The following is a 72,089-nucleotide window of genomic DNA, read 5'->3' as shown; positions in this document are numbered from 1 at the left end:
GTCCACTGATTCAAGAAAAATTTTCATTCTAATTTTCCAAAAAGGGTAGTTTTCACCAGCAAACAGAGGTGGCCTGTTGATGGATGCCCCTTCAGCAAAGGTTTGAGATGTATTAGACATATCAGGATCTTTCTAATCGATTAGCGTGCGATTAACCAGCTCTGATACCAATTGTTAAGAACAGATTTGTCTAATTATCTTAACCACAAAGGGATCTGAATTGATTAACAAGCTTTTATATGGTTTAAGATGAATCTTGAATAAATCTTTAGGTTTTAAAGCTCAATTAATCAATTTCGCAGTTCTGGGTTAATGGACTGTTTAAATCAATCAAGAAAGATTATGAGAGAGAAGAAAGAAGCAAGACACACAATTTATACTGGTTCGATTCAAAAAGAATCTACATCCAGTCTTCTCCTAAGTAACACACTTAGGAGGATTCCACTAAACATAAAGGTTCCAAGAATTACAAGCACACCTATGTAATTCTAACCCCCAAAACCCAAGAACTTGATTTAACAATCAAGAACTTCCCCTAGGAGCAATGCATCCACACAATTGCACCTAGGTCCACACTTCAACCACTGAAGCTACTGTAATCAAAGACACAGAAAACAAAACAAGAAACGAAAACACCTAAGTTGTGCAGATTTGACTTGATGCTCCTTGAGTCAAGCAAGATCCTTCATGGTAGAGTCAACCATCAATCATTCTTGGATCTGTGCTTGGGTTATTGCAGAATCTTCTGAAGCTCTTCTGTCTCTCAGATTGCTCTTTCTCAGATGAAGACTGTGTGATCTCTCTCAAAAATTCCAGACCCAAAACAGATTACAAAACAGCTTTTATACAAAGGTTTTTGCTGTCACTAATTCAATTAGCCATTTACCTAATCGATTATCGTGAGTATATTTTCACTTACTTAGTACAATACTCACAGCTAATCAATTAGTCAAGGAGCTAATCATATACAGAGTTACACAACAAGCCTAAAATACAATTGATAAAGAGAAGCTAATATCCTAATGCATATCCTAACTGGACCAAGCTATGTTTTATCCCAGATCAGTAGACATCATCAAAATTGTTCTTCATTTATGGATGAAAGGCTCCCCCTTTCAACACCTTTAACCTTGGGTTGATCTTTTTAATACAATGAGAAATGATATACCATCATTCAGTAATAAATTAAGTTAGTGAGACTCCCTCAAATGACTATGTGTGTAGTAAAAAAAATTGTAAATGCCATTTCTCCTTATCTTATTGATTAGAATGCACACTAGAATTAAAAGTTCTTTTAAAAAGTTAAAATTTTATATTATCCTTTGCTCCTTTTTTGCTCCCATATCCTTCTTTCACCCCTCCCCTACCCAATTGTTTATAGGCAAGTCATATTTTTTTCCTAAGTTATAATAATATATACTCTTTCAATGAAAAGATAAATCTTAAGTTAAAATACCTTTCTGATCTCAATTTTCATCAAGTTTTGTTGAAAGTCCTAATTTTGATTTTCTGTTCAAATAGGTCCCAATTTTCATCAATTTTGTTCAATTGAGTTCTTTTTTGCTAACACTGTTTAAATCATTAACGGTCATGAACAGTGACTAGCACATGTCACTTTGTGGTTTTTTTGAATTTTTATTTTATTTTTTTAGATGACCATGTGTCAACCTAGCAACGTGCTACGTGTTAAAGTCAATGTTTTATATTCAATTTGGTCCCTATATTTATTATTTTATTTCAATTTAGTCCCAATTTTTGTTAACATGAACCAATTTGGTCCCTCTCCAAATTGAAACTAAATTTAATTTTTATATTAAAATTCACATTTTTTATTAAATATTTTTATATAATATATTACAATTCACATCATTATAACTTTGATATAAAAATTAAATTTGCTTACATCTTCGATAAGGATAAAATTGATCTATTTTAAACAAAATTGGGACTAAATTGAACAAAAATAACAAATATAGGGACCAAATTGAACATAAAACATTGACTTTGACACGTGGCATACTACTGAGTTGACACGTGGACATTTAAAAAAAAACATGAAGTGACACGCGACAGTCATTGTTAATGGTCTTTAATAATTTAAACGGTGTTACAAAAAAAGGATCCAATTGAACAAAATTGACAAAAATTGAGACCTATTTGAACACAAAACCAAAATTAAGACTTATTTGACAAAACTTGATGAAAATTGGGACCAAAAAAGTATTTTAGCCTAAATCTGATCTATCGTGTCTCTTTTTTTTTAGGTAATTAATCTTATATCTATTTTTATTCAAATCTTCAACCAATGAGATTAAGTAAACATTAATATCATTTTCTAGTTGCTTTTGATCCAACCACATAGGTAAGTTGCAAACCAGTAATAACACTTGCCATGTTTACCACTTAAGTTATTGATGACACATTTTATACACATATATATAGTTTTATTATGCAGTGATTGTATTTTCCACATGCCTTACTTTAGTTTTTTCATCATTTTCTTTTAATAATAGTCCATGAACTTTAATGCAAAATTGAAATTCTTACTTGTTCGAAACTTTGATATATTTTGGTACCAAAACTTTAAAAATGAATGAATACCTCTAATTACGTTAATTTTTTTTATGTGCCAAACTTGTTTTTTAGCTGACATTGAAGCAAGAACGTGTTAAATAGTGTAAACATATTAAATGCAAGCATGAAACGTTTTTGACACGTCAAAAACATTTAATGTAATTGACTTAAAAGGATTATATCTATTCATTTATAAAGTTTGGGGAGAAAAATATATCAAAGTTTCAAACATAGACAAATTTCAATTCTATGTTAAGGTGCATGGACTACCAACATATTTAATCGTAATTTTTATAGGAATAAATACTAAAGATTGAATATAATCAATATGTGTAATCTCATAATTAACCTAGGTTGTGTTTGATATTTCAAAATTTAGAGAAACTTAGTTTGGGGAGCAAAATTTTAAGATTGAATAATACTATATCCATTCATTTTAAGGTCTGGGGAGAAAAATATATCAAAGTTTCAGACATAGACGAATTCCAATTTCACGTTAAGATACCTGGACTACAAACATATTTTATCATAATTTTTATAGGAATAATACTAAAGATTGAATATAATTGGCATGTGTTGTCTCATAATTAACTTGGGTTGTGTTCTATATTTCAAAATTTAGAGAAACTTTGTTTGTTTGATTTCATGAAAGACAAGTGAAAATTAGTTACCATATGAGTTCATTATATTTGTAGCAAGTCCAAGCCTAAAACTTATAGGATCATTGTGAAAATTTAAGAATGTAGAATCAATTTTGTTCCATTACAAACCATTTGATTGATGTCACAAATGACCATTTTTCTTAAGTTCTATTACATATTATCCACAAGTTTTGCATCATTTATATTAATGAATAATCATTTTAGCCTTACAACTATATGAAGATACCACAATACCTTGTAGGAAAGCCTTTCTTAACGTTATATTCAAAATCATTATCTTTCTATATGTATTGTGATAATCCACAATAGGGACACTAATATAATTTGTCAAATTCTTTCTTGTACAACACACAACCATTCAAACATGAATGCACCTTTTAATACTTCATACCCATCACACACTTTATCTTCTTCGCATCATGATTATATGTTGGAGTCATTAGGACTATAGGTCAAGTCTGAGAGGAAGACAATTAAACTATGAGAGATATTAATAATAGGTTAAGCAACTTTTTAAGAATTTAATAAGAATGCAATGAACCAATCTTTGTGTTGACTCAAGATTTAAATTGAATAATATTCAATATGTAACTAGTATAGTGTGATAATAGACGGTATATCCAACAAAGAAAAGAGAGATGAATAAAGAGAGACAAAAAACTTATTTGACTTCACTCTATGTCAATAAGAATTATGTTTAGTAGCCCAATCACCTTGATTAGACCAATACACTATATTTTAAATGCTTCAAAATAATCCTTTAAGAAAATCTTGAATCCTACAAGTTTTTTTACCCACACTTGTGAAACTTATCCCAACCAACACTCTTGACAACCTTATTTAATATAGGGTTAAATATGTTTTTGGTCCCTTAACTTTTAGTGAAAATTGACATTAGTCCCTCTTCAAAAATTTGGTCCAATTTAGTCCCCCAACTTTATAACTGCGTGAATTTAGTCCTTATAACCAAATTTTGTTAAATTTATTTTACATTTCAAATGTGTTTCATGATTGTTTCTTAGCTCACATAATTGAAGAAAAATTGTATCAAACGATGTAAACAACTCAAATGCTATCATGAAATGCATTTGAAACGTTAAATAAACTTAACAAAATTTGATGAAAAGGACTAAATCCACATAGTTTTAAAGTTGGAAGAACTAAATTGGACTAAAGTTTTAGAGATGGACTAATTCCAATTTTCACTAAAAATTTAGGAACCAAAAACATATTTAACCCTTTAATATATACATCAATGAAATCATGGAAAAGAAACAAGATTACTTGGACAATGATACAACACAATAGAGAGGAATATATATAAAGATGATCGTAATGTGCACTTCTTAAACTAAGGATTTGAATAAAAGATCAAACTAAGAAGGCTCCAAGATTCACTACAACTAATATTTTTGACTTTTTATGTCTGTAAATAATCCAACATCTATATGAGTGACATAAATTTACCTCGGACAAAATTCTAACGTAAATTGTGTTTATATCGAATGTCAATTTTTTGTGTTTCAAAAAAATAAATTTTCACTTAATAAAATATAGAAAAATATGAATTACAATGACTTTTTTCTTCATGCATGAAACACAAATGACTATAATGTGCAAAACAAGAGAGAATCACAATGAAAATATTCATGCATTCCCATGATTAAAATCCCAAGATATAACTCAACATTTATTTTTTTCATTTTTATTAAATAAAATTTAAAATATCAAGAAAACCCAAAAAATAAAATAAATATAAAATATAAAAATGATAATGTAAATTATCAACAATCAATATACGATTTTATTTTCTTCTTAATTTGAAAGCAGTCTATCCCTTCTAGTTAACCTATATGATAATAGCAAAAATATATTTTCTCTAAAGTCGTATTGTTCATATATTGGATGAGTTTTCTTCAAAATAAATAAGAGAAAAACTAAAAATTCAGAAATCAATACTAATTAATACATATACTAATTTATAGAAACTCTCTTTAGACTTGTTGGGAATATATGATAGAAATCCTTGAATTTCTCATTATTTTTAAAAGGATTGACATGCTTAAGTTTAACAAATAGATAAAATGAGGAAGTTTATTTTATTTTATCACTTGAATTTGTTTTAATCCCAATTTTATGTTATTTTTTATTATTTAATAATTTTTATATGATAACAAATGGTAAAATATATAATTATATGACTTTACATAAACTTCTCTATTTTTTTCATTGATACACAAATTTAATTTTAAGTTATCAGAAAATTAAACTCATCTTTTTCCTTTAAAAAAGTTAAAAAAAAGAAGAAAAAAAACTCATCCAAAACATATCACTGTCTTTATCTCTTCTTACCGCATGAATTGTAGTTTTCTCATTTAGTTGGAAGGGGTTGCTACAATAGAGTTGTGAGAGTGATTCATAGAAGTTGCAGCTTTATACGAAATTATACATAAAAGGGTTGAGAATGAGTGATTATGTAACAGAACATGGACAGTGTAGCATCATAGCATATCAAGTCTCTGAACGAATCAGATTTTGGCACGCCTCTGACCAACTTCCATAATCTTCCTCATCACTCATCATCACTCTCCAACAATTTTTTTTTAATTAAAAAAAAATAGTTTATTTAATAAATATATAGTAACCTTTATATTATGATCAACATTACTATATGTAAGAAAAATTAATAGAATTCAAGTTTTTATATTAAGACAATAATTATTTTCCTTCTTAATACAACTAAAATTTATCACTAATGAGGAAGGTAATCTTAGAGAAAAAAAAAAAGAAAAGAGTAAAAGATAAACCCTTTGGAGAAGATAGGAAAAGAATTAATAATTAAGTATAGTTAAATTTGATTGATTAAGGTGGGTTAAAGTATTTTAGTTTTTGTTATGGGTAGGGTAGTGTTAGTAGTTATGCCAGCTGTGCAGTGATGTTGGGTAGTTTTGGTTGTTATAACAACATAATTATCACTTTGCCATATATATGTAATGATGTTTCCCTCCCTTCTTCCCTCACATGTATGGATATCAACATATTTGGTTAAACTCTCGCAGGTCGCAAAATTTAATTTATGCAATCATGTTGCATATCCCAAACCTATCATTTTAAAACACTTTATTTTTTTAACTTGCAAAATAAAGTTTTCCCATATATATATATATATATATATATATATATATATATATATATATATATATATATATATATATATATATATATATATATATATATATATATATATATATATATATATATTTTATATTATTTTTATAATGAAAACATAAAATACTTTATAATTTAATTTAGGAGAGAGATATTATTAATTTTATATATTTGTTCAGAAACGAAAAATATATTTAATTTTATTTTAACTAATTTTAAATTTTAATAATGTAATTAAAAATTGTCATATGGTTTAACTATATATATAAATCAATGGAATTTTTCTTTCATTTTTTTATCAACTCTTTCAAAATTTAAAAATATGATTAAACTTACTTTTACTACTTTTGCTCTTGACAACCTAAATCAATCAATAGGTATATATTGTTATCACGTTTCACTCATGCCATTGAAGATAGTTGCAATCCATTTTTGTTCATTTCTTTAAATAATCCTAACCTTTATGTGCATCCATTAAATATTTAAAAATAGTTTATTTAAAGTCCATTATATAAATGTACAATAATATTTAGTATATCTATGATAAAATATGATTTTGTAATGAATAGTACATTAAGTATTTTGTCTTATTTTAATTTGAACAGTATAATGTTATAATGTTATGTTTATGATTTTAGTTACTTGATTGTACATTTGGGTTTAATGCGTAAGATTTCAGAAAAATAAAAACTACATTAAAAAAATACCCACTTTATACCTCTGTTGAGACCAAAACCAATATAGAAAGAGCTATTAGGCCTCGATTAAGGCCAAAATCGAGATAGAAAGGTTGTTGTTATTTTTTATTTTTATTACCTATTAGGCCTTGGTTATTCTCTAACTGAGGTCGTAAGTCTTAATTTTCTGTCTTGGGATCGAGATAGTAAGGGTTTAATATGCCTAGTTATCTCCAGATCTGAAGCAGTAAGTTTTGAATATGTTTCGATTGTGAACTGAGATAGAAAGATCATATTTTTTTATCTTGGCTGTATATACTTCGGGTCTTAAATCGAAACTAAATAGTCAAAATAACCATTGTCGAAACTCTTTTCTGCATCGTTGTAAGAACCAAAATTTTGTCCAAAAAATAAATAAAATTTAAATTTAAGTTCGGCTAACTGAAATGTGTAAGGCCCCTTTTTATTTTCTGCCCTAAAGTTAGTGGGCTGCCCTACAGTATTGGGCCTAAAGGCCGGCCCATAGGATAAAAGCTTTCATGTTGCCCTAATCCCACACTCATTTTCATTCTCATAGATCCAGCCGTCAACCCTTTCTCCCTCTCACGAAAAGCTCTGCTAGGGTTAGGTTTTGCCATCTTCAAGCTAGCTCGAAGCTATTCTTTACTCCATTTCTTCCATTCGCTCCTTGAGCTGTTCGTGCGTTCGGTGTCGAGGGAGTGTTGGGTCGTTTGCTAGCTTATTCCAGGTACGGGGAAGCTAGAATCCTCTGTTTGTTTGGTGCGAGTATGCTGTTTTGTGTGCTTGGTGATTCTCTTTTGTGTTTCCCTGTTGATATGGATGTATGATACGGTGGGATGATTGTTTGTGGTACGTATTTGCGTCTGTTGCAGGTGAAAACAGTGGCGGGCACTGATAAACTCGCCCAAGCGAGCTAGTCTCGCCTAGGCGAGATTAATAGAGGCTCGCCTAAGCCTTTTCTCCACGAATGGTCGCCCAGGCGAACTGTTGTGGCTTTTGAGCGAGCAGGCAACTCGCCCAGGCGAGAGGGATCTCGCCTAAGCGAGATCCCGCGTTGCCCACGCTCTTGTTCTTGTGCCCTCGCCTAGGCGGAGGGGGTGGCTCGCCTGAGCGAAACCCCTCAGCTTGAGCGAACTGCTGGGCGAGACTGTGCTGTGTTTGAATGTCTACCGGTCCCTGAATGATCTGTTTTGGTTGAGTATGATTGTATGATGAGTGATCTGTATATAATGGAGCATGAAGTATATTTTTGGCATGATTCATGAATTGTGGATGATGGGTTGGCATGAGACTTAGCATGTGAAATGAATGTGTTGTTTGAAATTAAAGGAACATGGTATTGACATGAGATGAGACCCTAGACTCATGGGATGGTGATGATCAGAGGTATGGATTCAAAATGTGATGCGTATGAGGAATAAATCTCATGGATGGGTAGGGAATTGTAAACATGCTTTTGATGTTCTCCTAATGTTGTTTTATGAATGTTGGTCCGTGTCAGCGTGTAATTCCTTGGGGTCTCTAGGTGAGACCTCTGGGGCTACGCTTCAGTGGTCGGGACGTAATCCCATGGCCCCTGTTAGTGGGTGTCCATGGTGGTGCCTCATCTGTATAACTAGGTAAGGATTCAAGGTAAGGTTGCATCCTGACACTCTGAGGAGCCAGTTAGTCTCACCTAGAGCGGACTGACTCCTGTGATGAGAGTAGCAGGAGGCCTGAAATCCAGTAAGGGCTAACTTTGTGGTGAGGGAGATTTGATGTATCGTAACACTTGTAACACATAGCTCAGGATCGAGCAGCTCAGGGTCGAGCAGAGGTATCCACCACAAGTGCAAGCATCCGCTGAATCCGACCAAGTTATACGTATCCGGATGAGTCGAGTCGAGTCGTAGTGTATTGAACAAAGAGTCATGACATGCTTGGTTGCTATATGGATATGGGATGATGATAATGTATTTATCTGTATGATGAAAATGTGTTGGCTCTAGCTTACCCTGTTTGTTGTATGGTTGCCTTGTATGTGGTTCTTCTTTCTTGCGATGATCATCGACTTGGTTGATGGGAGCAGATGGGCGAGATTCTCGTGGTCAGCAAGGGAATGGTGATTCAGCAGCTTAGCCATCTGGGCTGGAGTCATTTTATTCATGATTTCTTTAGGGCTACGGCCCCTGTATCATCTTATGATTTCTTACTCTACACTCTTTGTTAGATTGGTATCTGATTTATGTCGGTATCGTGGTGTGCCAGGTTGTAGGGGTTGCGTTAAGGACCCCAAGACTACGCTGTTATACTTTATCACGTGACGTTTCCTTTAATTTCGTTTAATAATTAAATGGGACGTTACAAATTGTGAAACTTTAAGTTAATTCATTGCATAAACTATATTCTAACTTACAAAAATCACTACGGAACTTTAAGTTCAACCGTGAAGAAACTATTACTTTAATATGTAAAGGATTAAATTAATCAATTTAAAAGTAAAATTATAGAAGTTCATGAAATAAATCCACACATGTTTTTAGTATACAAAAGTTTAGGATAAATATAATCAATATTTTAATTTTAGTATAATAAGAAGAAAAAATATTTAGACGAAGACATCAGATCTTGTTTTATTGAGCTGACTATTTATCTTTAAAAACGTTTATTATTTAGTAATTTTTATATAGTCTTATATATTGACATATTTTTTAAGTTCTCTCCCTTAATTTGAATGATCTTTTGAAGAGGTTAATATTTGATGGGTCATTAGAGAAGTATATTAGATGATCAAATTTAAAACTTTAAAATAATGAAATATGAGTGGAACTTATATAAAGAATTAATATTATTTCAATTTAATTGTTTTAAAAATATTTTAAGAGAGTTTTTTCATTATTTAATTTTCTCAAATTTATTGAATATAAAACTAAAACTAAAACTTAAAATTTTGGTTTAAATACTCCGTTGATATTCATTTTGTACCAAAATCTCAATTTGGTCATCGTATTTTTATTAGTCTCAATTAGGTTCTCAATTTTGTAAATTAGTATCAATTAGGTCCTTTCCATTAATGTAGAACTAACACCGTTAAGTAGTGTCACATGTCAGCTCTTCGTTTTTTTTAATTTTTCTAATTTTTTTTAATATTTTTTTTTAATTTTTAAATTTTTATAAAAAATATTTATGTCACGTGTCACGTTTGTAGTGTGCCACGTCTCAATCTAATATGGTGACATGTATCAAATTATTGTATGAATCTCAATTTAATCTTTTAATTTGACTTGATTTCAGTCCTAAATTCTTTTAAAAAATTTTAATTTTAAGCGCTCCAAATTTAGATCAAATTTTACTTTTATATAATGTTATGATTATTTTTATTAAAATTGATATTTTTATTAAATATTTTAATAATATTAATTGTATTTAATATTAAAATTTTAAATATATTTTGAGAAAGTTATGCGTTGGTGGTATAAGGAGCATAGGGTGCGACAATTGATCGAAAAGTAAATAATTTGAAACGTTGATTGAAGTTAGTAAAGAACAAGAACAGAGAGCAATGGGCACCTTTGCATTCGATTTCATTGTCTCCTGCCATATCTATTGGTATATCTGAAGTACAGAATTAGGAACCGACACGCATAATTGGTTTACAAGGAAAGTACTTAGAAATTATTAAATGCAGCAAAACAACAAAAACAAATCAAAAGTTTTTAGAGGCATGAATCTACCCAGATAGATATCTTTGCAGGGATTTTGTGGCCACAACAGACACACATTGCCATGTCTGTAACTTTTCCTCACAACACCACATAATCTAATGGATCACACAAACTACCCTTTCAATCACCATTTAGCTACATGCAATGCTCACCATGTCACAACAAAATCTACTCTTTTAGACTGTAATGAAAAAGATCTAGTGTTATAAGTTTGTGGGATTAATGCATACATACGATTAAGGATTGGGTATAGTGATATATGTGGATAAAATTTGTGATCAATAATAAACGAATATTGTTAATGGATACTTGAGATAATGAATATTCTTAGAATAAAGAAAACCCTACACTGAATTAACTCGTTCTTAATATCCCAAAGAAATGGTTATGGAAGCTTATTTGGATTGACTATTGGGAATGGTAGATAAAATTTGATATCTGATTTTTTAACTGTAGAATATTTAAAAAGTTTTTTTTTTTGTTTTCTCTTCTGATAGAGAAAGATTTCGTGCTCTTAATGTAATCTTTATCGGCTACTTTTTTTAAAAGTCAGTGTGAATCATTAATTAATATATTACTGTCTTATCTTTTAAAAAAATTAATGACTTACACTAAATCATATAAAAAATAAAAGATAAAAAAATAAAAATCATAATATCATATAATATATATATATATATATATATATATATATATATATATATATATATATATAGTATCCACATGTACCAATGATAGAATGAGTAAGGAGATTTTTTTGTAGATGGGTAGATATTATTCATATCTTACTTATTGTTATCCTAAATTGATATACAATAGTATGTATGGAAGACAAAATCAAAGTTTGGATATGTTTTTTTAAATTCTTTACTATTCAAAATGTTGTAGTTTATTTAAAAGAAAAACAAAAACAACTCATTTATTTTCACATTTAATTTATATTCACTCTTTCTTTCTGTCTCATCTCTTAACACACATTTAGCATCTCACAAAGCAGTTTGAGAATATAACTTTTTTTTTTCTGCTATATCATTGCATTGAAAAATCAAGAGTATATTCCTTTCTTTTCTAGTTGACTTTTCTTTTTCTCTTGCTTTAGTGATACAGTGCATGGATTGTTTTTTAAAATAGGAATATTCATTAACTTGTTTAAATCTTCATACAAAATTTTGAATGAAAATCGTTTTGAAACAGGAGAGAGGGAGTACTTTGTTACAAAGTTCACATGCAATCCTTTGATCCTTTAATTTTCTTTTTCCCACTTTGATCCTTCAGACTTTAATTTTCTCACGTTACTTTAGTTTAAACTTTAAATTTGAAATTATTAGCTTTCCATTAAATATGAAGTTCTTTTATAATAAAATTTGAAATGGGTGTTGTAAAGTTAGTGTCTTTAAAGAAAGAAAATCAAGAAGTCTGAATTTGAACATTACAGTTGTTATATCATAGCATATGAACAAGGAAGTGTCACCATATATTTAGGGTACCATGAACTAAAACTAATCACTAAAAAAACATAAATTTTCTGTTATTTTTCTTTTAAAAACTTCTTTTAGATAATAATTACAAATTTTGTTATGATTTTCTTAAAATATTTTATATAAAAAAATTTTATAATAAATTTTAAAAAAATACTTACGAATTTATAAATTTTATAAAAAATGATTATTATAAAAAAAGTTATCTGTCAATTAAATTTTTTTTAAAAAATAATAAAAATCAGAAATTTTTTCTTACAAATTTTATAACAAATTTATGAAAAATTTCCAAGAATTTCTAGTGGACCTCTTTTTACTATATTTCATTTTTAAGTTGTAAATTGTATCTTTTTATAAGTTTTATATTGATTGAAAGTATAGTCAAATTATAAATTATAAATTTCTCCTTATAACTATTATTATGGGATTACAAGTTTGTTCTACCCTAATTATACCATTTGAAGACATAATAAAAGGGATAATCAGTCACTAAAAACTCGTTTCAATCCATTTATTTTCATTATGGCCCATTGGAGGAAAAGCCTTATTATAAGGTGCCAATGAAGCTCAAAGTTAAACCAACAAAAAATTAGGTAAATTCTTCCTGCACCCAATAAATACTAAAATTTCTGTATTGCCATTTTTAGATTTTATAATCCTAAAGTAGAAGTATTTTTGGATTGTAATTAAAAATACTTTAGAATTGTGCAATTTGAAAGCAAAAAATGACTTCTAAATTACAAAGTCATTTGTTTTAAAATAAAAACTTCTCAATTATGCAATTTAGAAACTAATTTTTTTTCTTAACCTTTTGCATTGTGAAATCCAAAAATCTTTTTTCTTTTTTAAAGTAAAATGACTTCAGGTGTAATTCAAAAGTCAAAAGTACAATCCGAAAATCCTTTTTTACTTTCATATTACACAATAAAAATAATGATAAATTTTATATTCATAAAAATGCAGGATGAAAATATAGAAGGATAAGAAGAATTTGCAAAAAACATTATTGTCTTGATACAACATTTGAATTGGGCCAAAGGCCCAGAGATGTTTGAGAATTTTCAAGTTTGTTTCATACACAATGTTTGCATGTTTGTATAAGCTTATCAAGAAATACTTATAGAATATAAAAACAAGAAGAAAAAAATAAAATTATTTTTTTATAAATTAAAATCAATTCATACATGGAGAAATATAGGTTTTATTAAATTGGTTATCCAATATAACTTAATTTAATCCAAATAAATTGGTTAAGTTTTCTTTATGATTTGGTTAAATTCAATTTTCATAATCTTCTACAGATTAGATGACATGTATTTGTATATTGAACTCAAGACCCAATACTAGTTTAAATAAATAATATTAATATTGGTAATAATAGTAATATAATTATTATTCAGTTTATTCTATTATTCTCTTAACTAAATGTGTTTTTATAAATATAAATTATTCAAATACTAAATAATATAATTTATTTTAAAAAATTTAACAAAAAATGTTTAGAATTATAAACTTAAAGAAAAAAAATGTAACGTAATTAACTCATCTCAGTCTATATAATTTAAATTTAATCTATACTTACATATACAGAAACAATTCCTTTATAATATATATGTATTATTCTATAAAATTCTCAGAAATGTTATGTTTTCTTCTCTTTCTTTTTTCTTCCGTTCATTCAACTAATTTTTTTTTTATGCATTATACTAGTTGTTTTTTACCGCTCACATCCGGTTATTTCATTTGTTTGTTTTTTTCTTTCTTATAGAAACTTTTCGATACTTTCATTGCGTCTCTTTATTTTTTCCTTATGTGTGAAGATTTATTTCTTTACAATTCTTGACGCTGTGAAAAATTGAGAGCGAGATCCTAAAGCTTTTGATGTTGTAAAGCTTTTATGTTATAGTCACAATTGCAATTTTGTTTGCAAAAAGGTTTTATAAAATGGTTAGCGACAACAATTTTGGCCTATACATCTAAGTGTAGGCTTTTCACAAATGCAGAGTGCTTTCAAAGTAAGAACTAGAAGAGAAGCAAATATGACCGAACCAACAACAATTGGTAAGTACATGCCAAATGCAAAATGGTACAAATGTGGTCAATTAGAGTATGTGTAAAATAAATGTGTAAATCTCAACATTCTCAAGAAAATATCAATATTGTAGAAGACGAATCAAATGAGAAATTACTTCTTATAATATTATGTGTTACAACTAACATACTTGCAAAAAGTTGGATTATAGATGACGGTTGTACAAATCACATGATTCATGATAGAAAGTTTTTCAAAGAGCTCAACAAAATTAAATATTTCTAAAGTAAGAATTTAGAATGGAGAACAACTTGTTCCGAAAGGTATATGAACAAATGCAATAAAATTCATTTAGGTGTCAAATTAATTTTTTATGTTCTTGAGATTAATCAAAATTTGTTGAGTATTGCTTAATGGTTAGATAAATGTTATAAATTGTCATTTGAAAACAAACTTTGTGTAATCAAAGATGCTGACAATATATAAATATTCAAAGTTCAAATGAAAAAGAAAAAGTTTTGCTTTGCATTTTATGAAAGAGATGTTGACTACAAATGAAGAAAGTATAAAAGAATAATCAAGATCAAAAAAGAAGATGGATAGTTCTTAAGAAATTTTATGTTCAAAAAGAGAAAATAGATGAAGAACTACATTGTAACATCCATTAAAGGTCCTATGTTACTACCACTTAATCTGCGATAGATAAAGAAGATGATATTCATAAGAGAAGATATATAATAAAAAATATCAAATTGAATGAAGATATGATCCCATGGAAGAAAGAGACAAACAAGAATTACAAACAAAAAAGAAAAAGGAAAGGAGGAAATCAAGCATTTTAGAGGAAGGAGAATAAAATTTAAAATTCAAATAAATATCTAAGGAAGAATGTTGAACATATTTGCTTAATATCATTTTTCTATTAAAAATTAGATTTCAGGATCAAATTTTAAAAATATCTTTTGTATAAAGATGAGTATATATTTATATATTATTTAAATTTGATAAATTAAGATTGGGACATTGTAAATATTTGGTATTATGTTTCATTTTCTTCTATATATAGAATGCATGAATGAAATAATATGACATGCTCTTCATGAAACATATTTGTACCCATAGATACCCTTACCTGCTAATTTCTAATTTATCAAAATACCCTCATATAAAAAACTTATAATGCATTGGACGTGATTTAATATTTACTTTTGTAATTTTATTTGAACTTGTATGAAGTTGAGTTTGTTTGGACTTTGGTTAAAACTTATAATAGTGATGTATTGTATTTTATTTGAATTTACGTGGACGTTATTATCTTTGATCGAATGTTTCAAATTCAGTTTTATATATAGACATTTTATAGATTTTAATACATATATATTTTTTTAGATTTTTTATATATATCATTTTTAGATTTTCATAACTATACAATTTTTTATAACTTTATACCATTTTTCTATATTTTTATACAAAATGTTTATAGATTTTTATGGTTAAAATATTTTGTCAAATATTTTTAGAATTGCTTTTGCAAATATCCGCGACAAATATTTACAAATATTAAGAAATATACGGGTACCCGAATGGATATGGAAATGTATACAGAGCAAAGTGACATATATTTATTCCATTAAGTCTCTATTAAATTACTTTATTAGTTTATTGAGTACTCAAAAACTTTCTATTTTTTAATCGAATATAAATGTTTTGATTATTTTATTAATTGTGTGACGTGAGTTATTTTATCCCACCATTTTTTTTAATGGTGGAAAAGAAACCTAAATTGTGAGATTCAATTGGTAAGCCACATCCATATTGCATTAAGTATATTTAAATATATTTATCCTAAATCTAAATCCAATTTTTTTTATTTTAAATCCAATCTAGTTATTGGATTTGGATCAAATTTAGATTGGATTAATTTTTTGATTTTGAAAATCTAAAATCAATGAACATTTATTGAGTCAAGACTGTTGAGGATCAAGTTGAGTTAAGTCAATCTAAGTCCAAGATCGAGTAAAGTAAAGCTACATCAAAGAGTCGGTCTAAAACAAAGGTCATGCCACATCAATCTAGATAGAGCGAAATATGTTCAAATAAGAAGTCAACCCAAGTCACTTGTCATTTTATATAACCAAAAAAATCTCACATTTCTTAACATCTAGAGACAAGTAAAAAAAATGACATAATAATATAATAGGTACATCACCCGATTAATGAAAAAATTAGGTGACATATTAGTTGAAAAAAATAAAAGTTTCTAATAATCAATAGATAAAAAAATTTAATAAAAACTTAATTAAAATATTCAAATTTTTGAAAAATTTTAATTTTAATTAAATATATAAATAAAATAAATAATAGACCCAAGTTTGGAACAAAGAAAATCTGCAGAACAAATATGCACAGATGAACGAATATTGGTCATATATGTTGGAAATAATCAAAATGTCTCCCATTATTTGTCCAAATCAAACAAAGACAAAACACCCAATTTCTTGATTTTTGTTGACAAAGACCAAGTTGATAAGGTTCAGTACAAATAATTGGGTGATCCTCATCTTCAAAGCTTTGTGATCATTTGGAGAAACGTCAAAGTTTGGTGATCATAAGTGATACCTGAAAATGATTTTTCAAGTTGGCAACATAATATTTAGTGTAGTTCAGATTTTGTTTATAAAATTATATATATAATTAAATAACAGCCACATGCATGAGGTTGATGTCGAGGCTTCAAAACAGAAGTGCAGAAGCTTCTATAAATCTGTCCATAAAACGTTTTAAGAGTAAAATGCTGCGTTTTAATTGTCCTTTGTTTATCATAAATGATCCTTTCAAAAGTTGCATGGTCATACATAGTAAAGAAGTAAACAAGTGAAATTAGAAATCGTTGCGACATTATTTTCTGAAATGAAAAAAATGTCAAATAAGTTATTGAGTTTAATTATATATTATCAAATAGGTACTAAAACAAAATTGATATTATTAATTGATTTATTTGTAGAATTTTAGAATTATATGGTTGTTGATTTATATTTTCAAAAGAAATTTGTTAATAATATATTAGGTAATAGAGAAAACGAATAAGTTTTATCTTTTATATAAATGTATCTTTTAAATAAGTGTATCTAACCGAAATAAAATCATATAGAAAAAATATATTGTGTGATTGTTATTATAATCACATCCTGTACTTGTTAATATGAGTAAATCAGTTTGCAACTTATTATATAATTGATGTTTCTGTGTATATTTTTCTTGACTACCAAACTTTTGTTTGAGTATCAAAAGATTGTTCGAACGTTATTTAAGTAAAGATTGTTGTAACTAGGAATATCAACGGGTTAGGTCGGACACAAATAATATTATCCGTTAAAAAAAATTCAACCGCTATATGTGTAAGTAATTGTGAATACCTGCATATATTTAAAAAATATATTTTATAAATTTTAAACTTAAATTTAAATAAAATTACAAAAAAAATGTAAAATAAAATATAATTTAAATTTAAATTTAATTTAATCTAATAAAATATAATTTTAATTTTAATTAAATTTAACTTAATAAAACATAATTTTAATTTTAATTTTTTGTGAGTAATGGATATCCGAAAGTACGAACAATATGATACTCGCACCCAACCCGTTTATAAACGGGCATTAAAATATTCGCTACCCGTGGGTAACAAATACTTGCAGGTACCAACTTTTCGTCACAGATTTTATCTACAGATACTCACGGACATGAGTATTTTTGTCATCCCTAATTATAACTTGAGTGTAGATGATTATAATTTGAGAGATAAATTGGACGTTTAAGTAATTTTAATATCAAATTATTATATAATTGTTGTTTTTGTATATATTTTGCTTAAGCACCAAATTTTTTCTTAAGTATCAAATTATAGTTCGAGGGATACTTAAGTAAAGGTTGTAACTTGAATGCAGATGACTATAATTTGAGAGATAAGTTGGACGTTTAAGTAATAACTCTCCTTACTCAAATTGAAAGTAACAAAACTAAGCGAGAGAGAGGTAATGACTATTCCCTTCTCTTTAAACACTCTTTGTTTAAGTGATGATTAGTGATGAAATCTAAAGTTTTGAGTAAATGTTTGGCTTAAATACCTTTTTGGTCCTCATTTTTGTAATGTTTGTTGCAGATGGTCCTCATTTTGACATAATGTTTAAAATGGTCATTATTTTTACCGAATGTTTAAAATGGTCACCATTTTCGCAATTCGTGTTTTATTTTGTCCTTTTTTGTGACGCCGTTTAAATCATTAACGAAACATTGTATAGGTGACACAGTTTGTATTAGGGTGTGTTACGTGCCACCTGTACAATGTTCCGTTAATGATTTAAACGGCGTCACAGAAAAGGACCAAATAAAACACGAATTGCGAAAATGAGGACCATTTTAAACATTCAGTAAAAATGATGACCATTTTAAACATTCTGTCAAAATGAGGACCATCCACAACAAACACCATGTAAATGAGGACCAAAAAGGTATTTAAACCTAAATTTTTTGTCTTTATTTTCTAAGTGTTCACAATTAGATCCCGTCTAACTTGAGCAATGAGGAATCCAATGACAAGTGATGTTTTATTTGAGTTTATCATTGAAGTGTTGATAAGATGCTTGAACAATATGAACCCTGACTCAAGTAGGGATGGCAAGGGGCGGGGCGGGGACGGGTTTCACTATCCCATACCTATCCCCGTAAAAAAAATTCATCCCCATCCCTATACCCAAACCCAACGGGTATCAAACTTTTGTCTCATCCTCATCCCCACCGGATAACGGGTATAATCTCGTACCCATACCCGTACCCGTTTTCTTACTACTTTAATATTAATTTTAACTAATTTTTATAAAATAATAAAAATTACGGTAAAGGAAACATAATATTATCAAATATTCAATATTAGGAGTATGGTTGTTTCTTTGATATCAAATACTTTCAAATAAATTATAATTGTTTACATTTTAGATTAGAATACCAAATAAAATTTAATGAGAACCAAAACATTTATTAAATTTTCAAACATTAATGAAACCTAGTTGATAAACTTTAAAAATATTTTTAAAAAAAACTATAAAAGGAAAAAATATTTTTAAAAAACTATAAAAGGAAAAAAAATATTTAAATTAAAATATATTTTAAATGTTTGTTTACTTCAATTTTTTAAATTATAATGAATCTATATTTTATACACTAATAAAAGTTATAATACATCACTTGATCAAAATGACGCAAAGAACAAATAATAAACATAATAATCAAATTTTAACATAGATCTTGTATCTTTTGAACCACAATATATGTTGAATGGTGGTAAAACAATATTCATGGCAATTACATTAAATTTTTATATTGTAGTAAATAAAAATTATTTATACAATTATAGTGAAAAACTTAAAGTATGATTGTAATGAGTTAGAAAATAAAAAAATAATTAGATAAAATTTATCGAAATAGTATTCTAAATGATGAAAATAAACAAAAAAAATATTAAAAAATTAACAAATGTGTGTTTTATAAACAATGTGGAGACTATTGGAAGGAATCACACAAAAGAAAACAAATATATAATTAAGGGTATGATAAGATGAAAAATATCTTAAAGATCTAAGAAAACTTTTCAAATATCAACATATATACTCAATGGTTGATAAAAAAAATGACGCAAAGAACAAATAATAAACATAATAAAATTTTATCATAGATCTTGTATCTTTTAAACTCTAATATATGTTGGATGGTGATAAAAAAATATTCATGACAATTACATTAACTTTTTATATTGTAGTAAATAAAAATTATTTATAAAATTATAGTGAAAAAATTAAAGTATGATTGTAATGAGTTAGAAAATAAAAAATAATTAGATAAAAATTATCGAAATAGTATTCTACATGATGAAAATAAACAAAAATAAAAATATTAAAAAATTAACAAATGTGTGTCTTATAAACAATTTGGAGACTATTGGAAGGAATTGCACAAAGAAAAACAAATGTATAATTAAGTGTATGATAAGACGAAAAATATCTTAGAGATCTAAGAAAACTTTTCAAATATCAACATATATACTCAATGGTTGAGAAATAACAAAAATTGTTTTAGCGAAATAAAAGAGTTCTTGAAATTAAGTAAAAGTTAATAATAATAAGTAAATATTTTTTTATATTACCAAGTAAATGAAATGTTTATGCTATTAAACACTTAAATTAAGAGTATTAAACATTCTCATGTGAAAGGAAAATATACAATAAATAAAAATATTAAAAAATAATAGAAATATTCAAATGATAGACATAAATTTTTTTTAATTGACATACATCATTTTAACATAATTACATAAAGATTATGATAAGATAAAAAAATATATTAGAGATGCGAATGAGTTTCATGACAAACCAAATATTTAGAAGAAATAAAAAATAAAAAGAATATATATATATATATATATATAGGGTTACTTAATTAATTGTGAATATTTTAATAATTTAAACGAGGATAGAGATATGGCGGGGACGGGTATTATGGCGGAGATATATTCATCCCATCCCCATACCCAATTGAAAAAATCGGAGATTTCCCATACCCGGTCAATGCGGGGATTTCCCGTCAAAACGGGGACGGGTTCGGGCAATACCCACAGGGATGGGTTTATTTGCAATCTCTAGACTCAAGCATCATTACGTGGCTTGAGGAAAGAGACACCAATGATATAACATTTTTTTTGTATTAATTGGATGATGATGATGATGTATAGTATGCAAATCTAACGTGATTTAGTGATTGTGGATACTAAATATTAGAGATCCATTTTTTTGCTGATTATTTAAATCATACAAATTAATATATCAAATAGTGAAAAGTTTAAGAGAAGTTCGTGGACATAGAACCATTTGTATTAATATTCGAGCCAAGGTTACATTGAACTTACCTCAATTGTTGATTTTATAATTTGATATTAAATCAAGGTATTGTTGTAGATCAAATATTAGTCTATAGTAAAACATGATAAGAGCCTCTCCAAAAATGTTTGACTAATTTTCTCCATTTATATACTTAATTCCTATAGCAAATATATAATGCATAGCTATAGTAGTAAATAGAGTTGATTGTGATGTAAGTATTGAAATACATTAAAATGTTACGAGTTATTTATTTGAAATAAGATACCGTATTATTTGGAATAGAAAAGTATATATGTGTTAGGCTTGGTGGAAGTTTCACGTCGACTAGAGATAAGGTAATTTCATAATATATGAGTAAGGTGCAAATCTCATCTTACAAGTCGATTGTGTTGGATTGAGTTAGGCTTAAAACTTACTTCTAACATGATATTATTAGACATTTTGTTCACCCCTTTGGGGCCCTAACGAACCATCCACTAACATAACAATAATTGTTTTTTAATTAATGCACAGTACAAGTTTTATTTTGTCCAAAGTGTATTAAAACTACATGCAAACAACGTATATTAATTGTCTGTCTGATAATTAAGTGGTTGAATGTATATTATTGGACAGGAATCTCTAATGTTATGCATGTGAAACAATGTTGAGATGAAACTCTTCATGGAACTATTTATATAGTATTCAATAATTTAAATGTTGAACTTTAACGAAACAAAGCATGTTAGATATGTTTATTATAAGATGTGTAAACCACACATTTGTAAGACGTGTCGTTGATTGGAGAATTGGATTTTGGGTGATCGTGGGGTAATTATCCTCTCATCATAGTTGCGTCGTGGCTCATAAATTAACATTATTAATTCAAGCCTGGAAAGTTAATGAATAGGCCAAAACGTACTTATAGCAGACAACTTATTCAATGCATCAAATGCTTCAATTCAAATGTGATTTTGGAACTCATATTATAACATTCACTTTGTTTTGCATCAGACTTGTATTATAGATACACAGGTGGATCTTACTATGGGCAGGATCTCATTGGATGTGTTTACTGTATGGTTTTGTGTATTTTGAGAGAGACTCGTGTAATTTAAATAAATTAAAAAGTAAATCAAATAATAATGAATGATAAAATATTGATTGGATTAATGATGAGTAATTTTTGTGAAAATAACTTTTATTTGATAGGTTTAGTAAAATAATATATACATTGTTGAAGCAGATTGTCTTGCAAGGTATTGTATTATTTTCCTGTTGCTTGTCGGGTATATGCTATGTCTTCAAGATTGAAATGTCCTCGTCAAGTCTGATAGAATGCACCACGGGAGAGTGGGTATCTACTAGTATTCTGACGTTCAGTTGGAGTGAAATATCCAAAGAAAACAAGCCTAAGATTGAGTTTACCTCCCTTCCACTTGTAGCTTGAACTACCTTTATATACTTGTCTTTTGCTAATTACCTTGGATAACACTTGGATTCTTCCATCAATGTTAATGAATGTCTCATTGTAACTATCGTAATGTCGTGAGTTATTGTGCTATCATGGTTACTATTGTTGCTACATGCCTTTGTTTGACATACCTCTCTTAGGCCATGTATTCGCTCTATGTGATAAGTGTGATTTTTTATGTTGCACTAGGAAGGTTGTCCTGACTAAGATGTGTCAAGACTATCTTGGCCTAGATGTATCAAACTTCACACAATTGGTAGATTGTCCTCATCAAGATATATCAGGATCATCTTGGAATAGATTATCAGGACGAGGAACCTTACACCATATATAGATTTATATTTATATAGATAAGACCTCATTGTTCTGTCTACTTTTTTATCCATCAATTAAAAGAGATAATAGAATATAGTAAGTAATAAGGAATGAAACCATAGATTGTCATGCATTTAATTGGATCTCAAAATACCGAAGTACAATCTCTCATAAAGAGAAATCGAAGTCATCTATCTAATTGAATTTCTAGAATATCAAAGGATAATATGTCATAGAAAAAGCTATACATACTTTCCTTTTACAATATGTGAGCATCGTATAATTTTAAGATACTATGTTGGTATTCTATATTAAGCCACAAGTTGATCATTGCTGCAACCACAACTTTCTCCATGTTTAAGAAATAAAACGAAATGTGATTGGAAATTGGAAAGTCTTATTGAAAAGTAGTTGACACTCAAATATGATTATTGATTATTAGAAGTACTAAAACTATACCCATTATTTCTTTTCTTTAACAGAGATGCACTCTATCCAATTATAAATCTAATTTAAATTATAAAATTATGGCCGATTTTCTAATAAATAATAAGTGTGTGTACCTATATGCTTTATCTATATAGATAACAGCATATCGTTAATTTTTAGTGAATCCATATGCTAATTTATTATGAAACATAACGAAAAGCCATACATTAACTCGTCATTAAAAGTGATGTGTATAATGCTATCAATAGCAAGAATAGCAAGAGATAATGTTATAAATAGCAATTGGTTTGTGATATTTTAGATGTAGAGAACCTTACACACCGTTTTTTGTTTTCTATTTTGATGAGAATAAAGAGAAAATAAAATCCTAATATAAAACGAAATGTTACATTTTTTACAAAATCAGAAATGTAAATCATTGTGTAACTTCTGTCATTGACATTTTAAATTTTAATAGGACCAATCAATCCCTCGTTAAATCAAAATATTAATTTAGTTATTTACACAAATACTAACCTATTTAAATAATATATATATATATATATATATATATATATATATATATATATATATATATATATATATATATAAAACCCAAATATTCTAACAATGACACAATTTAATCCAAAACAATATGTTAAATTCAGGCTTTCTATTGTAAATGTTATTTATTTTCAAATTATTTCTTCAATTAATAGAAGAAAGAGGAATGATAAAATTATATATATATATATATATATATATATATATATATAATTTTCTTATGGAATATGTTTCTCCGATTATTCCTTGCACAATTTGATAAATATACAAAATGCGAAAATGTTTACATAAAAACGGTTAAAAGCAATCCCAATTCAAGTCATCACTCTTTCAAATAGTACTTCATGTTTGCTCCTTTTCACGCATTGAAAGTTGTAAACCCTCTTTTTCTGCCCTAAAATTTAAAAGGGCCTAGCCCTATCTGTTGGGTTGAAGGATTGGCCCATAGGGTGTCCAAAGCCCTTAAGACAACCTAACCCTCTCATTTTCTACGATTCTTGCGAAAAAGATGACCTTACTCTCTCCCTTTCCCTATCAACAGAAGCTCTGCTAGGGTTTCGTTCCCTCTTGTTCGTGCTAGCTCAAAAGCCACCTCGTCTCACATAAGTCGGTCCTTGAATCGTACTCCCTCCTTTCTAAGTTTATTTTTGTGGTTTCTGTTATGATTCACAATAGTAACCCTGTTATTCTCTTTGTGACGCTGTTCGAGTTTGTAACCCTACTCTTGGAGGTGCTGGGTTCTTTGGCTTAAGGTTGCAGTCTGTTATTAGCCTTTTTCCATGTAAGGGAAACTATGGCTTTATTGTTTTTACGTTTTAGATGCATGTTCGGTTGAATCTATGTACTGGATGGTTGGTACGTGTTACTAGTCATATGAAAATGTGTGGTTTGTACTGCTATACTGAGGTGGACCTGTTTCTGTGCGAGAGAGTGGTGAGCTCTGCTGAACTCGCCTAAGCGAGCGGGTTGGTCGCTCAAACGAAAGCTCTCGCTTAAGCGACGAGCTCTCACCTGAGTGAGAACATCAGTAGCTCACTCCCCTCTCTGTTTCGAGGGCTCGCCTAAGCGAAGGCCACTCGCCTGAGCGAGAGCAGTCTCGCCTGAGCGAGTTGGGCTAGCTTGAGCGAGACCTCGACGTGCTCCCTGTTGCAGTCTCGCCCAGGTGAGAGCTGGTAGCTTGAGCGAGGGCTTCCTCTCGCCTGTGTGAGGATTCTTTAGCTTGAGTGAGATTTGACATTTCTAAGTGTATATATATTTATATATATGTATGTCTCACATGATTGATTGATGTACGCTTAAGACGGTTCGAGTCATGATGTTATATGTATTGTATACGATATATTGGGACTGTAAGTTGATGTGTTCAGCATGGGCTTGGTGTGATATATGCTTGACTGGTTTGGTAAATATATATACATATTGGCATGAGATTGATGTGCATGAGAACTCTAAGAGTGGTTGGTGAAACATGGGTAAAGTGCGGGTAGGACGTAATCCCATGACCTTCATAGGGAGTACTCATGATGGTGCCTCACCTAATGGACGTAATTTTGTGGACACCCCTAAGGGGAGTTCATGGTGGTGCCTCACCTAATGAACGTAATTCCGTGGACCCTCCTAGGGGGAGTTCATGGTGGTGCCTCATCGATAGGGCGTAATTCCACGAGGGTAACGTGGTGGTGCCTCAAGGTCAGAACGTAATTCCACGAAGGTCTCGTGGTGGTGCCTCATGTAAGGATGTAATTCCGCGAAGGCCTCGTGGTGATGCCTCACTGCTAGGACGTAATTCCACAGTTTGGTGGTGGTGCCTCATCGTATGTATCTTGATAGTCAAGTCTTGGTGTCTTATGTAGTTTGGTACTTCTTATGTGGATGTATGTTAATTATGCTTGACTATGAGCTCGTATGTTGAGTGTTATGATATAAGAACCTTTCTACACTAGCTTACCCTTTGCTTGTTTATATGATTGTGTGTGGTTTGCTCCTTTGCGATGATCATCAACCTTGTTGATGTGAGCATATGTGAGAACCTCTAGCAATGGTAATATAATAAAGATGCTGCGATTTGATGAATCTTGGACGTTTATTGGGCTCACTTTGGGGGTCACCGCTTTCAGAGTTTAGTATTAGTAGTTTATCTCGCTCTTGGCGAGATTTTGTACCTCGTTTAGGCCTGTGGAGCCTCTTCCTTTTGTTATGGATATATTAGAGTATTGTGTACGTCATATTTCGTTTTTCCGCACTCTCCGAATATTTAATATATGTGGCGTTTATTTAAATTTATTTTTATCTATTTATTTGGGACGTTACGTTTATGGTATTAGAGCAGTTCGTCCTTAGGATGACCTGAGATTGTGGGTTTGTCATGCCTCGCGGGCGTAAGTTGTTAAGTCTAGTTGAGTTTATCAATAACACCAAAAGTTTTAAGAACAGAAATCGTTTTGATAAAGTGATAAGGGTGTACACTCATGACTAGATCAAAGGTTGTTTTTCCTTTCTGAATTCTAATAATTTGGTGGAGGAAGGGTAACAGACAAAGGTTTGGTTGTCTGTAGATGATGGAGTGTTGCCTTGTATGTTCTAGTTTGTCCTGTTACGCATCTGTGTTTCATGTCTTGTGTCTGTAGCGATGAGGGAATGCAGATTCCAAACTCAACTTGATCTACTCACCTTTACCAGGATTGGTAGGGCCTATGAGAAAATCCTTGTCTCAAAGGTGCGAAGATGTAGAGGGTTGTATATCGATAGATGATGAAAGTTGAGTCTTGGTTTAGAGGACTGAGGAATTGATGTTAAAAGTTAAGAAGTGATACTTTGGGTTGAGAGAGATACATGATCAAGTTCTAAGATCGTATACCACAAGTCTTACAAGAAGGGTTGAGTTCAGAGATTAGTATGTGAGAAAATATCAATGCGTGCTCATGCAGCAAGGTTTGATAAATCAACTTGGTTTTACATTTGACAACGTCTAAGATTCAAAGTGGAACAGTGTGGGAGGTTTAAGGTTAAGGGTGGAGGCCATGAAGTGTATAGGGAAAGCAGACGTGTAGTTGGAAGCTTATGGGAGGCAGAGCTTTGAAGATCAGTCAAGTATGATGACGTGATAGGAGAAGGAAGTATATTAGGATTTATATACCAAACCAATTCAGTAAGGAGTAGTCGGGTCTTCTCGGCGGTAGCAGTTACTCAAGTTAGGAGGAGGAGGGATGTTCTAAGTAAAATGGACCACAAAAGAGGAAGGTTTGACATTGGATATTAGATGGACGATTTCGAACATCAGATGGGGAAGCAAATAGTTAAGTTTGTTCTTGTAGGGAAGGACAATTAGTAATGTCACAGATCCAGGAAAGAGGAAAGGAAAACAAAAGTTTTGAGTAGTTATGAGAATGTTGCGAGGATTGGCACTGAAGTGGCCATCACAGGTGATATAAATTAAAAGGTACATGTTACAAAGATGATGATTGGATTATGGGTTTTGGCTTCGCTTAGGGTCGTGCACTCTTTGATGTCGTCAGTATGGTAAAGAACTCATGGTTGTCTGTAAGAAGGAGTTGGGTTTGAGATAGTGGTTTTCGCTATAGTAGCGGCCAAGTGAAGATTCGCTCGGGAGTGTGGCGCCTTCGTGGTGATCAAAGTATTTAAATTTAAACCCAATTTGAATTGTTTCCTTTACAAGGTTGGGACATGGTCTCAAGGGTGAATTGGTTATTTTCTCAATCTCATTCCGATGACTTGGGACAACCAACGAGGTGGTGTACCTTGAGCAAAAGGGATAAGTCAGTGATTGCGTATGAAGTATGAATCAAGCTAAATAGTGGGGGCGAAGTGTCATGTGAATCAGAGCCACCTGACAAAGGAAAGTGAATAATAGACGCAAAGGATCTCAGTAGTAGAAGAGTTTGTAGACGTGTTCTAAAGCAAGTATTAGAATTTTAACCTTGGTGTGGTAGAGTTCAGTTTTACATTGGTGCCTAAAGGGAGACTTGTGCCGATAGTTCCTAATTGGATGGTTCCTACTGAGAATTTGAAGTAAATACGGAAATGGGGGAAAGGTTGGAGAAGTAGTGGCTTATATTAAGTATAACTAAAAGGATGATTGCAAGTTTGGTGAATCTTAAAGGAGAGGTAGTGGGAGGATAGACTATTCAAGGGTAAACGTTGGATAAGGGATGATAGACTTTTTGGCCTATGGTTTTAAAGGGTGGAAACATGATGAAGGTAAGGAATTTCAAATAGGTTAGCGGTATCATCAAGGTTTAGTGGCGAGTTTTCCAAGTGTGAAGAGAGTCTTTAGAATGTTCGAGAGAGGTATTGACAAAGGTTGGAATGACTAGTAAGACATACGGTTTAAAAAGGGTGGATGTGATGCTGAGGAAATAGGATGTTAAGGCTATAAACAGGGGAGTCCAAAAAGTTTTGCAAGTTTCATAGAATTTTTGGAGGAAGGTTTCTCAGTGATGATCGATTCCTTATCACGGTAGACATGAAAGGAGGATCATTTCGAGTAAACAAATAAGTGACTTCTTGTGTTGGTCAGAGGAGCGCAGTGGGATGATGACAAGTGATACTTATGAAGGGTAAGAGGTACGTGGAAAGAACTATCTTACTCACAACCTAGAAGATTACTACGACAACTAATTCTCTTTAAACAACAAAAGTGTCGATCTTATGAGAATCAATTAAGGATGTTCAGGGATCGTTTAGATTTGAAATTATGGGGTTACTCAGAGAAAGTTGTGCAAGAGAAGTAGGAGATGGGTTGAGTTATGGTTTCAAGTTGGGGTGCCAATTGGGAAGTGAGAAAGTAAGAGTAAATGCTTAGCCAGAAAGCGGAATTCGAGATCTGTAATTTGATGAGTTAAGAGTAAGGGTTGGTTAAGAAACATAAGTGTTTGGGTTGGGAAGAGAATGTGTGAGGAGATTTCAATAGCCTAGTCATCCGACTGGAACTAGTGAGTCTCTCGACAAGGTTGGGGAAGAAGTAATTCAGAAAAATCTTAGTTGAGAAGTATCTTAGAGCTGATAAGTATAAATCAAGCTAGAAACTTCAAGTCAAGGAAAGACATGGTTCTAAGGCTTTTGTGGAAGGATGGTTACAAGTTAGTAGATCAGAAAGGAAGGTGAGATGCCGAACTGAATTGGGTGGTTGTAACAAATGAAAGTTTAATTTGGAAATGGAATAACTTGGTTGAGGACCTTGTTACCATTGGTTTGAGTCAGTAAAAGGGACAAGATGTTATGAGTGTCGTCATGGATAAAAGTGACCAAGAGTGTTGGTATGGGACAATAGACCAGAAGTCAAGGGTGATCAAGTTAGTGGAGTGATGCTTTGAGGAGGGAACAAGGTGGTGTGAAGCGATAACTAACATGCTTTAGTTTGAGACTTAAAGTCATCTGAGGCCTTGGTAAAAACCTACGGGGGGTAGTGAAGAGCATATGGTTAGTGAGTCAGTACATCAGATACAAGTTAGTAGGGCAAGTTTGGAGGAGCATTCTAGTTTCAAGGTTGGAGGATTAGGAGTGCTTCGAGAGTAGTGACTAAACTAATCTACACAATTGAACACATATCGTTTAGCACGAAGGCAAAGTTTCCAGTGACTATAGGTGTTAGAGTAGCTACATCGGTCGTGCCTGAGTAGTGGTTCTCAGAGGATATGAGGAGAACATAGTTCCTTCCTACCTCATTGATGAATTTTCGAGGACGAAAATTTTTGTTGTTGGGGAGAATGTAAAACCCTCTTTTTCTGCCCTAAAATTTAAAAGGGCCTAGCCCTATCTATTGGACCGAAGGACTGGCCCATAAGGTGTCCAAAGTCCTTAAGGCAGCCTAACCCTCTCATTTTCTACGATTCTTGCGAAAAACAACACCTTACTCTCTCCCTTTCCCTATCAACATAAGCTCTGCTAGGGTTTGGTTCCCTCTTGTTTGTGCTAGCTCAAAAGTCACCTCGTCTCACGTAAGTTGGTCCTTGAACCGTACTCTCTACTTTCTAAGTTTGTTTTTGTAGTTTCTGTTAGGATTCACAGTAGTAACCCTGTTATTCTCTCTGTGCCGTTGTTCGAGTTCGTAACCCTACTCTTGGAGGTGCTAGGTTCTTTGGCTTAAGGTCGCAGTCTGTTATTAGCCTCTTTTCAGGTAAGGGAAGCTAGGGCTTTATTGTTTTTACGTTTTAGATGCATGTTCGGTTGAATCTATGTACTGGATGGTTGGTACGTGTTATTAGTCATATGAAAATGCGTGGTTTGTACTGCTATACTGAGGTGGACCTGTTTCTGCATGAGAGAGTGGTGAACTCTGCTGAACTCGCCCAAGCGAGCGGGTTGGTCGCTCAAACGAAAGCTCTCGCTTAAGCGAGGAGCTCTCGCCTGAGCGAGAACATCAGTAGCTCACTCCCCTATTTGTTTTGAGGGATCGCCTAAGCGAATGCCACTCGCCTGAGCGAGAGCAGTCTCGCCTGAGTGAGTTGGGCTAGCTTGAGCGAGACCTCGACGTGCTCCTTGTTGTAGTCTCGCCTAGGCGAGAGCTGGTAGCTTGAGTGAGGGGTTCCTCTCGCCTGAGCGAGGACTCTTTAGCTTGAGCGAGATTTGGCATTTCTAAGTGTATATATATTTATATATATGTATGTCTCACATGATTGATTGATGTACGCTTAAGACGGTTCGAGCCATGATGTTATATGTATTGTATATGATATATTGGGACTGTAAGTTGATGTGTTTAGCATGGGCTTGGTGTGATATATGCTTGATTGGTTTGGTAAATATATATATATATATATATATATATATATATATATATATATATATATATATATATATATATATATATATATATATATATATATATATATATTGGCATGAGATTGATGTGCATGAGAACTCTAAGAGTGGTTGGTGAAACATGGGTAAAGTGCGGGTAGGACGTAATCCCATGACCTTCATAGGGAGTACTCATGGTGGTGCCTCACCTAATGGACGTAATTTCGTGGACCCTCCTAGGGGGAGTTCATGGTGGTGCCTCATCGACAGGGCGTAATTCCACGAGGGTAACGTGGTGGTGCCTCAAGGTCAAGTCGTAATTCCACGAAGCCCTCGTGGTGGTGTCTCATGTAAGGATGTAATTTCGCGAAGGCCTCGTGGTGATGTCTCACTGCTAGGACGTAATTCCACAGTTTGGTGGTGGTGCCTCATCGTATGTATCCGGATAGTCAAGTCTTGGTGTCTTATGTAGTTTGGTACTTCTTATGTGGATGTATGTTAATTATGCTTGATTATGAGCTCGTATGTTGAGTGTTGTGATATAAGAACTTTTCTAAACTAGCTTACCCTTTGCTTATTAATATGATTGTGTGTGGTTTGCTCCTTTGCGATGATCATCAACCTTGTTGATGTGAGCATATGTGAGAACCTCTGGCAGTGGTAATAATAATAGAGATGATGCAATTTGATGAATCTTGGACGTCTATCAGGCTCACTTTGGGGGCCACCACTTTCGGAGTTTAGTATTAGTAGTTTCTCTTGCTCTTGACGAGATTTTGTACCTCGTTTAGGCCTGTGGAGCCTCTTCCTCGTTTTATGGATATATTAGAGTACGGTGTACGTCATATTCCATTTTTCCGCACTCTCTGAATATTTAATATATGTGGCGTTTATTTAAATTGATTTTTATCTATTTATTTGGGACGTTACAAAAGTAACATGAACAATCTATATGCTTTTTGTCTTAAATTCTTATCCATAATAGATTTTCTAGATATGGATTTGCATTCTCTTTTATTTTATTTTTTACATTCATGGTTTCCTTCCAATATATTTATATTTTCTTACTTTTTAAATTATTTCGGTTAGAGTTAAATACAAGTGGAAAATTACATACTAATATAAATTACGTATAAAATTTGTAATTTTATCATTATAAAATTACATAAATGATTTTGCAATTTACCTGAAAAAAATTTGACATGTTAATTTACCTTTATGGTGTGTTTGGATGAGTTAATTTAAGAAAGTAATTCAATTATTTGGAGAATCTGAATTTGTTTTAAGTAAAATGATTTGTTTGGATGAGGAAATTAGAATGAAATTCAAATTGAGAATTTTTAGGAAGGTATTTCAAATCACTAAAATAATAGAATTTGAAATTCATTCAAAAAGAAAGGAAATTGAAATTCTACAATTTGTGAAATTCCTCATGTTCCAGATTAAAGGTGTTAATTTGGCCCAGACGACCCAAATGACCTAGACGAGTCAGTCCAGCCCGACGACATAAACGGGTCAGGCCGACCTGACTATCCAGACAGACCAAGCCTGACTACCAAAATGGGTTTGACAACTCAGACGATCCAAGCAGGCCAGATGACCCAAACAGTCTCGACGACAAAGGCAGGTTAGGCGAGCTTGAAGACACACACGAATCGGATGGGTCCAACAACCCAAACGGGTCAGGCCTGGTTGACGACCTTAACGAACCCGATTGACCTGACGACCCAAACAGGCTTGACAGTCTCGACGATCCAGGCGGGCTCGACCAACCCAACAATCCAAACGGGACCGACCAAACCAATGACCCAGACGAGCTGGGTTGGGCTGATGACCCAGACGGGCTCGATTGGCCTGACGACCCAAACGGGCCAAGGTGGGCGATGATCTTGACGAGTCAGGCTAGGGCATGCGATGATCCTAATGGGCTGGGCTAAGACGACAATATTAAATTCGTCCAAATTTGGTCGAGTCAGCATGGGCCAAAATTTGGCCAAATGTGAGTGAGTTGGCTCCAACATAAATTTGGCCAAATTGGACTTAGTTTACAGCGGCCAAAATTTGTCCGAATTTGGTCGAGTCGGCTCGATTGAAATTTGATCGAATTTTAATATTTTAAGTTGACAATTATATTTGTTAAATTTAATTTTAAAATTTATATATAAAAATAAATATTATTAGAATGAAATTTTATCTCATAAGAGAAATTCAATTATTTTATGCACAACAAGAAATTGAAACGTAAGGTATTTCGATTAATTTATCCAAATAGATTATTTAGTAAATGAAGGAAAATCAATTGAAAGAATTTCAAATGCAATAAATTTCAATTTTTTATAATTGTTGAAATACTTCATCCAAACTAAATGTTAAGTCGTAAGAATGTGTGCTTTTTACTTATTATTTATTTATTTACTTATGGTGTGTTCCTCAAAGAAATTATTTTATATATAGTGCTGTTTTAAACAATTGAAAAAGAGAATGGTGTTCTGAACGAATAATTCAATCTGTATGAATCACGATATATTTTTTTTTTTCATTTCTAATATGGTATTCTGAATAAACGATTGAACCTTTATGAATCACAAATTTTGTTTCATTTATCTTGTAGGTGTTTCGTTAGCATTGTTTTTCACCATTTTTGCATATATATGCATTTTCACGAAATTTCTTCTAAAAAAATTGTAAAAATTGTAAATGTACCAATTAAAACAACAAAAAGGCAAGTCATGACAAATTATTCTTCTTTGAAATCCATAATTTATAGATTTTGAAATCAATCTTAAATAAACTCATTGCTTTATATTCTCGTAAAAATAAGTAAAGATTAGAATTTATAAATTTTTTGTAAGATCCATAATTTTTTTCTTTTTTTTTTTTCTCTAATTTAAAAAACAATTACTGTAAAATAAGCAAGAAAAGTATACTTAAAACCAATAAACATGTTTGTGTGCATTATCTATGATGTTATAAAATGAAATTTGAGGGAGAAAAAAACTAAACATCTAATAACATAAAAGAAAATTGCTAGAATTTGAATCAAATTGCATGCCATTTAATTAAAACAAAACACACTTTACATAAGAAGAATAAAGAAAACAGAAACAACAGCATACATTACAGTTAATAGAGTAAAACTGAAATAGATTCATCTAATTGTACAGAAAAAATATGAATAACATCCTATATTCAAACTTTATTATGTCATCATAACAAAGAAAAAAACACTAACATTGAACAGAAGGAACCACATCTGATAATACACCATCTTTGTACTATCGGAGTAAAAGAAATTACATTTTATTTTGCTTGTAGAAGGAAAAAGAAAATAGGAAAGTGTTGCCACTTCACTTCAATCTTTCTAACCACAATCTTATGATGCTCTTGAGAAGGCGTAGAACAGTAGAACTCATTTCTTGGAACTTGAATCTGAAAGTTGATACATCTGATTATAGAGTGCAGCCATCTTTCTGTATGCATCCACTGTCACTGACTGCATCAAGTTATTCCTCTTTAGCAATCACTCTTTTATCTATATATATATATATATATATATATATATATATATATATATATATATATATATATATTATTGGTGCTATCAATGTTTAAAAAGTAACTAAGTGATTGCATTGTTTTCATATAACTAGGAAGGAATCAGAAACAAATATAGGGGACTATTTTAACAAAAAAATATTACAAAAATATTTATTTTAATAAACATTCAAAATTATGTCACAATCATTAAAGTAGTGTTTAGATATTTTTATTTTTTAATTTTTAGTTAAAACTAGAATCAGACATCTTTAAAATTTTGGTTAAATTTAGTCTTTAATTTTAAAAATATATGAATTTAGTTTTTTTAACTAAATATTTTATTAAGTTTATTTAACGTTTCAAATACGTTTTATGATAGTATTTGAGTTAACATTGAAGGAAAAATGTATCAAACGGTACAAACAGCTCAAATACTATTATGAAATGCGTTTGAAAAGACAAATAAACTTAACAAAATTTAGTTAAAATGACTAAATTCAAACATATATAAAGTTGTGAGACTGAATTGGACCAAAGTTTCGAAGAAATACTAATTTCAATTTTTACTGAAAGTTAGCCGATCCAAAACATATTTAATCTTTAATTTTAAGATAAACTAAGATTTGTTAAATAAAATGTAAAATTATATATATCAATTATTGGTTTTACATGTTGCATAAAATATTTATGTGTTAATAAACTTTTAAGAACATATGATATTATATACATTTTTTTTTAAATTTATTATATTAGAATGACATGTGATACTCTTTAAATGATAGTCAAGAACCATCTGATAAATTTTAAACTGATTATGCACAAAAAGAAAATTTTAGAAGATATATTGAAAACAAGAATTGTTTTCTTTTCAAGGTTTATATAATTAAATGTTTTGTGTTCAAAATTTTAAGGGAAACTAATAACCATAGTTATCTTAATTACATTATAGTGATAGAGATTAACCAAATCCCATGATTAATTTATAAGTATGTAAAAGGGGCAATACCTTTTCTGGTTCTGCTAGTAATCGATCACCACATGGAGCCATAGGCATAAAGGGAGGAAGATGGAGCATGGGAGCAATGGTGGGAATGTTCATGTTGTTCATATTCATATTCATATCCATATTCATGTTCATATTCATAGCCATGTCCTTGTTCATTCTCATTCCAATGCCCATTTGAGCCATCATCATGGACATCTTAAGTTGTTGCTGTTGCATGGTAATTGGCAGCATCATCGACGAGTACATTTTCATCCAATTCATCATTTGCAAATGTGCTTGCAGTTGCTTCATGTATTGGATAACCTCATCCAGCATCGAAGCTTTGTCTGTCTGTTAAATAAACCACACCATGCAACTCTCATTCTCAATGTCTCAAAATATTACATGCATTTTATGTGATTCTCACCTAAACGTAAACCTGTGAGTTGGAAGTTTCACATCGAATAAAAATAAAAAATTTTATAATATATAAGTGGAGTACAAACATCGTGTTACAAGTGAAGTGTAAACCTCGTGTTATAAGTCTATATTGTGAGATTGAGATTGAGTTAAACTTAAACTCTAATTTTTATTATGTGGATGTGGAAACTATTTGTATTTATGATAATTTAACACCATTTATCAAAAGGTGAAACTTTTCTTTTATCATAAACATAAAAATTGTTATATATTATGAAATTTTCACAAGTCAATTTAAAATACATAAATATAAATAAAGTCAATTTAAAATTTATAAATAGAATTAATCGTTTGTTTATTATATGTATGGTCACTGTTTTGTGAGTGAGTAGAATTTGAAAAAAGTGTGGGAACATTTTATAATGCGAAAAACCTGGGTGAGTCACAAATATTCTTTTTACCTTGCTGGAATTTGGGACCAGCTTTTGCAATTCCTTCATTCTTTGGTTGATCTTATCTCTCCTTCTCTGAAAAGCAAAGACAGAGCGAATGAGTGATGAAGAAATTCCAGATAAAATGATACTTTGTTGCACAGAAGAGGAGTCACGTAACCCTTTCAGATTGGTTGTGTACAGCTGAAGCTTTTATTCTTTTGTTGGATTCACAAGATCTATCAACTCCACTTGTCTTGCAATCTTCTTCCCGTGCCTCACTCTAACATTTTCCATCACATAATAATAATAATTAAAAATAATCACCAAATTATTACCATAAAAAACTCAATCAAACAAAAACACCCATTTGGATTAACTCTGAATAAAAAACAATTGTTTTTTTTTCTTAAAGTTGGTTAAAAAATATCTTTTTTTAAAAAAAATAAACTAAACAAACTAATTTATAAAGATTTGAATACCCTTTTGAAATAAAAAGTTATTTACATAAAAAAAAGGTTATATTATCCTTACAGTATTCAAACATTTTAATTTCCTTCAGAAAAGCACGTGCTTGTATCAATTATTGAGATGATGACATCACGTTAAAATAATACCTATCATGTAAGCATTTTGACAATGTAAACTAAGAACGAAGTTTGAAGTTAACAACAAGAAATACAGAAACTAGATTCAAAAACATGGTATATATTAATCGGAACAAAAAATATTTAATTGATTCATTTTAGCTGAGAAAATTATTCAAATGAAAGTAATCACTTCTTTTAAATTATATAAAAAAACATTCATTTCGATCGATCCATACAATTCTAAAATTATGAATCATTTTAATTTAAATTTTTCTAACACCAAACATTAAAATATTTTTTTTATATTTGCAAAAGAATAATTTCTAAACTATAAACTGATTTAGTACTTTTGTTTCAAATGAATTATACCTGCGATCTACGGTGGCTTACGGAATCACGGTCGTCGTTGGCAGTGGTCTCCGTACACTGCTTTCCGGAGCTACTGGTGTTTTCCGGCGAACCCATGGTGGCTGAATTGAAAGTCACGCTCAACTCCCTCGGACAGGTGTCACTACCACTCATACTGGAGTCCTTGCCGCCACTCAAGTCATACGTAGGGGGACCACGCGCCACCACCCCAGAGTCCACGCGCCCGGGGTAACCCTTCTTGCACGCGCCGAACACTGTGCCCTGTTTGGGAAAACAGGGTACTAAGGCGTCCTTAGTAAGTAAGTTGTGGCAGTTTTTGGCGATACCATGGTTGACTATGGACTCCAAGGTTCCACTTGTACGAGGTATCTCCCATGTTGTTTGGTTCCCAGGGGTGGAAGGTTGTCCCTTTTTGCATGCCACTTTGTAGCCCAACCTGCAAGAGCAATAGAATTGAAAGAATTCATCTTCCAGAGTTTTGAGTTGTGAAAGGAATGAAATTTGAGGAGAGAATGGTTACATTGGAACTTCATAGGTCATGAAATTGGAGGTGGAAATAAGAGGGAATTTTGAGGGTATGGGAATGGTGTTGTCGTCCACATCACAGCTAGGGACACGTTGGCTCATTTCAGAGTTTGGTTGTGGTGTTTGAAGAAAAACAGGTGTTATGCTTTTTGACTTGTGCGTGTGTGTGTGGAAGAAGAAGAAGATGAAGGGCAGAGAAATGTTAGATGTGTTTGAATAATTGCAAGATTGGCTTCCAATATAAGAGCCACCATTGGTTCAGCTTTTTCAACTATTTCATTATTGCCTTCAACTTTAACATCCACACTTATATATATACACCATAAAAAACTTTTTAAGTTTTTTATTGTTTGAATTGTAATTAAATGTAGTCCTGGAAGACATAAATTTACATATGATAAAATATCAGACATAAATTTTCCTTACGTAAATTTAGATCTGATTACATATATATAACATAGGTAAATTTACATCAGACGTAAAATTGCATTTGTTGTAAAAACAATAAAAATAAAAAAACTTTTTGTCTATTTTTTAATTTTTATTTTAAGCCAAACTTTACATCTTATTAGAGCGTGAAAAATCTCTATATGATTCAAGAAAATACTATAAATATATTTAGAATTTTTTAAGTAGATATCTCAAATACATATGTGAAAGATAGAAAAATAGGTCAAAAATACTAAGGAAATAAAAAATATATAGTAAATGATGAAATTTAAAAAATTTAGACTTTCAATTCCTTACCATTTCTAACATTTTTCATTTTTTGAGTGTCTTTGTCTAAGATGCATAACAAAAGTTATGATCATATAATATTTTTAACTACTAAATCTTTGACAACTTTAATTTTATAATTAATATGATGTCAAAAATCTACATTTAAATACAACTTAATAGAAGTTATAAGAAAAAAAAATTGGGGTAAAAAATTATTATCTACCTATTTTTAGTGAATTTTACAAAATTAGAATTATATGGGCTAAGGAAAAATAGTCATAAGCAAGTCGATTAATAAAATGAGAAGATGAGAAAAATAAATCTTAATGCCGAAAATATTCGAAGGCAAAAAAGTTTCTCGATGAATCACGCACAACAATAGCATAAAACGCAACCTTTAGACTCCAAGCACTATCTCACACATATTGCACGTCAGCTTTGAGGGTTCTCTTCACACAATAAGAAAGTGAATGAAAAAAAAAACACTAAAATTTTTTTAAAACAAATTTATATATAACTTATAAGCATTAGAAGTAAATATTGATTTTCACACCTCACTCTTAAATTAGACATAAATTTATAAATTCACGTCTGACTTATATGAGTCCGAATTTTTATATCTGACTTATAACTTATAAGCATTAAACATAAATATTTATAATTTAATTATAAAAATATCATCACTTTTGACTTTTACAAGTCAAATATAAATTAAGTAACATAATAAATATATTTTGTGTTAATATATATATATATATATATATATATATATATTAATAGAAAGATAGATATATATTATTTAGTAAATAGTAAAAAATATGAGTTTCCTTCATGGAAATCATGGTAAGACAAAAAAAAATATTTATAAATATTTTATAAAAATTGTTATTTATAATTTTGCTTAATCATTTCACAAGTATATGACATTAGTTCTTCTTACACGGGATGGAGATGGTTTCTGCGTTGGATCCCTTCGTAGTTTGGCTCTTACTTACATTGGTGAGGTGTTTTTTCGAAAATTAAGAATTAAAAACGAAATGTCTGCTATATTAATAATTGAAAAATAAATGTGTAATTAATGAAGAACGCATAACTTCCAACTACAATCTATTTATATAAATTCTACCGAATTCTTACACGCGTCTAAACCCAAAATTCTTATAAGATAATCAGTGTTATCGAACTAATACAGGCTTACTTACTCATCAGCTTTATTGTGGATTATATGCTAATAATATAATCGTCCTTATATATTTCGTACAGTAGTAAAAGCAATGATAATTTTTTTGGTTAAATAAAATTGTCTCTAATAAAAAAAATGTTTGTGTTTCTATTAGAAAAAAATTATTATCCATTCATTAATAGTGGTTCTCCTGTTAGTGACATAAGATTATCTTGGCTAATCAATACGTATCTATACAAACAAAATGATTGGAAGATGGGTTTTCAAGAGCCATTTGTTTTATTTTGGATACAATTATTGGAGGGGTTTGAGGAGGGAATCTCGATATGTTTTTGAATTTAATTAAAATACTGAATGAATGAAGAGTTCAAACACCTTTTATCGAATTAGGAATGACAAATAAATCTATCCTAAGGGTATTATTCGAATTTGTTTTCATTTTCACGGCATTTCCATCCTCATCTCTATATCCATCCATATCATATTTTTGTTTAAATTATTAAAATACTTATAGTCTATTAAGTAATCTTATATATATATATATATATATATATATATATATATATAATTTTTTTTATTACATACTTTATATTTTTATTTTTTTCCAATTATTTGGTTTGTCATGAAATTTATTTGTATCTTTAAAATATTTTTTCTCTTCAAAATCTTTATACAATTATGTTCAAATGATATATGTCAATTAAATATTTTTTATTTCTTACATTTAAATATTTTTATTTTTTTAATATTTTAATTTATTGTATATTTTCTTTCTAAGATATTTACTATATATTTATTGCATAAACCTCTAATTTACTATGTAATATACAAAACTTATTTTTTTTATTCTATTATTATTAATTTTTGTTTTATTTGAAGAATTTTTGTGTTTCGCTAAACAATTTTTATTATCTTTCAACCACTCGACTAGGTTGATATGTAAAAAATTTTCTTAGATCTCTCAGATTTTTTTCATCTTACACATACCTCTAACTATATATTTGTTTTTCTTTGTGTTATTTCATTCAAAGGTCTTTCAAATTCTTTCCATTTGATATTTTTTTAATATTTTTGTTTTTTTTTATTTTTATCATATAAAATAGTATTTTGATAATTTTATATAATTGTTTTTATTTTCTAATTTATTATCATATCTGTAATTTTATCACTATAATTATAAAAATAAAGTTTATTTACTATAATATAATAATTTAATGTAATTGTCATGAATATTTTTATCACAATATAACTTGTATTGAAATTCAAAAGATGAAAAATCTATGTTAAATTTCAGTTATTATTAGTTTAATATTTGGTTTTGGTGTGATTTTGATCGAGTGGTATATTATAATTTTTATTAATGTAAAAACAAGGATTTTATTAGAATTTAAAAAAAATCGAAGTAAACATACATTTAAAATATTTTTTAATTTAAATATTTGTTTTTCTTTTATGTTTTTTTAAATATTTTTAAATATTATCAACTAGGTAACATTAATATTTGCAAATTTAATAAATGTTCTGATTCTCATGAAATTTTATTTGACATTTTAATTTGAGATGTATACAATTATAATTTCTTTCTAAATATTTCATATGAAAAAACAAGAATATCCTCCTTTTACTATTAAATGTTCCTTTACAGTAATTTTTGATTACTTTATAAAAATTAATTAATTGATATTAAAATAGTAAGAAAGTGGGTACGGATACAAGTACGAATATATACTTGTTACCCAATGGCGATGGGGATGGACAAAAATTGGGCAAATACCCATTGTGTTTGGGAATAGAGATGAGGATGAACTTTTCTCTGAAAATGAATGAGATAGCAAAACTTGAGCTATCTCACTCAGTTGTCATCCCTAGATTGAACTATGTATCCTCTCCCTTCGGTAAATATATGTATTTTAGAAATTATATCAATACGATTTCTAGTATTAATATTATTAAAATGAAAAAAAAAAAACTCTATACAAGTTAAATGGATAGTTTTGTGTGTATATATGTCCATAAGTTTGTGTATGGATTACGGAATAAAAAAGAAGGAAAAATACGTTATAAAGCAATTAAAAGCTATTAGTAAGATTTTGTGTAGTTTAACAACTCTTACTTCAATGTTCCCAAAAAGGACAGTCCAGATTATTTAAGTTCAATATGTTTATATCTAGAATTTGAAATAATTAAGGATTCTTTATCAAAAGTCTTTTTTTCAAAAGTCTTTGTTATCGAAGCTTTAGGTAAATTTATCTCTTTGTTGTAAACGGTGTATAAATGGGTTAGTACTCTTGTACCAAATTTGTTTGGTTCTCATTATGGAAATATTGGGAAGTTACCAATGAGTTATAGCTTTTAACTAAAACTCGAAGGTAATGTGTTTTTGAATCTTATATTTTATATGTAATGTTTATTGTTCATTAGTGTTAAATGTCTAACAAATGATGTGGTGGATGTGGAATGAACACGTAAGTGGGTGAGGAGTCCTATATTAGAAGATTTCTTGAATAAAAAATCTTTCTAGCAGGATTTCACGTTATTGTGTCACCATGTTTGAGATTTTTGAGTGAATTCCAAATGTCAATTTGAATTTCACATTAAATAAAAATACAAATGAGAAAAATAAGCACTATATTACAAATAATTTCACTATGATGTTTTGGACGAGACAATTGAAGAGAGTAATTTATTTATCTGGAGAATTTAAAATTTTTAATGTCGTGTTTAGATGAGGCAATTTAAAAGAGTAATTAATTTATGGGTTAAATATGTTTTTGGTCTCTTAGCTTTTAGTGAATTTTGGAATTAGTTCATTTTGAAACTTTGGACCAATTTAGTCATTCATCTTTCAAAATACGCGGGTTTAGTCATTTTAATCAAATTTTGTTAAATTTATTTAACATTTCAAGCGCATTTCATAATAGTATTTGACTAAACATTAAAGTGAAAATGTGTCAAACAGTATAAACAACTTAAATACAATCCTCAAATGCATACGAAACATCAAGTAAACCTAACAAAATTTGATTAAAAGGACTAAATATGTATTTCAAAAGATGAAGGACTAAATTGGTCCAAAGTTTCGAAATAAATTAATTTCAGAATTTACTGAAAGTTAAGGGACCAAAAACATATTTAACCCTTAATTTATTTGAAGAATTTTAAATTCTTTGAAGTAAAATTACTTATTTGGATAAGAAAATAAAAATTGAAAAATTTTAAGAAGGTAATTCAAATAATTAAAATAATAGAATTTTGAAATTCACTCAAAAGTTGACAAGATAAAAAAAGTGCACAGGTCCAAAAGTTGACTCATATCGACCTTTGTCCCGGGCGTCGTATCGACATATAGTCCAAAATTATCTATTAAATTGTCATATATAGTTTCATTTAACTTTCATATTGCTCTTCAATTTCAATTGGTGTTCATGACTTATTTCATTAGAGATTTCATTTTCATTATTCACCAAAAGGCTAAACCCTAAACTAGTTAATAATTTTACAATTCAATCCAAACAAAAATTTTAGTTCCTGATCAAAATATAGGTAGACAAAAATCTCGAAACTCATAAATGGAAATGTACTGAAAAAACAAAATCAGACCAAAAAAACACATTTGTAATCCTATTACAAATTCAACAAATAAAATTAAAAAAACAACACATTGAAAAAAAAACATACTAACCAGGAATGATAATAAAAGAATTGGTGCACACAAACAACATAAAATTCAATGAATGAAATATATCACAATCCAAAAACTCTAGAATAAAATAAAGCAAGGAGAGGCCACAAGTGGAATCAATATATGAGAAGTGAAATAGATAAAAGAAAAAAATAAAAATAAAAATTGATGATAAAAGAATAAAGATAACTAATTATTCTCCTTTTCCTAAATAAAGTTATAATTTATTGAAAAAATATTATAATTTAATTATATTTTATTTTCAAATATAAAATTATAATTAATTTAATAAAAATATATTAGTATTAAAACAAATTGAGGCCTTATTATAAACTTAATAAAAGTATATTAATTCTAAAGAAATTTAAGACTTTTATTTTTTAAACATAATTTTAAATTATTTATTTTATAATTATTTTAATAAAAAAAATTATTACTAAATACAAAAATTAAGAATTTTTTTTAAGCATAAAATGATTATTTTACATTCTTCCTTAAAATCGACTTAAATGTGAAGAGGATCTGCCAAAAGAACATATGCAATTAATAATTATGCATAAAAGAAATTTAAGGGTGGGATCCTTCGGAAAATATTGTCGGATGATTGATTGTTGTATGGAAGGTAGAAGTCAATTAGCTGTCAAGTTTTGATAATATGTGTATCTGGTTCTTTAATTTTTGTTGTTTCATTGCTCTGCTGAGTGATGACTTCACACGATAATCAAGACGTGGATCTCCTTTTTCCTAGTACAATTAAAGACGTAATTAGCTGATGTAATACAAAAGAAAAAACAAATCAAAATACAATAAATTCTGCTAACTAATTTTAATAATCAACTAAATATTTACATTAATAATAAAAAAGATTAAATATGTTTTTAGTCCCTTAATTTTGAGTGGATTTTAGAATCAGTCCATTTTGAAACTTTAGATCAATTTAGTTATTCATATTTCAAAATACGTGAATTTAGTTCTTTTAATCAAATTTTGTTAAGTTTATTTGATGTTTTGTATGTATTCAAGATTGTATTTGAGTTGTTTATACTGTTTGAAATTTTTTTGCTTTAATGTTAAGTTAAATACTATCATGAAACAAGTTTGAAATGTCAAATAAATTTAACAAAACTTGATTAAAAGAATTAAATTCATATATTTCGAAAGATGAATGACTAAATTGATCCAAAATTTTGAAATGGACTAATTTCAAAATTCACTTAAAAGGGACAAAAAATATATTTAATCCTAATAAACAATACATTAGTAGAATTATGGTTTCGAATCCAAATTATTTATTGGATTAATAGTGTTGTGTGTTTTCAAAATGTATTAATTTTGATATTTTAATATGTTAATATTATTGTATTTTGTATTTATAATAATAAGAAATATTTAATCGAAAATTTAAATTCCTCTATTTTGTGTTAAATTTTTATATAAATATTTTTTTTAAGAAAATTATCTCTATAAGTTCTTTTGGATTAAATATAAGAAAGTTATAATATGAAGTTTATAATTATAATTTTTTTATGAACCCTTTTACATAAAATTCTTAGTCTGAATTTATTAACTATTTTTTTAAGTGTCAATTTCAATATTTATTATGTAGTAATTTTTTTGATTGATCAAGAATATAAAAAAAAATATACGTAGTGTTTGATAACAAAATAAGAGTGTTTTATTGATATAAAAATATAAAAAGAAATACATAAGTAAAAATATCAAAGAAACTCCAAAAAATAACACTAAATCTCAATATCTTTTAAAATTATTTATTTTAAATATACTTTTTTTTTGTCTTTATAAGTTTAATTATATCTAATTTGATTCCCATACAAAACTCAATAAAACATTCGATTTTTCAATTTTAATTTAAAATTAATATATCATCTAATGACAATTGATGTTAAAGTTTGTAATTATATTCTTGTTAAAGTTAAAAATTATTGTTTAAAATGCATACCTCAACTCAACATTTAAAGTTAAAGATTGTATCATATATTAATAATAGACTAAAATCGGTAAATACTACTAATGTAAACAAATTTTATAAAAATTAAAATTACATATTCATAGAATTATAAGAAAAAAAAATTTAAACAAATAAACTTTTCCTTTTATATTTGTCACTAAATATATTTTGTTAATGTTATCATTTTACTCTTACTCGTTCATAGAATTAAAAGAAACAAAAATAAATTTAAAATAATACTTATATAATATATATATATATATATATATATATATATATATATATATATATATATTTCACTAAATATATCTTGTATTTTTCACTAAATTGTATAAGATTTATTTATTTCTATATAAAAGTGCAATTGTTATTAAAACTACAAATATTTGCTAGGTTGTGACAATTTTTTTTTTTAAATACTCGGTCGTTGTTTGATACATCATGACAAAGAAATAAAGATGAGAATTATTGTGGAAAGGTATCCCTTTATATTGATATGTATTGGAAATGCTACAATAGATAAAGAAAGAAAAATTATGTCTTTTTGTCTGAAGAAGAGAAAAGATGTGTTAAAAATCCTAGAATGAAGAGTGGAAGATTTTGATTTTGATTTTCTATATTAAGGTACTAGTGTAAATATATTATTTAACTACACAGATAAATTACTCTTATGACGTAGCAAATCCTCACTTGGTAACATTTTTGAAAATATTGTGAATGTATAGGCTACAAATAAGTTAAAATCGTAGCATATAAAAGTATATATTATGGTTTTCTGGATGAACTGTAGCCTATAATGAGATAATCTTATTATAGGGGATGATTCATCTAGAGAATCGTGTATATAGTCTTATATGTTGTGGTTTTAACTAAATCGTAGCCTATACAATCCATCTTGAATAGGAATATTTTCTTAATTTTTTATTTGCCCGTGTATGGTCATGTTGTCTCCCATCGTTGCAAAACTCGTTATTTCCATATTGTGTAGTGAAACAAAAGTTTTTTTCTTGACTTGTTCTCTTGATTTTTGTTTACAAGCACACATAGGTTGTTGCATTGAGGTTTGTTGTTGTCTTTCCTCTCGTTTTTTCCTCCTCTCTTCATTTTTAGCCTATAACTAACTCGTGTAGACTGTGTTCAACATTACAGTCTAGCCATTGAAACAATGATGCATTTGGAGCTTTTCAACTAGAAGAAATAAATCTTCTTGAATGAGTTAGGGTCACATCTTGAGTACAAAATTGAGGTTATAATTCAATTAGACAATTCTAAAATTGTTTATGAAATTTCAGAACATATACATATGGATTGAGGTTAGATTAATTCATAATGCATTAGTGCAACATAATGAGGTAGAAGTGGCAATGAAGTCAAGTTTAGATGTTTGTGTGTCAACTGTTTGAATAGGAGAAGGTTGTATGTAACCGAAATTAAGGAGCACCTTATTTGAGATGGTTTCCTTTGAAGTTATACAACTTGGACATGATACGTCAAATTAATAGACTTCCCAACGGATTCTTAAACTGAAGATGTTATCGATTTCATCATGGAAGAACAATTGGAAGATATGATTCGTGAAGTTGGTACATAAGTTTTTTCTCAAGTTTATGTGTACAAGACGATGTCTACGAATAATGTAGAGACTTTATTGTATGTTTAAAAAGAGATTATAAGTTATATGTTTAAAAAGGGTGGGATAGAGGGTTATGAATTTTTAAGTTATATGATTTTCAATTTGATTTATGCAATTTGAAGGAAAAAATGTGAAAGAGACCGTACAAGATGAAGAAAAAATGGTGGATTTACGGAGATTGTTTGAAAAATTGTCACTTTACTTTCAATAACAATTTTCACGTGCACACTTCATTTTTTAACAATTATCATTTTTAATTAATAAATAATATTTTCAAGTCAACAATATTTTTAATAAATAATGTATACTAAGTATCTCTATTATTTTCTTTTTTTAATCCAAAAACTTTTTATATTTTAAATAATATAACTAAGGGTAATTTTGTCATTATACTAAAAAAACAATTAACAATTGTTAATTCAATAAAATCAATTACATATTACTAATAACTTTATAACTACATCCATTGTCTTTCCATTAAACCAAAATATCTCATTCATTTTCTCCTCAATTCAATTCTCTATTTTCCACGTCATGACCCAAACAAAGTGTATAATGTAAAATCGTTGCCTACCTTAAATTAATAATATTGTGTAATTTAATAAAAACTAGTAAATTTTTTAAAATAGTTAAGCAAGAAAATAAAAAGCATTCTTAATGGTAAATATTTAACAAAAAATCTTAACATAAGATCTATTATTTACAAAATTTTGTAATAAAGGTAAAGTTAAGGAATGAGTTCTTATAAAATACTCTCCAAATCTCAACAACAATATAAAATATTATATTTTAAATTATCATATATGACTTCAAGAGACGTCATATATGACCTCAACGATATAAAATTCATAAAATATTATGAATTTTAACATGGTTCATTAAGAGAGGTTAGAATAACCTCAAGAAATTTATGCTCATGATGGAGGTTTCTTAAATCCTTGACAGATTTTTTAAATGAATTGTGAAAATTTTTTATTTTTGTTTGACTTTTTAACAATTCTGCTTTTCTCACTCATAAAGTCCATTCTCATCTCTTACTCATGACCTAACACAATCCACACTTTGTGCTTAATCTTTACTTTATTTCTACTTCATCTCTCAGTCTCACAATTAAAAAGTTTTCATTTGTCCTATCTTAATCTCAAAAAACAAAAATTTTATTGGCTTCCAATTTCTCAATCTCTCAATTGTAGCTCCTAATTTTGTTTGCTTCCATTTCTTTTTTCGATCTTCATCGGTCAATGGCAACTTCGAATTCGTAATGGCTTTCAATTTTTTTTTTTCATTTCATGTTAATTTCTCATTTTCCTCTTTCATCCAAATCTGTTTTGTGTTGTGTGATTGCAGGTTAAGTTGTTCTGGTTGGTACATTGCAGGTTTGTGTGTTCGTAGTTCGTCAACTTCGAATTGATAATGGCTTTCGTTTCTTACTCTCACTTTCATGTCAATTTGTCACTTTTCCTCTTTCATCCAAATTTGTTCTGCATTATGTGATTGTAGGTTCAGTGCTCTGATTTGTACATTGCAGATTCGTGTGTTCGTAGTTCGTGTGTTCTTATTTCTAGGTTCATGTGTTCATAGTTCATGTCAGGTTCGTTGCAAATTTAGTTTATATTAACTAAAAACTTTGATTCAACTAATTATTTGATGAAAAAAAGGAAGTCATGCCACCAAAATATTTAAAATAAAAAATTAAGGTGAAATATAGTTTTAGATTAAACATCATAAGATTTATTCTTATTTCGATTCTCTTGTTCATTCATGGTGTTTTTGTTCATATTAAGTTTTCTGCTGAAAAGAATGACAATATATCATTTTCTTTCTTTTATGATCACTTTTCTTCTCTTAGTAGTGCTTTGAACTATAACCTTACAAATACATGATGCCCTTGAAGTTTTCAAGAACATAATATAGTTTACATCAGTTTGAAAGAAAAGTATAATTCTTTATTTTCCGACATCAATATGCAACTTTCATCCACATTTGGTGCAGGGTTGTAAGGTTGTTGGCCATTTGCAGGGGTAAAGTCCTTGAGGTTTTGAAAATTTGGCCTGAGAAGAGTATTCAAGTTATTGTTGTAACTGATGGTGAGCAAATTTTGGGATTTGGGGATCTTGGATGTCAAGTACACATGTAGGGGAATTGAACTTCTTAATTTACACAAACAAAATACTTGTAAGTTGCAATGAAGAAGAAAACACAAACAAAATTTCAAGATTTGAGATATTAGTATGCATTGAGTGATAAATAATATTTAAGCTTTTCGGATAATACACCTCATATTTCTCTGATTTTCTTCATGTACTAAACCTAAAGTGTAGGTTGGTTTTCAAATATTGTTAAGTGTTCTAATACATTTTGAAGACTTGACTTAAGAATCACAAAATAAGCTTTTGAAAGACTTTCTAATTTGTATTAATTCTGGCATTAACCATCATATTGTGACTTTGTAATTTGCAAGACCTACCACCTTAGCTTAAAGTCTTATGCCTAGTAAATGCAATTAAGTATAATATATTGTTCTAATTTCATTCTTTGTGTGTGTAGATTAAACTATTTTTTCTAAACAAACTTTCTCCAAAATATTGTAAAGATTCTGATTATGTCAGTATGCTACCAAGTCACTAAGGTTTTTATTTTAGCACAGGGTTGAAGTGCATAATAGTTTCTTCCTTGCTTTAAGTTTGATAAATCAATTGTTAATAATCTGTTAAACTTGATTTATCAAACTTAAACTTGAGTTGAAGTTTGGCCATTCCTACTCGGAGTGTGAAGAACCTTAAATATCTCCTATATTTAATAAATGCAGGTAGTGTGAGCCTTTATGAAATTTAATATTGGCTTTTATGATGTGGAATAATACTAGCTCAAGTGGTTGAGAGTACTTGGTCGTGTGAGATGACTTAGGTTTGAGTCTTGTGTATGCTATTTGTGTGCTATTTTAATTGTTTATTATTTTAATAATAAACGCTTGAACATGATGAGTGATAATACAATCCTAGAATTATAGGAATTATCATGAAACATGGATTGGTTGAATTGGTTGTGCACTTGAATTGTTATTATGTGGTCATGTTTTCAAACCTTGTTGAGCATGAATTTAACTTTCTTTTTACCAAAATTCTTTTTAGCATGAATGTGAAGGGTAGAAACCCTAGCCATCTAGAGAGCAGTTGAAAAAGGTTGGAAACCTTCTTGAATGGCCATTGATTAACCATTAAACACATTTTAATGGTATTTTCGTTTTAGCCATTAAGGCACTTAAAAGTATGGTGTGAGGTGAGTATACGAGTGGAAGTAACGAGAGGAGAAGGACTTTTAGTTATACACCAACTTTGTGTATTGAAAAAAAGAGTTACGAGTGGTTCTAGAAGCCTATTGACGTGTGGAAAGGGGAAGGAGACGAGAAGTGGGTTTTACTATCATCAAGGTTTACAATAGTTGCAATTGGAAGCACAAAATTCATGTTAAGGGAGCAGTACCTCTTGTTTTTCTAGTTTAATTGCGTAAACATGTATGTGATGTATGATTGCTTGATTCTCGTATTTTTTGGAATTGGGTTGAGTTTCTGGAAATTTTCTAGAAATCGCCCGGCGGGCCTTCAAAGCCGCCATGCAACACATACCTTTTGATGTGCATTTATGGGTTCCTGATGGGAACCGCCTGGCAGTGATGAACTGTCGCCAAGCGATGCATGGATGTGTGGAATAGGGTTTTTTGTGAAAAAAACATTGTTTCTTGTGTTTCTCGCGAAGCAGGGACCGTCAGGCGGTTGTTTCCTACCGCCAGGCGCTAGGTTTCTGGTGTATTTTCGCTGGGCGGCAAGATCTAGTCGCTGGGCGACTACGTTTTTATGGTTTGCACAGTTTTTGTAAAACTGCACTTCCAGTTTCGTTAATCGTCTGATTTAGATAAAATTTTGACAGGTGATTCCTTTCATGTTGTTATTTACTTTGAATAGTGGAGATTTGAATTGGATGTTTGTAGCTAGAGATATATGTTACTGATGATTGGTAGTTTGAATTCCTTAAGAGTATGATTAGTAATGGATCATCAAGTGTGCTTAATTGCTTGTATGGCCTTGATTGCTGAATTTATATATATAAATATATAAATGTGTGATTGATGAGTATGTTTTTGGTAGTGCTTGCTGAGCCATGTTGAATATATGAACCTATATATTTTAGCTCGAATGTATGATGTTATAAGTGTGTGAAAAAGGCCACTATTGATGACATCACTATGACCGAGTGTTGCATGATCATGATGGGTTTTATGAAAAATAAGAGAACACAATAATCAAATTTTAAATGTAATGAAATTGTTAGGGCATGCAGAATCAGTACATAGTTTTGATTGTGTCTTATGTGGTGTATGTGAATTGTGAGCATGCAAAGGGTTGGGAAAATGAGAAGGGGAAAATAACGTGTATGTTGGCATTGATTTAAGATGTCAGTATATATGAATTATAAAAGAGAGGAATGTGTGCTTATACTTGAAAGATGCAAATGTGTTGTGATATTGTAATTTGGAGTATATGAATGTGTATTTTGATTTCTGGATGTTTGAGAATTGAATGGGTGAATGTTAGGAACTGAATTAGAGTACCTAAAACCAGTAGTATAACAATACTTGTGTAGTGTCAGATGATGTAGAGTGGACCGCTAGGCGATAGTAGGAAACATGAAAGTCTTGTGTGTTGTGGCGCTTGACGGTGATGTGGAACCGCCAGACGGTCTACACTGCCATTTCGCCTGGCGACGCTTAGGTTGTCCCAGGCGATGATGCAGTGGCAATGTGCATTCGTGATACTTTTTGCATGGCTTGTTGTGTTGGTCCTGGTCTGGGATATGCTTGATATTGTCATGGACAGGTAGGTTCATGACTGGTGATGAACACGTGATAATATGAGCGGGGAGGTTCATACTATGATGCTCTCGTGTGAGGATACGAGCGGGGAGGTTCGTATATTCCGTGCTCACACTTAAGGGCTGCTGCGAGCGGGGAGGTTTGTAGCTGTTGGATCACGTGTATGGGACTACGGGCGGGGAGGTCCGTAGAGTTAAACTACGAGCGGGGAGGTTCATAGAGTTGGACCACGAGCGAGCTGGTTCGTGAAAGCATTTGAATCCTTAAGACCAGCTTAAGTATGTACCTTGTATAATGCAATGTGCTTTTCTTAATTTTGTTTTGATGTTATGATGTAAGACTTGGATTAGGAGATACTGTGCCATGAGCGGGTAGGTTCATGGATGGTGGTGAACACGTGATGATATGAATGAGGAGGTTCATGTCCTGATACTCTCATGTGGGGATATAAGTAGAGAGGTTCGTATGTTTCGTGCTCACACTTGATAGATGTTGCGAGCGGGTAGGTTCGTAACTGGTGGATCACGTGTGTTGGACTACGGGCGAAGAGGTCCGTAGAGTTGGACTACGAGCGGAGAGGTTTGTAGAGGCATGACCACGAGCGGACAGGTTCATGGAAGTATCATATATCCTGAGTCCATGGTCAATTATTTGTGTGACTTACAGGTTGAAAAACCTTGGGGCAATAAGGTCTTGGTCAAGAATTATCGAGAATAAAATAGTTGGTGTATCTTGATTTTATTAACTTATATGTTAAGTGTTTATGAGCTCATCCTAACTGTTTGTGTTTGGCGATGATCGTGTATTGCGTTATACGGAAGTAGATGATGTTGCAAGTGGTATTGGTGAAACATATAGCTGGAGTGGGGTTAGACTTGGGAAAAAGCTTTATCAAAGTTTTTATTGTTTATGGTTTTGAATAATTTTGTAAACATTTCTGTTACACACTTTTATATATTGATTCGAGTTTTATACAGTATGGATTTTGGACCATGTTTTGATGAAATAAATGTTTTAATTTTCCCGCATTTTGGGAAAAGATAGTATAATAAATGATGTTTAATTATTATTTCTATTTTATTTATTTAAATTCGTAATATCCGACCAAGATGTTATAAACCAACATAGTTGTATGTTTGTATACATTGACATAAAGAAAAAATAGAATAAACAAATGAAAAGGGGACAAGCATGACTATTCCATTATGACAAAACTTAGAATCTCTAATCAAAATTAAAGTTTCACTTTGGTAGTTCATATGATAAAGGTTTTATACAGTAATCTCTAATCAAAAGTATTAGAATATATATTTTATACGATAAAGAATGTTAATAATAATAATTATTATTTTTTATGTTAGATATCAGATCAAGGAAGTATTTTTAATGAAGAAACAAATGATTTAGATCAAGATTGATAGTTGAAGAATCATATTAGACTTTCATTATGTTAGACTTTATAACTATAAGAACAAAAATATTGTAATATTTCACTAGTTTGAAACTTTATTATATATCTTGAACTTATAGACAATGTTCCTTGTTTCTATGAACGTTATATCTAGTTATAAACAAATGTCCAAATGTTAGAATTTTTGCTTTTTATATCATATGTTTTAGGAATTATATGCATTCAAAAAGTGTAATAAATAATACTCAGGGAATTTGAAAAATAAGTAAAAACATAAATAAATAATGAATTGCATTATAGGGATAAAAAACATTGGAAAATGACTTTTAGTACTGTCATATAGTATAAAGGCTTTAAAACCGCTGACAACTAGGAGAGGTTTACAAAACTTCCTCGCAAAGTACTAGGGGTTCCAAAATTGTCAATAACTACTTGGAGTTTCAAAATTGCTGGTAAATATTTGGGGTTCCAAAACTGCTAGTAAATACCAGGGGTTCTAAACTGCTGGTAAATACCAAGGGTTTCAAACCACTTGTAAATACTAGGGGTTTCAAACCGTCGGTAAATACCAGGGGTTCCAAATCGTTGATAAATACAAGGGGTATAAAAATCGCTAATAAGTACTGTTTTACCAGGGGTTAGTCAAAACCACTGGTAATCTATTAATGATGCTGGTTTTTCTAGGGGAAAACAAATCGTGGTAACTCCTTTAGCAGGGGTTAAAATCCCCAAAAATACCAAAAATAACCCTTCATAAAAAAAATTTCTTGTAGTGAAATCACACACAAGAAGAGCTGGTTGAAATGTTTGTCAAGGACATTTAAACACAACTTAAAGTAAACATACACATTACCGAAAAATACATTAGGATTTGTGTTCTAACAAAACTCTCATATTTTTAGTTAGTTATAGGTTACTTCAAAGGGATAAGGATAGAGACATATTTATACTAGGTTTTTTACACTGGTTCCTTTGAAAATGATACGATCGTATCTAAGAAAGAGTATGATTGTTTCTGAATTTGAATCTTCTAGAGGCACAACAAAATAAGTCAGAGAAGAACGCAAAATAAGACAGGGATGGGGACACCATAATCTAGCATATTGATAAGTCAAGTGGAGATTCACTATAAAGATGTTAATCTTTGATAAAAACCTGAAGCCTATGCCAAGAATAAAAAGAATCATCTTTTTGACGAAATAAAATTCAATATATGACTTTTGGTACCTTTATATATAGGCATATAACTTGGAAACTTTATAAGAAGGTTCAAACCCAAAAACATAAACTAATTTATAAAATAAAGCTCAAAGCCCAAAAATATGGAAACATAACTAATTTCTAAAAGAAAGCTCAAAGTTGAAAAACATAAACTAAATTTCCTAAGAGTTACCCTTCAAATGTGCTTTGAGCTATTATCTTCATATTCTTTGAGTGTCCATTTGCTTGTAGCATTAAGAGCTTTGAATAGATTTGTTCTTCCAATCTCTTGTTTTTTGCTCTTGTCATAGGTCCTTTGAATTATAAAGGTTCATCTTCAAGTTCTTCTTGTATGAAATTTAGGGATAATCATCTATCAGAAAACTTATACTTCATCTTCGTCATGCATTTGTCCATGTTCAAGCTTGAAGATGCATTAAATACTCTTCATGAATCATTAAATGTGCATATCTTCTCTATGAAACTCTTTGATACATAACATGACTTGTCATACATAGGTCATAAATTTTTGGGTTAAATATGTTTTTGGTCCTTCAACTTTTAATGACAATTGGAATTAGTCCTTCTTGAAAACTTTGAACCAATTTAGTCCCTTATCTTTAGAAATACGTGGATTTAGCCCTTTAAGCAAACTTTTTTTTAAAGTTTATTTGACGTTTCAAATGCGTTTCTCAGTTAATATTGAAACAAACATGTGTCAAACGGTGTAAATAAACTAAAATACTATAATGAAATGTGTTTAAAACGTCAAATAAACTTAATAAAATTTGGTTAAAAGGACTAAATCCACGTATTTACAGAGTTGATGGACTAAATTGATTTAAAGTTTCTAAAAGGAACTAATTCCAATTTTCACTCAAAGTTAAAAGTATCAAAACATATTTAACCCTAATTTTTTCTCAAACTAGAGTATAGTGTCGCAACCGGAATCGCAACGGGACGACGAACCAAAAAAGAAAAACGGATTTTAAAAAAAGATTCGGAGTCGCCACCATAGTTATTCTGGAAAACTATGGAAAAAACCATAAAGATAAGACAAGTCTGCGAAAAACCAGATTTTGGATCCGGGAGTCGGTTACGCGTAGGGAAGGTGTTAGCACCCTACCGCGCCCGCCCGAGGGCGGTACCTTTAATTAAAAATGCAAAGTTGATGTGGTTTTCAAAATGTTAATTTCCCCCAAAAATAATGAAGCAATAATATTAAAAGGAAACAAAAATATTTTTACGTTTTTGGGCCCGACAAGGATTGACCTTGGTCCTACGTATTCTCATTCAAATGAGAAATCAGGGTTACGTAGTTCTTTAAAAAAGATATTTGGAAAACAATTTGAGAAAATGATTTGATTTTTTGGAGGTGAACCTGACAAGGACTGACCTTGCTCCTACGTATCTCACATTGGAGAATCAAGGATCACGTAGTTCTTAAAAGCTTGTTTGTTTGAAAATGTTGATGTTTTTTATATTTTGAAAATTTTGTATTTTTTTTGATATTTTTGGATTAGTTGAAGATTTGTGTCACACGACGCGAACGGTCGGACAGACACTAAAAAAGGGGAAAGAAAACTTTTTTTGGTATTTGAAAATGAGTGTCACGCGGTGCGAGCGACCGGACAGACACAATAAAGAGAAAGAAAACTATTTTTGGTTTTTTAGATTTTTCCTATTTTTTTGTAATTTTTAATAATTTTCAAATATATTTGTTTTTTTTTTAATAAATAAAAGAAGATAAATAAATAAAATGATGAAATTATTTTTAAAAAAAGATGGTGCATGAATAACATGGGAGGTGCATGAAGTTAATCAGGTGTGTACAGTAAAAAAAAAGGGGTGTGACAAGTGAAATATAAAACATGCCCAAAGATGCAATGGAACATGCAAGTAAACATAGTGGGTGTAAAGCTATCAGAAATTGGGGGTGCGAGAAGAAAAGAGATAAGAAGCATAGAAGTGTATGAGATAAAAAACAGGGGTACATGTGATAATGGGGGTGCGAAGAATAAGTTGAAGGTGCAGGAAACAAGGAGGAAACGGAGGGGGCCAAAAAGGTAATAACGCGCGCTGGGGGTGCGGGCTTATCAGAAATGGAGGTGTACGAAGAAACTGTCCCAAGCCATAGCAAAGTCGTGGGTGTGAAGAACTTAATATTGGGGGGTGCGCGAGAAAAGCCACGCAGACACAATTTTAATACACAGGGGGGTGAAAATGTCAAAAATGGGGGTGCAAGGAGTGAAGTGGGCTGAGACTTGAATGTGATTAATCTAAACCCTAGCAGCTCACGAACCAAACGCCAAACCCTCTCTCTCGACGGCACCAAGACCACGCCAGCGAGTGCCGCTGCCTGCCAACCTACCGCCCTCACCTCTGCTCCGCCACGCCGCCCCGCGACTGGTTGCCGGCGACGCTAATCGACGCCGGAGGGTCGTCCTCCCTCTCGGCGGCTCAACCACCTTGCTTTCACTCATGCACCGGAACGCAACTCCAAGAGATCAACGCCGACGCAGCGCCTGCAACCCACCGTGAACGCCGCCACCGCCGCGACCGACGCGCGTCGCCTACGGCGCCCATTTCCCCTTCTGCGCGAGGATTTCTTCCCGGTCGAAGCTCCGCGCGTTCATCCGCTGCCAGCCCGTCGCGATCGCTTCGCGTCGCACCGCCTTGCCGCCACCGTCGAGGGAAACGTCGGCGCCGCTGATGCGAACAGGGGGTGCGTCCTCTCCTCTAATCTGCGAGGTCGAACAGAGGCCCACGGCGATAATGTTGGTGAGCGAAACTAGAGCCGCTGTCGTTAAAGCTCCGACTCGCCGGCGGCGTGTGATCGGGGAAGATTAAGACGGGGGTCTTTGGTGCTATTACGGATTTCGGTCTGGTGTGATGTTGAGTCGCAGAGATGGGGTTGTAACAAAGGTAATGGGTGGTGTATATTGAAGGTAATGGGTGGTGTATATTGATGGTGAAGAATGAGTGTGGTTCTGGTTTTTGTGCAGGTGGGAGACAAAGATGATGGCAAGTGAGTAAGCGGGTGAAGACGCGCTCTACAAAACCGTTTGTGAAGTATGTTTGGGGTTCTGGTTTGGACCTCCTGCAGGTGGATGAATGAAGCACGAGCTTTTTGGTGTGTTGATGATGGGTGAGGGGGATAGAGTTTGGGTTGCCGTTTTGGTTTGATTGGTTGCGAGAAGAGAAGGATGAATTGGGGGTTAGATGATGGGTTGAGGAGCTTGTTCGTTGGCTATGACTGGCTATGTGCTGATGAGTGGTGCTTACCTCTTGTAGTCTCCCTGTGTTTGTAAGGTGTGATCAATGGAGGCTCCCCTGTTCTCGTTCTTCCTTTCAGATGATTCCTTTCAGATGCAAGGGTGCTCTCTTCTTTTTTGTTATCTGTTATGAAATGCGAAACTGTGTATCCTCCCCCAGTTGCTCTCTTGCCCCTTGTGATATTGTATCCTCCCTTCTTTTCAGAATGGTTTGACCGTTCTTCTTACCATGCCCGTTTCCTCTTTCGCTCATATTTTGTGTTAGTTTTAGAAAAGGGCCAAAAGTGAAATGCAGATTGGCTTCTGCCATTCCACCGGCGCTGGCATGCAGTGATACACCTCCCCACCATTTCCTTTCTCATGCCAAATCTCAAAAGTGGAGAGAAAACGCACAATTGACTTTCATTTTAGTTTTTCTCATTTTTATTATTTTCACCCCCCTTTTCTATATTTTTTTCAAAAGAATAAAACAAAATAAAATAATAAAAGTAAACGAAAATATTAAAATTTAAATTAAAAGTTTAAAGATAAAATTAAATAAAATAAAAAGGATAAAATAAGATAAAATAAAATAAAACAAGATTAAATAAAAATTAAAAAAGGGATGAAAGTAAAAGTAGGAAAATATCTATATACAAATCAATGCTCACTTTTTCCTATTTTTCCCTTCTCCTAATTGTTTGAAAGAAAATTTTTTATTTTTTACCCGGATGAAATTGGGTATTGACATATAGGACCTAATAAGGTTAACTATACATTATGATTTTGTCTTATCGAAAAAGTAGTTTGTGCTTAATATAGCTTTAGACATATTTTTCGAAATGTAAATAATTGATTGCAAGATCCAATTTTAAGAATAATAAGAGAGAAATATTTGTTTGTAAACAAATAATAAATATTTATAAGTATTTAACCTCTAATATAAAATGTTTAATACTTATTTGATTGTCCAAACAAACAAATTTTTATAAACAAAATATTTTACATTTATTCAATTAAAAAAAATGTGTGTTTGTCAATGATTCTTATAAAATCATGTCTTATACTAATTGTTAAATGTAGAAAAAATAGGATGTCAAACTTTGTTTAAAAAAAAAATCATAGAAAAGTTAACTTTAAAATCTTAAAATGAGATTCACAATTAGAATAAACGTTAAATGAGATTTTATATCTTATAAAATGAAGGGACCTACGAAAAAGTTCTACATTGTAAATTAGAAAAATTGCATAATATTTATGTAAACTTTTAAATTTAACTGCAAATTATTTTAAATAATGTAAGATGTTTATAATAACATCAATCATAATAAACAATCTCAACAAATATTAATACATTAATTTGCTAGGGAGTAAGAGATAGATTAGATATTGGTGATTTGAAATGGAGACAATTTATGGTTGTTGTTTACTAACAAGACATTAATTTTCCACGATGGAATGAATGATTGATTACAAGAGTCATACCATTGTCTTTTGAAGATTAGATACACCAAACGGCTAATTATTTTGGGATACTTTAATATCATAAATATTTTTTCACTTTTTTATTTTATTTTTCTTCCTATTTATCATACCTAATTTTTTCTTTCAAATATTATCTAATATAAGACTGCCTACTTTGTTCTATCTGTATGACCAGAAGTGTCGGGAAAATCTAATGCTTTTGTTTTTTATATTTTAATAATATTTGTTTTGCCTTTGAAAAATTCATACAAGAGTTTCATATTCTATCGATAAAATTCATCACATTTTATCATAAAATTTTAGTTTAATAGGTTGCATCACTAATATTTTAAAATTAAACAATTTTACATCTTTTATCAAATATCTAAAAAGATTGAGTTTTGTAAGTTTTGTTTTATGTAGTTTTTTCTTTTACTTCTTTTTTTTCAATTCTGTATGCCTTTATATTTATTAATTAACTTTTTAGTTTCCATTATAAAAAAATCTACGCACGAAAACTGATAATATTTTCATTATATAATTATAATTATATATTATTAAATAAAAATTAAAATATTTTAAAATTATTGTCTATATTTTATTGTAGTTTTATTTTTTATTCTGACAAAAATTTATATAACGACAACATCATAAAAATTAAAAAAAAAATCATAATCATTTATATGTGTACAAATTTTATAATATTAATATAATTTTATCAATATATTTTTGTTAATTCAATTGAAATACTTAATTTTTTATTGTTTTTTACTCTCATTATCGTAAAAAAATCCATTCATATATGGTAAATACGTCGATAAAAGTTAAAATCTGACGGTAGTTGTAAAGCGAAACAGTGGTTAGGAGAGTTGGTGACCGTAGTTCTGTATCTCTGGCGAGTTCTTCTCTCAAATCTACAGCACCCTCCAACATCACTCACGGGAAATTCATATCAAGGTTCCTTCATTACCATTTATTATAATTGCTGATAATAGATCTGAGTTTCTTCTTTTAAATGTTAGAGTTTTGAAATTGATTTTTTGTATTATCAAATTGTTCTGCCATAATGATTTCTTTTGTGTGTCGTTGAAATTTTATAAATGTGAATGTAGTATATATTTTAACGTTTTGAATTGTTCCTTATGTTAAATTGCGTTGATTTAATTCTAGTAATCGTTTCGCAAATGATCCCGCCTTCTGTTGTTGTAATTAGTGTTAAATGTGATGATGTGGATCCAATTTTGTTGTAACAGAGTGGTACATTGATTTTTAGGTATTAGATTTTATGATTGTTTAACAGAGGGGTACATCAATCAGGGAAATTTGGTCGTTTTTTGTTTTTGGGATCTGGGTAGGTTTGTGATCTAGAGAAGATTAGAGTTTGCAGATCTGGAATTTAATGTTTGTTAGTACCGTTGAGTGATGTAGTTTTGGATGCAGTTTCTTAAGGGGAAGAAGCAGACGCATTATTATATGCATTTTCATGAATGCTTTCAGTGTTATAATTCAATCAGAATTACTGTTTCATCTCAGTAATCTATGTTGACCTTTGATGCAAACTTTTACTCTGTGAATTACTTTGGTGAAACATAGATGAATGAATTTGAAGAAGAGATGGTTGTTAAAATTAATGTATACATGTCAAATCTTGATTTTGAATTATTTGTAGGGTTTGCGTTTTTAATTGAGTTTCGTGATTGAACTTGATTTAGACACTGTTCAGTTACTTGCACTATTGCATATTGTTTTGGATGACAGGCCTAATGTAATTGTTAATGGAATATCTTTTGTAGGGAGGGAGGATGGTGAAGATTGGTAAATTCTAAGAATACGTTGAGATGGTGAGGAAACTGTAAATTTTGAATCATTGTGATTTAATCCGCGGAATGTTTGCTCATTGCATTTGACATCCTCTGTGTTATGTTTCAGTCAGCGCTTTTCAATTTCCACTCATTTCTAACTGTGATACTTCTGGGGATATGTGCCTGCACTTATTTCAAGATGCAGTTTCCGGCGATCCTAGACCAGAAAACTGGGTATATATGTCGTCATCTCTTGCCATGTGTAAATATGAGCTGTTATGCATATGTTGACAATTTATGCGTATGTTGACAATTCTTCATTCGAGTGGCATAGCTGTGTAATAGTGTAGGTCTTATTTTCAGTATTGGTTTTGGTGCAATGTTGTTTCTGGTGAGCAATACTATCGATTGCAATGTTCTTATACAAGTTTGGATAGAAGCCAATAAAGGGAGGGGAAGGGAAGGGAAAGGAAATAAAAGTTTACCTCGAACCTTCCTCTTGTTTGGGAGTTTATGAAATGATTAAAAGAAAACGGGGGATTTTCATTCCATGAAAATCCTGTTCCTTGCTAATTTTTATGAACTTTTTAAAGTTCCTCTAAAAGTAATTTTGAACATCCAAACAAAGGGATGGAAAATTTCTTGTTAACCACGCATTCTTTCCCCTCACCCTTCCTTTTTATTCTCAAGTGTTTGGTAATTTGTACATCTGAATTTACATGCTCAAAATTCAATGTATCATAAGTTTTTTACCTTGCTCCATTAGACGTGCAGCTTGCAATAGTTTTTTCATTCTTTATAACAGATTTTTAGAACTTGCTGACAAGACGTACATGTTTTTGCTGACAGATTTCGTGGTTTCTTCTGGAAGGCGGCAAGAATAGGTAGATATCCCTTGTTTGATTTGCTACTACATTGTTATTGTTTACGTCTGCTTACCCTAGAAATTTTCATTTGATATCTTCTATGATGATTTTTGCTTTCCCCCCATGTGATTAATATCTTACGGCATCAGATTTTTCGAGTTTAACATATTGAATTAATTAACTTGGACCAAAGAACATACTTGTGTTGATGACTTGCCCACTGGCAGTGGAAAAATAGTGGTAAATGATGAGTGATGCAAATATACAAAATTTGGTTGCGGTTCTGTCCTAAATTTACTTAACTACTACATCGTGATTATGCCTTTTACAGTTTCAACCCTTTTTGTTAGTATGCTTCATACTTGTCTCATTTTTATTTATCAATCCTATAGTTATAATGAAACATTATTCTCAATTAAGTATGTACTATATCCTTATTTCAAAATTCATCATTTTGATGCTACTTGGAATTTTCATAAATCTTCTTTTGATTGTTGTGGAGCACTCATTCTCAATAGTTCTAGATCCTCGATTCCTTGTGAGCTTTAAAATGCTACATTACAGTGTCATTCCAAAGCTGTTTGTGACATGGACTACTAAATTTCTAGCTTGGCCATATAGTTCTTGAATGTGTTGCTTCAAATTTAGTGCTGTACCAGCATGTTTGGTATGTTGTGGAATAGAATATGCAACAAAACAAGTGAGAACAAAAACATATTCAAATCACTTGCTCATTATGATCTAATGGGGAATTTTTACTCCTTGTGTTGTCTACATGTAACACTTTCTGTCTGGGTGTGTGTTCCCTTTAGAATTATATATTTCATGAGATGTGAAATTTAATCACTGATATTATCTTGATTATACACGGGGTTGCTAATACAGGTGAACGGTTAAGCCCGTGGGTAGCTGTGGGTTGCTTTATGATGGGTGTTTCAACAATCTTCTTCTAAGGTTTTTTTACTCAATAGTAAGTTATTATTTTTTTATGTCCAAATTGATGAGTCAGAAGCTATTCATAAGGAATAAATATGTGTAATGAGTAATTTTCTGGCGTACATCTAATATTAAGAACAATTTCTAAGCGAATCTGGATTTTGAGTTTTGTGTTGTATGTCTACTGTGATTTCAAAATAAATTGATAAATACTGATTTTGCTGTTTTAAAAATATGAACTCTTTCTAAGCAAGATATATAGGAATGACACCTTTTATCATTGGTAATCATTAACAATTACAATTTTGAAATTTGATGCATTGCAGGGGCGTCCATTTTATTAGGGGTCTACCGCAGTTTTATGCACAAATTGCAGATCTACGAAGTGAGAGTTTGTACTTACGATCTCATCGGAGTCCTTGACACAATTTGTTCCACCAATTGTTAATTATTTTTTTCTTTCTTGTTGAAATTAGGTGGAGTTTTTGCCATTAATCCCCACAGTAACCTCACTACATGAAGTTCAAATTGCTACTTATGATGGGGGATCGTGCTAATGTCGATAGCTTTGTCCAGATTTTATGAATATGATGTTTTCGAATCTGAACTATGCTCTAACATTATAATAACTATATAAATTAATCATACAAAAGAATTTTCAATTCTGTATGCAAAATATCTACTCAAACTGAAAATACTTTTACAATATAATTATAATCATAATTTGTTGAATAAAAATAAAATGTTTTAAAATTATTGTTTATATTTTATTGTAATTTTCTCTTTTTTGTTAAAAACTTACAAGTTTTGTATAAAGATGACATTATAATACTTGAAAAAAATCATAATTATTTTTATGTAGATTAATTTTATAATATCAATATTTTTTATTTAATTCTATCGAAATAGTTAAATTTTTATGATGTTTTACTTTAATTATCATAAAAAGACCATTAGCATATGCGCATGTGGATTCACCTAAATATCTTGATTAACGTACACCCTAGAATAAAAATTAAAAATCGTTCTATTGATCAAATATTTACTTTTATTTAAATTTGGATATAAATTACTTTTGTTCCTAAATATTGAGTATATAATTAATATAATTAATTTCTTCTTGTGTGGATTTTATTTAATTTATGACATAATCTCTTATGATTGAATATTAAATTTATATTATTTAACGACCATATCAATCATTCTATCTTCTTTTTATATCTTATTTTAAGAAATATATAAAAGTAATATGTTAAATTATATAAAAATACTTTTTTATTTAGTAATCTATTGATTAATTATATGTGTTATTAACATCTTTCAATTCTAAATTGTTGAAGTCTTAATAAATTATTTAAATAGCTTTTAATTAGGACAATATTGTCTTCGTAGTTCCCAAATAAGATATAGTATAGTTATAGTGTGTATTTAAATTACTATTGAAAAAATTAAGTTTGGTTGAATGGAAGATAAATTTAATCTAATGGAAAAGTATCAAAAGTGTTGCTTTGAATGCAACCACATTTTGAACATCTTTAATACTTTAATATTCAATGAAACGTAAAACAACAATTATCAAACAAGTGGGGCTGACTTTTAATACTTTTCAATTGACTTTTGGGGTATTCAGACGGTAATTAAAACACACACATAATCTTCTTAGTTAACATATTTTGTTTTTTTTTTTTTTATCTAAAATATATGATACAATGATACTTCATCAACTCTAGCCAACTGTGTGGTTCTAGGAAATTGGAGTGTAGTTTTAGAATGTTTGAGCGTATTCATTGTACTTATTCGTTTCTCAACTGATTGACTGTTGTTAACATACTCTTGCGCCTTTTCCGTTTTAGTTGTTCCCTTTTTTGTGTCTTTCACCTTCTTTTCTATAACACAATAATCCTTTCACAAATAATATTTGTCTTCTTTCTCTGTTTGTTTTCTTTGTCTACGTTCTTTCTTTTCTATCCTTGCTGCTACATTCTTTTCTTTCCTCTTTATCTTCCTCTTACCATGAGGAAAGTCATTATTATGGTATTAGAACTCTTCTTTTGAAAAGCTATATGCTCTGTAATTCTAATCATCTTCTCTAATCATCTTACCTTGTTTTTATTCTTTTCTTTCTCTGTCCCTTTGTTTCTTTACCTTTTTTTATGATGAGAGTTATTGTTAATACTTCAATTTGGATGACGTATCCATATTCGATACTTTTATAGATACTTATAGTTGAAGTATCATAATCTATAAAGCAATATTAGTTTTATAATGACAATAATATAGAATTTTTTATTTTGACAACTTTATTACACATGGTTTTAATTTGAATTCACACAATAACAATAATATATTTATTCATATTATACATATATCACATATTGTATTTTATTAATTTCAAAGTAAACATATTGGTATAATAGATACGTGTTGGATCTTATACACATATCATCATATCCGTGTATTATAATCTATAACCATTATCTACCTTTATATATAAAGAGATACGAATATAATTTGTCAGTAATTAATACAATTATTTCTTTTCTTGATTCCTAGATAGTTGAAGCTAAATTTGAGCTCATATTCCTTTTAATTTTTCCTGACTTTTTGTTTATTTCAAAAAAAATTATTATAAAAGAATCATGTATGCACTGTGTATGTATATGTATAAATCCCATTACTTTTATTCCACCTTAATCGTTTTAAAAATCCCTATTATTTATCTTATATTTTTCCCCTTTTCAACTACATGCTACCATCCCATAAGAAAAATGAAGAATCAAAAGATCAGGTAAACTATTTTTTTTTCTTTTCATTTGTAAATCTTTTCAATTCTAGAATTGCCATTACAATTTAAAAAATTTTGTTTTAGAACACTATTTTAATTTTTAATATTTTGAAAAGTATTTTTAAAACACTTTTTTTTTGTTTCTTTACTTCATGAAACATCTTCTTAATTTTTTAATATTTTAGAAAATCCAACTAAAAACTTGAACATAAAAAAAAAAGTATTTCAGAAACAACTTTTTAAACATTCTTTTTATTCTATTTTTTAGAAAGTATTTTTCAGAATATTAAGAAAAAAAAAAGTGTTCACAAAAATACATTCCAAAAGAGTTATAAGAGAATAAAATGTTTGAAATGTTATTTTTAATATAACGTAAAATAAAAAAATTACATTTTATGAAATAGTTTAAAAAATTTCAAAATATACGTTTTACTATTATAGCATCAACGTCAAAGTGTCTTTCAAAAAAGATAATGATAAAATGCCTCACTTATTTGACCCAATTTTTACCCGCCTACGTGGCATGAGTTATTTTATTATTTTTAAATCATACGGTAATTGGAGGCAGCGTCCCAGGTATTTTTGCGTCATGTGCACGCGCGCTGAATTGGGGAAACATTTTAAAAAAATATAGTGCGTTAGTTCGATTTTCCCTCGTCCTTCTCCTTCCCCGCAACGTTCTTCTTCGATCAGGTTACACAAACACAGAGGTATTTCTTCCCCAAGAGTTTTTTCTTCCCCAAAAGGCTATTCTTCTATAAAGGTTGTTGTTGTGGGTAGCAGTCGAAGCGGACAACGGACTTCTCGAGAGTGGTTTGGGTTGTTGGATGTGGTGGGTCCGCCAGAAACTGGTGGGTATCGTTCGGTGCATTGCTTGGGCGCACTCTTAGTGGCGTAGTTCTTGGTTCATTAAAGGCCATTCACACAAGGAACATTTGTCCACTAGGTTATCGTCCAAAACCCCTGTTTGAAGGCGGTTAGTTCCGAAATGGTTATTGGTTGAATGTATGGCTTTGATTCCATTGTAGAATGATTTTTCTTCACTTGAAGTTATTGTTTAATTTGCGGATGTGGTTGAAGATTGTGTATGTGGTTAAAATTTATTTTTTTGCTTATTTCATTTTGCAGTCATGATTGTGGGGTCCTGGTATTGAAATTTATAGAGATGTGGGATGGTGTAAGCAAATTTGATGGCAAAGCCCTACCTGACTACACTACTGTAAGTTTACCTATATAATATGTTTTATTGTTTATAGTGGTTCTTTGAAGATTACATTTGGTAACATTATCTTCATGTTCTTTTTAGGAGGAGTTGCAATTAATTAGGCAGAAATTCGTTTGTGATTGGGTTTTACATGAAGATAATGTCCACCGCGATGAAGTTATTCAGCACTACGATCTGCTTATGAAGAAATAGCTGTTGTAAATGTAGAAGTTTGTGGTTTTGCATACAATATAATTTTGTGACTGTATTGTTTTGGAGACTAAGATTATGAATTTGAGCTTTGATGGAATGCAATAACAGGATTTTTGAGATAATTGTAGATAGGTATAGTTAGAATGAGGTAGACGCAGGAAATGAATGTACTCATTGTAGACGCAGTATCCCAATTAATGTGAGGTTAACATGTGCTTAATGAAAATAAAAAACTTGACATATACCGGATGAGACCCTCGACTTTGATATTTGGTCAACCTCACACAAAAGATTGTGTCATGAAACTCAGTGGCGGCATGGCACAAATACCTCTACATGCTAAGTTCAGTACATGTCCCTGGAAACACGGTGATCTCAAAACGATTGTTCCCAATGTAGCGGAACTGGACATGACGATCACCGAAAATGTGATAATCTCTTCGAATGTCCATCCAGCCATGAGTGAAAAATAGGGTTTCAATCGTGGAACAAGAACATACGACAATAGGGTTTTATTTGGGAAAAAACAACACAAAAATACGGGATTGCAACCGGGGAAGTAAAACATACCAAATTGGCCTTTGATTTGGAGAAGAAGAACACCAAAATTAGGGCTTCCAATTGTCGAGGAAGCTGCTCCCAGCGATTAGCAGCGATCGACAGCCACAAAGCCCACCTCTATTTTTCTTTCCCAAAATCGCACTCTCGCTTTTTCCTAAACCGCAACGTTCACTCTCGCTTTTTTCACGCATTACTTCTCTTTTCATATTTAAAAAATATAAAATAACTCATGCCACGTAGACGAGTAAAAATTGGGTCAAATAAGTGAGGCATTTTATCATTATCCTTCAAAAAATTGTAGTTCAATAGGTTGGAAGACTTCTATAATGCAATAAGAGTAACTTTTTTTGTAGCTACATACATATCTTCTTGCACCTTCACAAATTTTTATATAGATAGCATAGTTTAAAATAAAAAAAATTGTATTTTAAAATATCTAATTTAGAATGTATTTTTTTATTAATTTATAATATAAATACAAGTTTTTATTCTATAATATATAATCTAGGGTATAAAAAATTACATTTCAAATTATAAAATCCAAAATAATTTATGGTGCTACAGGTCAAAATTGTGGAGGTGTAGAAGGAATGGCCTCAATTAAGGGGGCTTCTCCCTACACCTCCAAGAATCTCGTCTGTACCCCCAAAATCAATTTAATTTCCATAACTGCCCATGGTTAAATATAACATTTACTGTGTGTTTTTTACCCCATACCCCTGCACCCCCATACCCCTGACGCTGCACCCCCTAAAAAACCCCATACCCCTACACCACTGCACCCCCAAAACAAACTCCAATAAAAAGAGAATCTGATTCCCACACCCATGATCAGGAATCTTTGACCTAACTCCTCTCTTTTGTCCTCTGCTCCCGCAAGCCTCCACACACTGTTCGTCCTCTTCTCCCAGCCTCCACACACTGTTCGTTTTCTCCCATTTGGTCTTCTCCCACGTTGGTCGCACACATCCTCCACCTCCACCACACAGTTCTTCTCTCCACCGTGCACAACACAGTCTTCATCCATCTCTGCTGCCTCCCTTTTCTCGTCTTCTGCAACACCACAGACGCACCCGCATCTTCTCCAAGTAATGTTTTGAAATTTATAATTAATTTCAGGAATGTTGTCTGTTTATTTTAATTGATTTTTGCCTCTTCATTTAGTTTTAGGAGTGCAGTTCCACAATGGTGAAAGGGAACATACTTGGTTTGTTTTTTTTTTTTTGAATTCTTTGTGAAACGGCATTTGTAAGCCGTGTGGGAAATCAGAAACGGAATACACATTCCGTTTCTGCATTTTTTTTTTCATTTGTTTTGTGAAACGGCTTTTGTAAGCCGTGTGTGAAGTGAGAAACGGAATACACATTCCGTTTCGCCTTTTTTTTTTTCAAATTTTTCTGAAACGGCTTTTGTAAGTCGTGTGGGAAGTGAGAAACGGAATACACATTCCGTTTCGCCTTTTTTTTTTCAAATTTTTCTGAAACGGCTTTTGTAAGCCGTGTGGGAAGTGAGAAATGGAATACACATTCCGTTTGGGTTTTTTTTTTTAAATTTAACTGAAACGGCTTTTGAAAGCCGTTGTGGGGAGTGTATGAAACGGAATACACATTCCGTTTCATTTAATTTTTTTTTCAATTTTATTGAAACGGCTTTTGAATGCCGTGTCGGATGCGTATGAAACGGAATACGCATTCCGTTTTTTGTTTTTTTTTTTCAAATTTTGGTGAAACGGATTTTAGTATCCGTTTTGTGTTTTTTTTGGTGTTTTTTTCGTGAAATCCGTTTTACCAGTTACTTGTTGAATGTAATTAAAGGCTTAGTCTTTGGAGATTATGTGTGTGTGAAATGGAAAAAGAAATAATGGTTAGAGAGGTTTAAAAAAGAGAACACACAGTAGCTCAGATTAAAATGAGCTGATTCATGGTTGGTACTAAGAACTACTATATGATTAACTTTAAACTGGTCCGTCACCAATTTAAGCATTAAATCCAACAAACATGTCTTCCAAGTCTAGCATGTAAAATTTACAAACCAGTAGAGGAAATTGCCTTCATGAGCATCAATAATTTACGTTTCCTATTATTAGACAGAAATTGCATTTGGTAACGGAATTTAAAATCATGTTGTTTATTTCATTTAGTTATTTTTCCAGGAAATTTATATTGGATTCTAATGTTTCAAACTTTGAATTACAGATATGGTTAGAACACGAGGAAATTTAGGTAGACGCGGTTCAAATGATGCACCAGAGAGTTCTAGACAGGGTGGTGCACGGAATAGACCCACAGCTTCGGCTCGTAGAAGGGGTCAGCATGAGGGTAATGTGGTTGAGGATGATATTGTTGAGAATGAGGTTTCTGAAGTTCCTCAGGAGGACGAGCACGGCATTGATAACGATGGTGGAGGATTTCCTGGGGGTCCATATGATACATCTTTATTGACCCGGTACCAGGATCATGTTGCACGCATGATATGGGATGGTCAGGTCAGTAAGAAGTTTTTATATAGGTTTAATTTTATTGTTGGTAAGTATTTTTAGTCTTTTTTGTTTCTTCTGGTAGGATCGAGTTGTGAAAGTGGTCTCTCATATTAAAATGGTGAAGAAATTAGGACGTCCTCATCCTTCTGTTGCACCTTTTGTGTTAGCTTCTGGATTATCGCCTCTGTGCGATATTTTATATGAATATATCGATCTTGGGTTAGTATTGGGTTTCGTGGAGAGATGGCATCCCGAGACTAATACTTTTCATTTACCCATTGGGGAGATGACCATCACTTTGGATGACGTATCGTCACTTCTCCATCTTTCCATCAGTGGAAACTTTTGCTCCACTGAAAATCTGGAATATGAAGATTCTGTTCAGATTTTGACGACACTTCTTGGTGTTGACCGGGCCATGGCATGTGTGGAGCTGAATCAAAGTTGGGGTGCACAGGTCCGACTGAGCTGGTTGAGAGACTTGTATCATAGCTGTTGTGAAAACGAGCTATGGGAGTTTGCTGCACGTGCATATCTTTTGCACCTTGTAGGGTGCACGATATTTGCTAACAAAAGCGCCACCTATGTTCGTACACATTATCTCGAGCTATTTAGAGATCTTTCCACATGTCGTACATATGGTTGGGGAGTTGCTGCTCTTGTCCACTTATATGAGCAGCTAGGAGATGCCAGCTTTGCAAATACAAAGCAATTAGCTGGATATCTACCTCTTCTACAGGTACCCATTTATATAACATTTTATTCTTTATTTCACTTGTTTTTAGTTTTATATGATAATGGTTAAATGAAATATTATTTGATACAAGCTTGGATATACGAGCACTTCCCTACATTGGGAAGGAAGCAAGTACGGGATACATATGTGGAGACCGAACCCCGTGCTCTACGTTATGTCACTGGACGCGCCATTTCCGCTATAGCTGATGTTAGAGTCCAGTTGGATGGCTTGACATATGATGGGATGATTTGGAACCCATATGTAGCACATAGAGCTGCACGACAACTGGTAACACATAGCATGTTTTCTGGCTTCCTGAGGGTTGGGACCGTCGTACAACGTCATTTGCCTGAGCGTGTGTTGCGACAATTTGGCTTCATCCAGCCTATTCCACGACCGCCTAGTTCGGTTCCCATGATGGACTTTAAGGCTATTGATGATCGGTGGAAAAAGCACGAGCAGTTTGTTGTACATCAAGTGGTCCAAGCACCAGCTCCCTTTTCATGTTCGGATGGATATTTGCAGTGGTTTAGGAGAGTCTCCCATCCATATATTTTACGTGGAGCTGAGGCCGACCGACCTAGCCTTGTGCTTGTGCCCCGACTTCGTCGGAATTTGCCAGATGACATAACAGTTCAGAGGACGTCACCGTCATCATCTTCCAGTGGTTTATTGGTATGTCACACATTTAGTTGTTAATAGTATTAGTAACTATTAATATTTGACATTAACTTGTTATTATGACAGGGTCTCGTGAAACGCATTGTAGGTGGTCTTCAGCGGATGATAGACTGTAGAGATGTTACTGAGGGCATTGTTGCCTGGGATCGCACTCATGAGTTATTGCAGATGGCTCAAGATGGACTTGAAGAGGAAGAGACTAGAGGAGGACGTAGAGTTCGAGGTCGACGACCATCTACGTCTGGATAGTCGATTTATTTGTATTTGATGTTAGAGTTGACATTTGTATTGGATTTTATGTTAAGATATTTCATCTATATATGGTATTTTATATTAAGTTATTTAATGTTAGCAATGAGGCCAAAATATATCCGTCCCTTGGCCAAAGGAGTTAGAATTTTATATATTGGTAAAATAATTACAAACTACAACAGTGAAATACTTAAATACAATCAACAAATATCAGTCTTCCATGAGATCTACATAACTACGATCCACTATGTGTAAATCTAGGAATGCTTGCATCCTATCTCTATAAAATGATGCCCACCCTTTTGCCTTTGGGTAACAATTGCTAGATGATATGATATCCACTGTCGGTAATGGACAGCCTTCTTGTAGACGAACCTGTAAATACGCAATTAGACAATAGAGAAATAAAGTTATTTATAAAAATAATATATATATATATATATATATATATATATAAACATATATACCTGAACAAAATGAGAATTGTAAACATGTCCGATACAAATTAGTCGATGTTGACTTTGCGAAGTAGGTGGGGATGTACGAAGTGGGAATATAGTC

General features: G+C 30.9%; 4 protein-coding genes and 1 long non-coding RNA gene across 7 annotated transcripts in view; 3 read left to right on the top strand and 2 right to left on the bottom strand.

Annotated features, from left to right (window-relative positions):
• Window positions 1-33,924: 33,924 nt before the first annotated feature.
• LOC114166113 (transcription factor UNE10-like) lies at window positions 33,925-37,903 on the bottom strand. The gene is made up of 6 exons (XM_028050778.1): window positions 37,621-37,903; window positions 37,101-37,536; window positions 36,323-36,424; window positions 36,172-36,237; window positions 35,312-35,641; window positions 33,925-34,261 (listed from the first exon to the last, which is right to left on the bottom strand). The coding sequence occupies exons 1-6, from the start codon at window positions 37,725-37,727 to the stop codon at window positions 34,178-34,180; spliced, it is 1,125 nt and encodes a 374-aa protein (XP_027906579.1). The 5' UTR covers window positions 37,728-37,903; the 3' UTR covers window positions 33,925-34,177.
• Window positions 37,904-56,375: 18,472 nt separating this feature from the next.
• LOC114166186 lies at window positions 56,376-57,795 on the top strand. Its single transcript, XR_003599865.1, has 2 exons — window positions 56,376-57,217; window positions 57,298-57,795. It is a non-coding gene; the product is annotated as an uncharacterized LOC114166186 (long non-coding RNA).
• Window positions 57,796-59,847: 2,052 nt separating this feature from the next.
• On the top strand, window positions 59,848-63,215 carry LOC114166473 (protein kish-like). Of its 3 annotated transcripts, none has more exons than XR_003599934.1 (7): window positions 59,848-59,967; window positions 60,804-60,851; window positions 60,940-61,046; window positions 61,662-61,696; window positions 62,564-62,648; window positions 62,941-62,999; window positions 63,091-63,215. XR_003599934.1 is itself a non-coding variant. In XM_028051212.1 (6 exons), the coding sequence occupies exons 2-5, from the start codon at window positions 60,849-60,851 to the stop codon at window positions 62,629-62,631; spliced, it is 213 nt and encodes a 70-aa protein (XP_027907013.1). In that variant the 5' UTR covers window positions 59,848-59,967; window positions 60,804-60,848; the 3' UTR covers window positions 62,632-62,648; window positions 62,941-63,215. The 3 variants fall into 3 exon arrangements, 1 of the variants encoding a protein (XP_027907013.1); XR_003599935.1 differs by having other exon boundaries at window positions 62,941-63,005; XM_028051212.1 differs by having other exon boundaries at window positions 62,941-63,215.
• Window positions 63,216-69,574: 6,359 nt separating this feature from the next.
• Window positions 69,575-70,797, top strand: LOC114165500 (protein MAIN-LIKE 1-like). The gene is made up of 3 exons (XM_028050108.1): window positions 69,575-69,862; window positions 69,939-70,595; window positions 70,684-70,797. The coding sequence occupies exons 1-3, from the start codon at window positions 69,575-69,577 to the stop codon at window positions 70,795-70,797; spliced, it is 1,059 nt and encodes a 352-aa protein (XP_027905909.1).
• Window positions 70,798-71,631: 834 nt separating this feature from the next.
• LOC114167445 overlaps window positions 71,632-72,089 on the bottom strand; it is a 911-nt gene continuing 453 nt past the window's right edge. Inside the window, exons 2-3 of the mRNA XM_028052537.1 lie at window positions 71,996-72,089; window positions 71,632-71,903 (exon numbers count right to left, since the gene is read on the bottom strand). The exon at window positions 71,996-72,089 is cut by the window's right edge and continues 98 nt beyond it. Of these exons, the coding sequence (XP_027908338.1) occupies window positions 71,739-71,903; window positions 71,996-72,089 (259 nt within the window). The 3' untranslated portion in view covers window positions 71,632-71,738. The remainder of the gene's footprint in view (window positions 71,904-71,995) is intronic.

Source organism: Vigna unguiculata, chromosome 10 (genome assembly GCF_004118075.2).
Source record: "Vigna unguiculata cultivar IT97K-499-35 chromosome 10, ASM411807v1, whole genome shotgun sequence".
NCBI classification, from domain to species: domain Eukaryota; kingdom Viridiplantae; phylum Streptophyta; class Magnoliopsida; order Fabales; family Fabaceae; genus Vigna; species Vigna unguiculata.
The sequence above is the reverse complement of the archived record's forward strand: the minus strand, read 5'-3'. Positions and strand labels throughout refer to the sequence as shown.

Coding starts and splice junctions, on each gene's coding strand:
- LOC114166113 (XM_028050778.1), bottom strand. CDS start 37,727: ATGAGCCAACGTGTCCCTAGCTGTGATGTGGACGACAACACCATTCCC. Junction 35,642..36,171: donor TGGTCCCAAATTCCAGCAAG/GTAAAAAGAATA, acceptor TTTATTTAACAG/ACAGACAAAGCTTCGATGCT. Junction 34,262..35,311: donor TACTAGCAGAACCAGAAAAG/GTATTGCCCCTT, acceptor AACTTGATGCAG/TCAGTGACAGTGGATGCATA.
- LOC114166473 (XM_028051212.1), top strand. Junction 61,047..61,661: donor ATCCTAGACCAGAAAACTGG/GTATATATGTCG, acceptor TTTTGCTGACAG/ATTTCGTGGTTTCTTCTGGA. Junction 61,697..62,563: donor CTGGAAGGCGGCAAGAATAG/GTAGATATCCCT, acceptor TTGCTAATACAG/GTGAACGGTTAAGCCCGTGG.
- LOC114165500 (XM_028050108.1), top strand. CDS start 69,575: ATGGTTAGAACACGAGGAAATTTAGGTAGACGCGGTTCAAATGATGCA. Junction 69,863..69,938: donor GCATGATATGGGATGGTCAG/GTCAGTAAGAAG, acceptor TTCTTCTGGTAG/GATCGAGTTGTGAAAGTGGT. Junction 70,596..70,683: donor GATATCTACCTCTTCTACAG/GTACCCATTTAT, acceptor ATTTGATACAAG/CTTGGATATACGAGCACTTC.